The 60948-nt window shown below is 47.7% G+C and overlaps 3 protein-coding genes across 3 annotated transcripts in view; 1 reads left to right on the forward strand and 2 right to left on the reverse strand.

The window, feature by feature from the left end:
* The window catches only part of MED26 (mediator complex subunit 26), a 33952-nt gene extending 23770 nt beyond the window's left edge, over nt 1-10182 (reverse strand). The window contains exon 1 of the mRNA XM_063112799.1: nt 9872-10182. Within this exon, the coding sequence (XP_062968869.1) occupies nt 9872-9943 (72 nt within the window). The 5' untranslated portion in view covers nt 9944-10182. The remainder of the gene's footprint in view (nt 1-9871) is intronic.
* Nucleotides 10183-27342: 17160 nt separating this feature from the next.
* On the reverse strand, nt 27343-37703 carry SMIM7 (small integral membrane protein 7). The gene is made up of 5 exons (XM_063111370.1): nt 37619-37703; nt 37494-37535; nt 36925-36977; nt 33176-33266; nt 27343-28200 (listed from the first exon to the last, which is right to left on the reverse strand). The coding sequence occupies exons 1-5, from the start codon at nt 37642-37644 to the stop codon at nt 28185-28187; spliced, it is 228 nt and encodes a 75-aa protein (XP_062967440.1). The 5' UTR covers nt 37645-37703; the 3' UTR covers nt 27343-28184.
* Nucleotides 37704-38629: 926 nt separating this feature from the next.
* TMEM38A (transmembrane protein 38A) lies at nt 38630-60004 on the forward strand. Its single transcript, XM_063108948.1, has 6 exons — nt 38630-38817; nt 52545-52701; nt 52943-53127; nt 55052-55139; nt 57112-57229; nt 58474-60004. The coding sequence occupies exons 1-6, from the start codon at nt 38694-38696 to the stop codon at nt 58699-58701; spliced, it is 900 nt and encodes a 299-aa protein (XP_062965018.1). The 5' UTR covers nt 38630-38693; the 3' UTR covers nt 58702-60004.
* The last annotated feature ends 944 nt before the right edge of the window (nt 60005-60948 follow it).

A 60948-nucleotide genomic window follows, 5' to 3' on the forward strand; every position in this document is an offset into this window, starting at 1 on the left:
AGCAAGAGCAGGACCCAACACCAACTTCAGGTGCTTGCTGAAGGCCCCCCAGGAATGCAGGGAGGGAAAAATGGAGACCACGAAGGAGAGATCACTTGACCCTACCCTCTCAGTTAACCTGAGGGAAGTAGCCAGGCCCGGAAATGCAGGCACCTGTTTCCCGTCACCCAGGTTAACCAGGGGGAGAGGAGACCCAACCAGACCTCTTTGTCCCCCCATCTAGGGCCCACAAGCCCAGAAAAGCTATAGCTCTTGCCTGGGTCACAGCGTGGCCTCCTTGTGACACAGGAGGACCAGGTGGGTTTAGGCGCTTGACCTCCCTAAACGCAGGCCCCACTCTAAGCAGTTACAAAGCACCCGGAGAGATGATCAGGTCAGGGAGAAAAACCAGCACTGTGGTGACTCTCCTCAGCCCAGGATGAGGTTTGGAGCTGCCACCCAGCCCGCATCTGTACTAAGACCACGTAACAGCAAGGTACCCGAGGGTGACTACAGGCAGATTCAGAGTCTGTGGTTCAACCAGAATGAGAAGGTACTCAGAACTCCATGCTGTGACCGCACGCCAGGCAAACCACCCCATCACTCACTCTAGACCTCACATTTCAGTTTCTCACACTTTGCCTGGGACCCAACTCTCCCAGGCCCAGCAGTAGGCACAACTATCTGATGGTGATCTTGCGGCAGAGAGGAGACTGAATCGGCACTCACCCAGGGACACTGGCCCCGCTAGCCCTTCTCCTGTTAAGAGGGCTGTGATGTCTCCTGAGGGCAACCCCTCTATTCTGGGCCTATTTCGGTGGAACGAACACCACACCCAGATCAAGGGGTAAACCAATCAACATAGCCTGCTAATTCAATCAAAACCCAGAGAAGGCCCAAGGAAATGCTCACCACAGCTTTTGGGAAAGAGTTGGGAGACATTCAACAAGGAGAAATCCTGAAGCTGTTGGGGTGGAAGAGAAGACATCCCACTGTGTGAGGGCACCACTACAGAAGGTAGAACAGAGGGATGGAGAAAAACCTACCCTCACCTCAGACTAGGCCTCTGAGTGACCACCAGCCCTTCTTCATTTAAAGCTCCTGCCCCAGCACAGTGCTAACCTCCATCTGGGGCTGTATGGGCCACAGAACTAGTAAAGGAAGTAAAGATAGGTGCTCTGGCGGCAACTAGTTAACAGAACAGCGAAGGAAACAGTGTGAACCAATCAGCCAAACGAGTAAACCGTTCTTGTGTATGTATCCACACAGCAGTATCCCAGGGCCCCCAGACAGCCAGCCTGCCAACTGCTTGCCTGAGCACCACCAAAGATGCACCCAGAAGGTAAATAAAGCTGGATGGAGTCTACCACAAATGGCTTTTAGGAATGCTGGCTCTGAGAGCAGGAGGGCTGCTAGCTACCACGGTAACTACCACGTCACCCTTTGGAAAGAGGATGTGGCCACCACCCCTCACCCTACAACTGAGGTGGGCCAGGGACCTGATGACAAGAGGGGGAACCCAAAACAAGCCATCAAGGGGACAAGAAGAAGCCAGCTCCCACTGTGTACATCAAGGCTGCCCAGAGAGCCATGTGTGACCAGGCATGTGGGGAGGGGACAGAGAAGAGTCTGCTGCTCATGTTGAAGATACAAGCAGGGCAGTGGGTCACCAGGGTCTGGAGGAGGGCTGCCAGGCCTGCCAGGCTCTGGTGCAGGCTTTGGTCACATGTACCTGAGTCCTCCCAGTAACTCACCGACTGCTGATGTCTGTGCCATAGAACCCCCCCACCAGAGGAAGGCCAGCCATGGCCAACCCCCTACAAAATCATACTGTGTATACAATACACGAGTGAGCAGGATCTCCACAGCAGCCAGGAAGCTGATCCACCAAGGGTGTGGCCTGGAGAAAGCAGCACCCGACTGTTGTCTGGCCACAGTAAATGAAACCCAGGGACCCACACTTCACGGACGAGGTGGCATTTGAACAGTGTCTGGAGACCATGGACAGGCAGGGATCTAAGATCTTCTCTGTCAACGGTGAAAAATGCCAGCCAGGAAAGAAAAATTAAAAGTGCCTCGCACCTCTCCCTCAGCCAGTTCACTAGAAAACAGAGCATTTCAGGTAAATCTTTCCTCCCAGCCCAGCATTAAAATGTACCACAAGCGAATCCAGCGTAAGGAGATGGACCAGGGAAGCAAAGGGGATGCCTGCGTTGCATGTACCCACTATCCTCTCATAGGTGACAGCAGGTGAGTGGGTTCCAATCCCAGCCTGATCCCTTCTACCTATGGGTCTAACTGAGCCTCAGTTTCCTCACTAGCACCTGCCTCTCAGGGTTGCAGTACAGATGAAATGTGTTTTGAATGCAGGTGAGGTGCTAAAACTGCCAGCACCTAGGACCACCTGCTCAGTAAGTGTTGGCAGCCAGTTCCAAAAATTGGCCCTTTTCACAGTAAGATTAACAAGGCTTTGGAGCACCCACAAGCTGTGAAAGTTCCAGATACTTGGGGAGTAACTCATGCTCTGCTATCAAGGAGTTTGCAATCCCGCAGAAAATGCGATCAACAAGACCTGTTATAAGCAGGAATATGAGGGAGACAGTCTTTAATTAAACCAGGAAAGGTTTTGGAAAAGAGAGAACAGTAGGGACAACAGGATGCTCCCAACCAGAGGCAGTGCAAAGACGGAATCCTGGGTGTCACACACATACAGGATACAGGTAAGGCCTGCTTTCAAATTTAAGTAGATGCTGTTTGGATAACAAGATAGAACTTCATTTCAAAGCACGACTAGATTAGGAGTAACTGTCCTTAAATTTTCTCAAAAACAGTTTCTCAAAGCACACCTGTGGTTATGTGGAAGTTCCTGAAAGTTTCTGACAATAAAACGGATCCTTACACAGAAAAAGGTTTAGAGCTACTAGGCTAGAATTTAGAGGGAAAGCTTGTAGGAATTGGGAAGGGAAGGTCAACTCAAAACGTTTGAAAACTCACATCACTTAAAACCACTTCACGTTTGTAAGGTTAAACTTTAGAAGATTAGTAGAGTTCAGCTTTCACTCTGGGCACTGCTTACGTGGGAAGTGGGAGACTGTCATCACTAAGCCCACCTGCTTCAGAGCCACCTAACACTGGATTCAGGCCCAGAGCTTCTGATTCCCTTGTCTGCAACACTGGCCAATCCACTTAACTCTCCTCACCCCTAAAATGAAGATGAAGTACCTGCCTCTAGGAGGAGTTCAGATGCTCCACATGGTACCTGGCACGTAGTGAGTGCTCAGTCAACAGCAGCTGTTCACCTCACACCACCGCTGCCTAGCGGAGGAGATTGCTGCTAGCACCTAGGAAATCAAGCCTAACTCTGTACTCAGGGGAAACCTTCTGAAGAGCCCCTTGAGACTTCCCAAGATTCTCCTCTAATGGATGAAGCCAGGAAGCTTTGATTCAATCTAGTAGCATTCAAAGGCCTTTAACCCCATCTGTCCGGAAGTCCTTGAGATGTGAATCCCCAGAGGGCAGCTAGCACATCACCTAACATGACCCTTCTCTTTTTATTACAATTTTTTTGGCGGCTGGCGGGTAAGGGGATCCAAACCCTTGACCTTATGTATTATCAACACCACACACTAACCAACTGAGCCAACCGGCCAACCGCTTCCTTCTCCTTTTTAACAGGTTCCACACGGAATCACAGCATCTCCGGGACTTGGAAGGTCACGGAGCCCAAAGGCCTAACGGGGGTGCCCAGGCATATCAGCATGCCCACATCACACGGTGGCCCTGGACCATCTTGAGCCAGCTCTGACAATAATCTAAAGCTTCCCTAAATTCAGCAAGCTCTCCTCCTAGAACTCCCACCTTCCCCACCCTAGGTTTGTCCCCGAAAGCCATACAGAGCAAACCTAACCCAGAGGGTACAACAGCACATGCCACCCCCAGATCATTCACGTCTTCTTGAGCCCAGATGCCCTCAATAGACTCACAGACAGAGCTGGATGTGGGCAAACTATTCAGTGACCCTCCAGCTATTCCTTCCAGCTCTCTGTTGCCGTCACACCAGAGACAAACCAAGAACTGACTGCCTGCACCTGACTGTAAAACTTTTCATTGTGAATACTGAAATGATGGAATATTCCAGAAAACTACTGCATGCTCTTAAGAATTCTGAACTACCTTCAGGTAAAACACAGAGGGAGAAAAAAAAAAAAAAAAAAAAAAAAAACACAGAGGGAACTGTTCCATTTGGACTTGAGAGCTGATCTCTCCCCGCCAACCCCAGATCATTCATGTGCACATTCTGTATCTGCTCTCCTCCCTCCGAGGCTCCAGGTCCCTTGAGGGCAGGGGCTGGACACCTTCAGGTCTGCATCCTCCGCACCCAGCATCATAAGCACTTGCTAGAAATGTCATTCAACTGCGGAGCCACCTTTTCCAGTTTCACCATGTTTCTCCACACACAGCATGTAACAGTTGGGGACAGATGCAACCACATTGCTCCCAAGACCTGGACTCATTCAGAGAACACTTTTAAATACAGCATGCAGAATATCAGTAGCTCCTCCTTATGCAGGGAATGTTCCCCAGTTTGTGGAATGCCTATGTCAGGTTGACACATGTGGTCTGAGAAGGAAAAGGAGCAGTGATGGAAGGACGCGCCAAGCGTGGGCACTAGCAAGGCCACACTGAAAGTACACTGCCTGCACTGCCACCCGCTGGACCTCAAACTCAGCCACCCATCTGACACGCAGCCACCAGGCCCCAAAGGTACCAAGGAGACTCAGGACAGCCCATCACCAGGGGCTGAATAAAAGATAAAAGATAAAGCATAACTTGTCGTGACAAAGCATGCAGCTTTCAGGAGAAGATCTATAGTGGGAGAGTGTGCAGGAGACTTACCCACTGGACTGCAGTTGCCTGGAGGTCGGGCCAAGGCCAGCTCCAGTTTAACTGAGCAGATACTCACCAGGTATCAGAACGAAAGCACAGGCAGGCACAGCTAACCCTCCTTCACCTAACTCTGAGCTCTCACCCTCAAGGTGTGTGTCCTATCACACACAGCTGTGTCTCAAGCCCAAGAGCCAAGGTGACCATGGGTGCCTTTTTATATCTGTATCCAGGACAAAAGCCCCTTCCCAAAGGCTGATCTTGGACAGTCCTCCAAGCCTCTGGGACCTCCAGCTAAGACAACATACTCTGAGGACCACCTGGAAACATCCATGAGAACAAACTATAAAGTCTGCCTTCTGAGAGACAGAGCGAGTCACAAACAAGGACTTACTCCTGTTTCCCAAGTGACACTTATTACCTCCCTGTTTCCTGTAGTTATAAAATGCCACACTGCTCTTCTCATGCATCCTGGCCACAGTATATGAGCAAAGACAGGAATGTCACAGAATCTGGGCCACCGGCAGGAACAGGCAGTGGCCGCATGTTTAGGTTTCAAATCCTCTAGTAGATCACAAAGGGTCAGAATCAACAGTCTTCTGTCTTGCAACTTATACAATTCTTCTCTGCAGGATCAATAGCATTTAAAGTTAATATCAAAAGTGCTATAATGGTGAAGCAGAAAGTGAGGGAGAACACAAGACTGGTGAAAGTTCCACACTGGCTGGCAGTTGCCACCCAATAGTCCGGCCCGGGATTCTGTCTGTGATAAAGACCTTAAGATGTTTAAGAGAAGGCTGTCTAACATCATCACCCTATTAGATCTATCAAAGGTAAATCTAACCCAAGTTGAAATCTCATGTAAACTTCTGCGGGACAGAAGAGGCTCCCCACATCTTTTCTTACCAGCAAGAAGGCTGCTCCTCGTGCCTCTTCTGAAGCCATCTATCCATCTTTCAAAAGTAGTGTGAAGGTGCTGAGAGTTGGAAACACTGTCACTTAATAACTTTGGGTAAGTCCCTAACTTTAAGTCAGTCACCTCCCATTAAGTCAGTAAGAAACAAAAGCACCTTGTCCTCTCCTAGCCACAGGAGACACTCACTGAACAGCACCTATCACTAAGGCTGTTGGCTTCTGCACCTGCAAAAAGGGAAGACTGGCTTCAACCCACCTCCCTCTACAGGGCTGGCGAGAGGAGGCAGAACACTCTGTCAGGGTGCCACACAAACTAAAGTGTACATCGCCGTTTAGAATTTTGTTACTTGAGAAAGTTCATACAATACACCTTCCATGCACATTTATTTAAAACAAACATACAAATAAACAAATAAAATACAAAAAAGCCTTCTAGAATAATTCACATTAACCTCTGCTGTCCCTTGCAAATCTGATCCTGGATCTAGAAGGAGGTTTTCGGAGCACATTCACCAGTTCTCAGTCCCATTCTGCAGATGAGGAACCTGCAGGCCACTGAAGCTAAGCAATACCTTAACCTTCAGATTCCTAGGTGGGAAAATTATCCTTCTTGGGTGCATCTCTCTGCAGAGACCCTAGTCACCTCCCCTAAGTTCCTGATGTCCGCAGAACTGTGAGGAAAGGAGCTCCTGAGGAGGTTTCCTAGTCCAGAGCCTGACAGCTAGGAGGCATTACACAGGCATCCAGGGCTAGTTCAAAACCCTCTTCTCAACCTTCTCTGGCCTCTCCCTGCTCTGAACACAGGGACCCTCACCTGCATTTAGCAAACCCTGTTCTGTGTAGTTATTTAACTTTTCATGGGGATGCAGTATATCCCCCACTGTCTGTCAGACCATTTTTCTAAAAGCTAAGTTTGTTAACCATAACTTAACATTCACGTTCCTCACAGTTCTACAGAGATCTCAAGCCACGTTTCACTCTCCAAAGCTCTGCATTAGAATATTCTATAACTGATCTTCTGGGCATAGAGCAGTCAGGAGGGCTTCTTGGTAAAAGGAGACTCAAGTGCAGCTCTTCAGCCATAGGTCCAAAAAGATTCTAGGGTTCAGGCAGTTTAACCAGCACGTGGAAAGTGTGCCTAATGCTTCTGCTGTACAAGGAGAAGACAAGGATCGAAACATCCTCAAGAAGCCTGCATTCTACTTAGAAGGCAAAGCCCGTGCTTTCATGAAACCAACTATCCAGTGCAACGGAAACCTAATCTCCTGCTGAGGAGATTGTGCTTGGAAGGACTCATGATTATTTCTGCTCAAGAGCAAGACACAGTCCTCAACCTCACCCACAATGCAACGAGATGAAGTTTAGTTGGAACAATCAGGCGTACTCTGCACTTCGGAGAGATTTTCAAACACGCTGGGCTAAGGCACACCACGAAAAGAGTAAAGCTTCAAATGTGTGGAAAAAACTGTTAGTTGACTTTTGAAAAGAAGAGTAGAAGATTCACTTTATTACTGAATAGGTAGAAATTAACTCTGAGCCTGCTGTTATAAAAATTCAGATATTTCAGAGGCTGACATTTAGAGCAAAAAAATAACTTTGCTCTTAAGAACTCCTTTGTCAAGGATATAGTCAGCAAATGTTACTTTGTTACTTCCCTAACTTTTCAGAGACTGTGGATATCAGGTCAGCTGCTTGACACTGATTTTCAAGCAATAGTTAAGTTTGTTCACCATAATTGCATGCCCATAAAGGTAACCATTACATGACACAATTCTCTGTCGCTTCTCTCAGAAGAGGTTTAATTTTAGTGTCGGCTCTTCAACACTGTCCCCGTTTTTTTTTTCCATAAGCATATTAAATATGTGTCAACTAACTATCCAGTAGTGGAGATCATAATTGGGCAAGGCAGAGAAGAGAGCTGTGATCCAGCAATGCCCATGCTGGAGCCACCCTGCTCTCACCTGAGGCTACATCAGTCTGGGAGAAACTGCAGATGCACGGCCAGGCTGGGTTCTCATATCCTCTCAGTTGGCAACCTTGTCCAAAGCCGTACTCCTGTCAAATGGTTACCAGTGCTCATGCACAGCCGCTGACAAAAGCACCAATTAAAGGAGCCACTTTTCCCATTGCTTACAGTCAGAGACAATTTCCCAATTCCATCCACCACGCTTGCATTAGTAAGATTCAACCATATAGCTATCACTAGAGTCCCCCAAAATAAACTACACAAAATGTAAATTCCGTACCATGTAACGTAACCATGGGCCACGTGAATATAATATTTTTGTGCATGCTAAGATACACAAAACTAAGGTTTGTTCTCTCCTCTTGTCCCTTTTCTACTCCAAGGAACCCTTTAGATTGAACTTTACACAACACTGGAACCCCTGAGGTCACTGCCCCATCTAATGTCCACCCTCCTGACCACCTGTCAAAGTGAATCCTGATCCCAAAGCTCTTCTAGGTGACATTAAGCATCTGTGCTAATACCTCAGCATTCTCTCAAAAGGAAGAGAGCACATGGAATCCAAGAAATTATACTCTGGCTTCACAAAACATGCACAATTCACCAAGGCTATTTTGTCATGTCACTTGTTTTATCCTCTAATATTTCAGTCTTGGCATTGCAGTGGCACCAGTTACTGCAAAAATGACATTCTGGAAGATTTCGTATAGCTCGTGCCCACTCCACCCCCAAAGTCATAACAGAAATGTATATAACATGTACTAAAAACAATTACCATCAAGTCAATATTAATAGGACCCGAAGGCCAGGGATAAGAGAATTACTTATGATACAACAACCAGAGCCTTACAAAGATCATAACCCCTCAATCCCTACCAAAAGTGAACAAACCAATGTGAGTTACTCCAAAAATTCCAGAGTAAAGCACACTGCTGAAAGTGATTAGTCAAGCTCCTGCAAAGGAAAAGCAAAGCTCATACAGCGAGAGAATCCTGAGTTACCTCGCCAAACCCAAGTCCATTTTTTCTTCCATCCCCAGCTTATTAAAAAGCGATCTCGATGGCCACTTCCTGGTCTCCCTGCAAATACAGGAGGCTCACTTCATACCTGGATGCCACTGCATCTTCCTAGGGCCCTGCTCCGGCCACAGGGGAAAATAACTCCTACTGCCAACAAACGACTGGAGAAAATATTGAGAACACGATGAGTCTTCTCCCATTCGCACACGGAGGGGGGAGGGGAAAATCCTTCTGCAAACAGTAGCCTCCGAAAGGGACACCCTGGAGTTAACCCTGCCAGTCTAGGTCACAAACCACCAGGCTGAGGCCCCCCAGTTGGGGGAAAGAGACGACCGAAGCAAAGCTCTTGGGGGACCGAGAGAGAAAACAATCGCCTCTAACTCGCTACCAAAAACTGGGGCTCGGGCTTGGTCAGAGACGCAATGAGCACTCGGGCAGAAAAAGGCAACAGGGACGATCCCACCCGCTCCAAGATCGGCTTCCTTCAGCAGAGACCCCACGAGGGACTCGGCAAAGACATATCCAGTCACAGAACGGACAGGGAGTCTCCACGAGCCCTGGGCACCTGACTGGAGGCAAAGCAGGCCGGGGCTTCCCTCCGAAGCCAGCAAGGTGCTTCCAGCACAGAGAAGGGGGAAGGCGGACTTCCCTGATCACCGAGAAAACCGAGACAAGAGAGACACGAGCTCCCCGAGTCATACCCCGGACACCAGTTGCTTCTCAGCCTTTCTCTTTCCCCTCCCCCCGCCGGGAGGGCTTCCCGGGGGTCTCGGCTCCCAGAGGCAGAGCGAGGCAGGTGAGTACCGTTCGGTGCAGCAAGGGTCACAGAGCCGGAGGAGGAGGAAAGGAAACACTCCGGCCTTGGCCCCGGTCCGCTCCCTCCGCCCAGGCCGCGCGGAAGCCTCGGCCTCACGTACCGAACGCCGCCGGGCCGCCCGACCTGCCCCCGGCCCGAGCCCGGGGGACGAGAGGTGGGGATGGCAGCGGCCCTCGGGGGCAGGTGGGCGCCAGGCGGGTCCCTCGGAGTCCCACGGGCGAGGGGCGCAGGGGAGGGGGAGGGTCCCGGGCCCACGCGGCCTCCGTCCCGGCTCCCGCAGCGAATACCTACGTTGCTTTGGGGGTCGATGGCCTGCAGCAGCCGGTCCCTGATCTGCTGCGGAGACGCCGGAGCCGCTGTCATTGCCTGGGCGAGGCGGGGGGGAGAGGCCGGGCCGGCGGGCGGGCGGGCTGAGGCGAGGGACGGGGGTCACTCACTCGCCGGCCTCCGGGAGCGGAGCCGCATGTTCCCCGCGGCGCCGGGGGCAGGCGGGGGGCGCGCGGGGTGACGGAGAGGGGAGCAGGGGCTGGGGCTGGGACCCGCGCCGCCGCCACCACCGAAGGAGGAGGGGGAGCCGCCGGAGCCGCCGCAGCCGCTGCCGCCGCCACCTCGAGAACCAAACTCCAGTGAGCTGCCCCCGCGCGGAGCACTGTGGGTAACCCGCGCCGCACGCAGCGTCGGCGCCACGCTGAGGAGGTTGGGAGATGGGGGCGGGCGGAGACGCCGGGCCTGGGCGGGGCCGCGCGTGCGCCACGCCCCGCGCCTATGCGCACGCGCGCGCAGGCGCACTCAGCCGGCAGCGCCGCCCGGCCGAAGGAACCGTTGGGAGGCGGTTGGGTGGAGCAACGGCCGCAGCTGGAGAGGCCACGCCCCCGCCCGGGCCGGGGGTCCGGAGCTGTAGGACCGAAATGCCCGCGCGCCGAGTTCTTGAGCCTGGGCGCGCGGAGCGGCGAAGGTGGCGGGGGAGTCCCCTCGGTGAGGAGCGCCTGACCCGGCGCGTGACGGAGGGGACGGCAGTCGCGGGCGAGAGAGACTTCCAGGTTGCATGAGCCTGGGCTGCCGGGGCCGAGAGCGCCGGACGCTCCTGTTGTGAGGACGCTCGGGAAGGTCGTGGGGGGGACGCCACCGGCCATGCGCGTCCCGGGTCGCCGACACGGGAGACGGCCTAGCGCCTGTCGCGGGAGCCGCCGCCTCAGTTTGGAGAGCCGGAAAACCCAGGTTGCAAACCGGTGTCTACACCGCCGTTTCTCAACCTTGGCACCGGCGGCGTTTGGGCAGGTCACTCTCTGTCGCGGGCGCGTGCCGGTGCACTGCAGGATGCCGAGCAGCATCCCGGGCCTCCACCCGCCGGACGCCAGCTGCACCCCTCCCCCTAGCCTCCAGTCCCCGCCGACGTCGCCAGGGGGACAGTGGACCGCCCCCCCTGAGTACCCCTTCCACCCGGCTGTGCCTGGGGTGGGGATGCCGGAAAACCGGGACCCTCGTTCTGGGAGTCCAACATCTCAGGAAGGAGAAAACTGTAGGCCCAAGGTCGCCCGGAGTTTTAAGTCAAACCCAGAACTGCTGATGTCGTCTAGGGGCTCCCCCGCTTACCCCCCACCTCCTGGCCCCCTCTCTGGGAGCTCTGTTAGAAATGCTCTAGGACAAGAGATAGAGAAGAAGCTCAGTGGGTTACGAGCCGCAGCCTCCAGAAACACAACTTTTTTCGTTATTGCTACGGGAAGACCTAGACTTAAAACAGGAGGGAGACAGCTGATGGGGACCACGTGTGCGCCTTGGATCTGTGCGACACCTGTTTGTCTTGCATTTCGTCGTGCTTCCTGGAGGCATGTGTGTTTGTACAACGGCTCCTCCTGCACGTGGGTCTGGTAGCTTGCTGCACATGTGAAAAGTTTTACATCACTTGCAGGAGTAAATAAACACGGGCAAAATACTTCTCTTTAATTCGCTCGCTCCCTCCTAGAATGAGGTGCTTTGTGTACACGGTCCAAATTGGAAACCGGCCCATTTGGAGATTATTCTTTATCTCAGTTCAGATAAGCAAAATAAACAAGCCCAGACATATTCCGGTCCTGCCTCTTAATTTCTAACTCAGATGTACAATTTTTTTTTTTCAACCAAGCAAGGGTTGCATAGAAATAAATAATTTGCATGGATCCGATAATTTTTCTTTTTTTAACATCTGGAAGATCAATACTGGAATGGGTCAGGTAGTTTTAAGAAAAATTTGGAAAGCACTGAACCTTACCTGCTTTGTTTAAGAAGCATCAGCATGACTGAGTTCCACAAGGCTTGTTTTGGTATCCCCAGTAGATAGAAAAGTACTTAGTATTTGTGGAATAAGTGAATGAGTGTTTCATCAAATACATGGCAGCTGAATACACACACCCAGACTACATGTACGCATTTCAGTTCCACAGATCTGGTACACCATGGGCCTCAAATATTTCTTGAAGGAAATATTTTATAAAATATAAAAACTATATACACATGAGGATACACATAAACAGAGATACATATATAGTTTTATTACACATTTAAAAGGGTGCTTGTAATGGTAAAGACTCAATCAGTGGCTGATTTAATCACCACGAAGTCTTGGAAATGTTAACAGCTTCTCTTAGGTCCAGAGTAGATGATGCAGTTCACCTAGCCAACCAGATTCTGCTTCCAGGAAGAGATACTTGAAATGGCTCCGATCAGTTACGCAAAGATGGGGTGTGAGGTTCCTGTGGATTGAATGTCCCCCCAAAACCCACTGAAGCTTGACTCACATTGTAACAGTGCTAAGAGGGAGGGAAATCTACTCATGGTAATTGAAAGGTGAGGCCTTTGGGAGGTGATTAGATTGTGAGGACTGTGCCTTTGTGAATGGATGGATCCGTTCATGGAATAATGGGCATGGTTCTGATGGCTTTATAAGGAGAGCAAGTCAGAAGGTTGGCTTACTCTCTTGCTCAGCTCATTTCTCTTGCCATTTGACACCATGAATTGCTGTAGAGTCAACATCCAGAAGAAGGCCCTCACCAGATATACCCCATGGACTTTGGACCTCCCAGACACTGAAACTGTAAGAAAGGAATTTCATTTCTTTATACGTTACCCAGTTTCAGGTATTCTGTTACAAGCAACAGAAACAGACTAATACAGAGGTAAATCCTCTTGCTGTAATGGTTCTTTCCCAATGACAGGTCCGTTAAATTATTTAGGTACAGACAGCACTGGCCCCACTGTCCTGAGAAGACGTTCTTTTGTGCTTGGAATGCCCTTGGAAAAGCTGCCTCACCTCTTAGCAAGGGAGCCCCCAAGGAGAAACAGAGGAAGTGACTGAGTCCATGACATGCTCTGGTCAAGGAAGAGGCAGGGAGGTTAGTTTGAGGAGGCCAAATGCAGAGCTTCTTCAGCGAAGCTTGGCAGTGAAGGAGTAAGATTTTCTCCCCTGACCAACTGCTAAGGCCCAAGCAGGAACCTGACATGCAAGGACACAGAAGACAGAAGTGAGCATGCCAGGGCCAGTCTCAACAGTGACACCATGCAGAGGCAAGGAGCAACAGCAGGAGCCACATTTACTCTAGAAGTGAAAAGCAGCTGAGCCCCTCTAGACACAGTAAGCCCTTGGGAGTCAGGCAATTTAAAGGAGAGGAAGTTACCAGACTTAATCTAATATGGGATGTCAAGGCTCCAGTGATTAACCGGAAAAATAAATGTGACAAGATCAACTGCCTCACACCCATGATGCTTGCTCTGAGTTTTAACAGTCTGGTAGGAATTTTTTAAAAAACCCTTTCTTATATATTAACTCATTCAACTATATCAATTATCTGAGAAGTACCTAGGGATGGGTTTCATAGTTTTGCTTGGCTTTGCAACCAATTTTAATTGGTTTTGACTAGCCCTGAAACATCCACGGCTTTTAGGAACAGCTTCAAAGACTGGCAAGAGAACTCAATTTTTATTGTATCTCGAAGTAGGGAGGGGTGTCTTAGTCTTCTGTCACTTATAACAGAATACCTGAAACTGGGTAATTTATAACCAAAATTTATTTCTTACAGAGCTGAAGGCTGGAAAGTCCAATGTCAAGTGGTACTTCTGGTGAGGACAGTCCACTCCTGTCATAACTCATTAATCCATCCAGTCACTAATCGATGATTGGCTTAATCCATTTGTGAGGGCTATCCCCTTATGATCCAATCACCTCTTAAAGGCCCCACCTTTCAAATACCATACTTGAATTTCCCACCCTCTTAATACTCTTACAATGGGGATTGAATTTCAACATGAGTTTTGGAGGGGACATTCAAACCATAGCATGGGGAATATGAAAAGATGCACAAAGCCTGCTCCTGAGTATCTAGTTTTGAAGCCAAGCAGTAGAACCCAGTTGGGGGGGCCAATCAAAACAATAATTGTACAAGAAAAGTGCAGCTGGAGCACCAAGGAGGGGAAAAGTCATTCTGCGCAGGAATACTGGGAAAGATGTTTGATGAGGAGGCAGCACTTCAACTGAGAGCATTTCCACACATTCACAGTTTCTGACTCAGTGTTTCACAACTTCTAGAAATTGATCCAAAGGAAGCAATCAGATGCAGACAAACGTGTATGCACAAAGAAGTTCACTGCAGCATCATTGATAAAGAGCAAAAGACTGGAAGCAACCCAAGTGTTCAGTAATAGAGGAGTACATAAATAAATTGGGGGTCACTTCCCTATCATGAGAAGATTGTAGACTGGAAGGGACCACAGGGAGCATCCTGGTGCTTCGACATTCTAGACCTCAACTGGGTGGTGGTCTCACAAATGTACATGTAGAAATTCACCAAGTTGTACATGGCTGTAAATTAAACCTCAAAAGTAAAACTTTTTTGAAGTACCCTCGTGTATATACATATATATAAAATTTTATAATTTTTATATATTTTTATTTATATATATATATAGATATATATATACACAAGGGTACTTCAAAAAGTTTTATTTACTTTGTGTACAAATATATACATGAGGGTATTTCAAAAAGTTTGTGGAAAAATGGAATTAAAAGATGATGTAATCTTTCTATGAATTTTCTGCAGACCCCTCGTGTATCTCATGTAACCATTAAAAACCAGTATTGAATAACATGGAGCAATGCTCCCAATTTAATATTAAATGATAAAATGCAGCATATAAACTATATGTTATAATCTTAAATTTAGTTTTATTAATATGTATATTTATACAGATGATGCATAGAAAAAATACTGAAAGGAAAGAAACCAAAATAGTTATGGTAGTTATCGCTGACAAGTAGAATGACAGGTGAATTTTATTTTTTTCTTATACTTTTTCCTGTACTTCCATGTTTTCTAGAAAGAACATGTACTGCCAACTTGTGGAATTTTAAAATACAATATATATTTGGCCTTCCTCTCTCTTCCTGTCCCTTTCCTGGCATATAACTCCTAAAATGCTTAGAATCTTCAAAGTGATGAGTGTCTTTTTGTATGCTAATGAACTGACTGGTGGTTGGCAGCCCTTAGGTGGCTTCAGAATGGAGGCTGGTCACAGAAAAGACCAAGGCAGGGTTAGAGGGTTGGGACTTTCTGCCCACCACCGCATTCCACCAGGGAGGGGAGAGGGGCTGACCATTGATTTGATCACTAGTGGCTAAAGATTTAATCAATCATGCCTATGTAATGAGGCTCCATAAAATCCCAAGAGGCCTGGGTCTGGAGCGCTTCCGGATAGAAAACACCTGGAGGTTTTCACATCTGCTTGCCCAAAGGGAGGGGCACAGAATCTCCTACACTCTGGACCCTTCCAGACCTGGCCCTATGTATCTCTTCATCTGGCTGTTTATATTATCCTTTAAAATACCCTTAGGGGCTGGCTGGTTAGCTCATTTGGTAGAGCATGGTGCTGATAATTGCAAGGTCAAGAGTTAGGATCTTCTTGCTGGCCAGCCGCAAAAAAAAAAATTGTTAAAGGTAATAAACCAATAAACGTATGTAAGTGTTTCCCTGAGTTCTGTGAGCTGCTCTAGAAATTACTGAAAGAAAAGGCGGGAGGTGGGAAGATTGTAGGAACCCCAATTTAAAGCTGGTTTGTCAGAAGTTCCAGGGGCCAGGGCTTATGACTGGCATCTGAAGTGGGGGGCAGCCTAGAGGACTGAGCCCTCAACCTGTGGGATCTGTCGCTACCTGCAAGTAGTCAGTCAAAAAAGATTTGAATTAGAGGACACCTGGCTGGTATCCACTGCAGAACTGGTGGCTCGCTTGCTGGTGGGGAGAAACCCCACACACTTAGTCACAGAAGTTGGTCTTCTGTGTCGATGACTGTGCCGGGAGAGACTAAATGGTGCGTTTTTCCCTCACTCCTAGTCATCTTGTCAAGCGCTGGGGTTACTCTGATCTCTAGGAGGCCCTGCAGTTCTCACCATCTGACTCTGGAATGGCTAATTTAAAGCAAGCCCCTAATCTCCAAAATCCTGGTGTGGAGTTTCTATCAGGCTGACTAATGGATGCAGATCTAAGTCCTAACAGTTTGTGTTTTCCTGACTGTCCCAGTTCTGCATCATTATTCTTGGTAATAAAAAGAATCACAGCAGGGAGTAACATTTACTCCAAGCCCCAAGTATGTGTCAGCTTGCACGTGAGACCCGATGAAGCCCCTCTGAATATTCAGGCCCTTATGTCATCCTGCCTTGACTCTGGGCTGGGCTGGGCCTGCAACTCGCTCTAGCCAAGAGAATACAGTGGAAACCATGGTATGCCTGCCAGGCTAAAGCTTTAAGAAGGCCGGGGCAGTTACCACCTGACCTAGCAATTCTACTCCTAGAATCTCCCCAAGAAAACTGAAAACAAAACACTCACACAAAGACCTGTAGGTGGAAACATCCACAGCAGCATTATTCATAATAGCCATGAAATGCAAACAACTCAAATAAATGCCCATCAAGAGATGAAAATGTGGTCCATCCACATGATGGAATATTACTCAGCCCTAAAAAGGAATGAAGCTCTGACACACGCTACCACGTGGATGAACTTGGAAAATGTTATACCAAGTGTAAAAAGCCAGACACCAAAGGCCACACAATGTATGATTCCACTTACATGAAACGTCCAGAACAGGCAAATCCATAGAGATAGAAAGCAGATTAGTGGTTGCCAGGGGCTGGAGGAGGGGAAAGGGGAGTGACTACTAATGGGGATGGGGTTTCCTTTTGAGGGTCATAAAAATGTTCTGAAATTAGAGGGTGGTGATGGTTGCAAGACTGTAAATATACCAAAAATAACTGAGTCATAAGTGAATTTTATGTGAATTACATCTCAATAAAGTTGTTAAAAAAAAAAAAAAAGGAGTAGGCAGCCTGGCAACTCCCGCCATTTTTAGTCCTGGGGTCACTGAACTGCCACATCAGAATCTGGTGACTATGCTGTAGGGCCAGAGGCCTTAGGTTTCTGTGGAAAACAAGGAACCCAGCCACAGTGAGGACGGAGCCCCACTCACCAGGCTGGTGCATCCTGGCTTAGGCACCGGACATGTGAGTCCAGAAGCCCCTTCAGATTCCAGCCCCAGCAGACACCACGTGGATCAGAGATGTCCCTCCTATGCTGTCCAATTTGTCTGCCCACAGAGCTAAATAATAGCTGTTTTAAGCCACTGACTGTTGTTGCAATCTGTTACACGGCACTGGGTATGAGGAAGAGCCTGAGGGCAAAGAGTTAGGAGACTCACCCATGGTCACTAGGCTCCCAAATGGCGCAGCTACGATTCCACACCAGATCTCTCCAATTCCAAACTATGCTCTCCAGCCTTTGGGGCTACTTAATGCCTGTGCCATCCCACCTCATGTTTGCCTCTGGCCAGGTGTCTTGTGGGTGCCTCTCCTCTGCTGAACCTGTTCCCTGCCCCAATCCGCTGACTGTCCCCTACTCCCACCTGTGGTACGCACGCTTCCAGGCAGCTCTTTCTGACTCAGGGTGCCACCATGGTTTGACTGTCCCCTCCAAAACTCATGCTGAAACTTAATCCCCAACATGGCACTGTTGAGAGGTGGAGCCTTTAAGAGGCACAGTCCTCATGTCTGGATTAATCCATTTGTGGATTAATGAGTTAATGGCTTAATGGACTATCGGGTTATCATGGGAGTGGAACTGATGGCTTTAGGAGAAGAGGAAGGGAGACCTGAGCGAGCACACACTTTTCCTCGCCATGGGATGCCCTGCACCGCCTCGGGACTCTACAGAGTCCCCACTGGGACAAAGGCCCTCACCAGATATGCCCCTCGGCCCCGGACTTCCCAGCCTCCAGAACTGTAAAAAACAAACCTCTTTTCTTTATAAATTACCCAGTTTCAGGTATTCTGTTAAAAGCAAAAGAAAATGGGCTAAGACATGGGGTTTGAATCTTTTTGTTCCCTAGCTCCAAAAACTCAGTGAGTGGTCTTCCGATTCATCTTGCCTAAGGCCTTGGCCTTGTGAGGTCCTCTTGTCATGTGCCACGTGTGTCACACACTCACACAATGACACATGCCACACACACGTGCCACCTGGGTTTCTGGCCAGCCTTCTTTCTCACCATCCTTGAGTGGGTTTTCTCTGTACCAGTCAGGCTGGGCATCTCACCATCCAACCAGGTGACTTGGTCCTTGCTCCTGGGAAGGGTGACCCGGCCAAAGTCATGAGGGCCAGGTTTGGGGCGGGATGGTGAATCTGGCCCAGGGTTGCCAGACTCTGGGTTTCCAGACTCTGAACCAAATCAGGTACAAGCTATTTCTCCAAAGAGCAGACAAGAGAGAGAGAAGGGCCAAAGCTGCTGCGGAAAACACACGACGAGATGGTAAAGAAGGGTTGGGTAGACGGAAGCAACAACAAAAGACCCCACAGAACTTCCCAGAAACAAAGGCACAGGGTCCTAGCTGAACACAGAAGGCAACACCAAGAGAGGGAATACAGAAAGCTCCAGAGAGTATTTCCAATAAACCCACTGTAGGCTACAGAGAGAAGGAGCGCCCAGTACTGGCTAGTACCTGGTCCTGAGCTGCCCCATCACAGTCAAAGAAACCAATACCCAAAGAGGAGGGACATGTCCCCCAAACCACTCAGCAAGTCAGGGACAGGGCAGGGACTCACTGCACAGGCTCACGACTCCCCCTACACAATTCCAAACTCCACGAAGCTCTGGAAGTGCAAAGTCTTTTTCTTAAGTTTGCAGCAAACTCAGTGGGTGGTAGAGCCTGTTCTGAGGCTCTTTCTGGTCTTCACTTGTCCAATGCAGTGTGAACATTCGAATGCTTTGCTGCAGAAATATTTCTCCTTAATGGCAAAGCGTTAACCAGGCTCTGCAGGATGGCACCCGTAACATACCAGAGAAGTTCTGAGTTTGGAAACAGCTCAGGCAGCCCAGCTTCAACAGGGGCTGCACCAGCAACTGGCATCTCCTTGAGGACCTACTCTGTGCTGGGCACATGCCAAGGGCTCTCCTTACCCGAGCTCACTGAATCTGCATCGGCAACCAGATGGTGCAAGCCCACATAATGTTGTCCTCAGTCTCGAGCAAAAGATTCTCTACTTTCAGGTTGGGGAGGCACAGGGTAGGGGGTAGAAAAAGGTCAGGGGACCCAGGTTCACAGCAGCTCTGCCAATGACCCTGTAAGACCCCAGGCAAGTCACCTCCCTGTACCTGGCTTCAAATTTCTCATGAGAAAATGGGATCAGGATGACACCAATATTCCTGATGCCACGGGGTGTGCCAAAGAGTAGAGGGGACATAAAGAAAGCACTGGCACAGTGATGGCAGCTTAGGCTCATGCAGTAAAAAAGCAAGTATGGTTCAAGACAGGATACCCAGACTGCCTCTGTAACAGGCTGTGCCCACCAAGCACATGTCACACATGCCACACATTCACGCAAACAGACACACGTGGACACACACTCACAAAACCAAAGTTACCAAAATCCCCCAGCGTTTCCTGAGCCTGATGTGCCCTGCAGTGTACTCTCCAAGGTTGCCAAGGCCATGAATTTGACCTCAAGTGAGAGTCCAATTACGATGCAAAGCGGTAAAATCAGGCAACTATCCACCCCTCAACTTCTCCTCACTTCATAGCCCACACGCCCTCCCCACCCTGTCCTACGTGAATCTCGGGCCCGGAGGGCTGCGCCAAGGCCAAAAGGCTTGGTGGATATTCTCTCATCTCAGCGCTGGTTCACAGGGGGAGGTGGGGAGCCATTGGGGAGCCATGAGCGAGCAGAAGTCCTTCTATTTACGAAGGGTCAGATTGATGCAGGCCCATCAGGACTCAAGCTGCCTCTTGTCCCTGAGAATGTCCCAGTCTCATGGAAGATGAGGTACAGGGGAAGGATGAATGGTCTACGAACTCTATTTGTGTGTTTTTCTCTTTTAACCTCAAAACACAGTGTTCGTTTTCCTTATGTTTACTGGATGCTCTGATGTTTACTTTTGTGTGGGTGTGTTTTCTTTTCTTTTTTTGGGCAGCTGGCAGGTAAGGGGATCTGCACCCTTGCTTGACCTTGGTTTTATCAGCACTGCACTCTAACTCACTGGGTAAGCCAGCCAGCGTGTGTGTGTGTGCCCATGTGTGTCTGTGTGAGTCCATGTGTGTGTGCCCATGTGTTTGTGTTTCCTTCTCTAACTACAAAAGAAAGAGTGTAGCCACTTGTGTGTTCCTTCTCTAACTACAAGAGAAAGAGTGTGTGTGTTTTTCCTTCTCTACAAGAGAGAGTGTAGCTGTGTGTGTGTGTGTTTCCTTTTCTAACTATAAGAGAAAGAGAGTGTAACCAATTAGTAAAGTACAGTAAAATCACCCACTGGTGGATCTACAGAAAATCACTGCACTATTTCTACCTCTGTGTGTGTTCGAAATTTTCCATAATAAACTTAAAAAGGAAAAGAAATCACACGCCTAAGCTCATTTGTGAAGGTTTGGTCTCTGGCTGTTTTAAAACTACAACATCGGAACTGAGAAGTTGTGAAAGAGTCTTTCCAGTCTTAAAGGCCAAAAATATTTACTATCTGGCCCTGTGTTAGGCAAAATAGTTTCCCCTCACCCTCCCAAGATGTCTCTGATCTAATCACTGGAACCTGTAAATATGTCATGTTACGTGGCAAGGGAGAACTAAAGTTGCTAATCGGCTGACGTTAAGACAGAAAGATTATCCCAGATTATCCTGGTGGGCCCAGTGTAATCACAAGGGTCCTTAAAACAGGTGAGAAGGCAGAAGAGTCAGAATTAGAGGGCATTATGACAAAGACTCAACAGGCCACTGCTGGCTTGGAAGCTGAGGAAGGGACTGACTGTGACCCAAGGACATGGGCAGACTCTAAAGCTGGAAACAGTAAGGACACGGATCCACCCTACAGCCTCCAGAAGGAACCAGCTCTGCCAACACCCTGACATTAGATCAGCGAGACCCATTGTGGACATCTGACCTCCAGAACTATAAGAGAATAAATCTGTTGTTTTAAGCTGTGAAGTTTAGGGTCATTTGTTATAGCGGCCACAGGAGACTAATACAGGACCTTTACCAAAAAAGCTAACCACCGTCTCCTTTAGATGGGCACTGTCTAAGTAGAACTTTCTGTGATGAGATGCACCTGAAATGTAGATACTGTGACAGGGGAATTGGATCTTTCAGTTTTAGTTAACTGAGATGGAGACTGAAATAGCCACATGTGGCTACTGCTACTGTGCAGGACAGCACTGGCCCTTGCTACTCAAAGTGTGGTCCGGGAATCGGCAGCATCAGCATCACCAGGGAGCTCCTTAGAAATGTAGGCCCTCGGCCTGCACACCCCTAGCCTGTTAAGCAGAATCCACATTTCACCAAGACCCCCTGGGGATTCATGGGGAGATTAAAATCTGAGACCCTGTGGTTGAAGCCACCATCCACGTACACACGCTTTACTCTGGAGCATCAGGAGACAAAATCCCTTCATAGAACTTCTCAGGGTGCTTTCCTAGGCCAAACCAGTTCACTTATGTGTTTGTTTTCAATGCCTCTAAGCATACTGTTAGCCAAGGACAGGAAGTAACAACAGCTGTGTGGTATCTACTATAGGCCAGACTTTTGACCATCTGTTATGGACTGAATTGTGCTCCCCCCACACCCCCAAATTCTTGTTTTCTTATTTTGTTTCTGGTAGCTGGCCAGTATGAGGATCCGAACCCTTGACCCTGGTGTTACAAGGCTGTGCTCTAATCAACTGAGCTAACCCCCCTCCAAATTGTTATGCTGAAGCCCTAACCTCCAAAGTTACTATATTTAGAGACCGAGCCTTTTAGGAAGTAATTAAGGTTAAACGAGGTCATAAGTGTGGGTCCCTAATCTGATAGGGCTGGTGTCCTTATAAGAAGTGGAAGAGACACCAGGGAAGCAGGAGCACAGGGAAAAGACCATGCGAGGACGCAGGGAGAAGACGGCCATCAGACAGCTGTCTGCAAGCCATGCAGAGCGGCCTCAGAAGAAACCAACCCTGCTGACACCTTGATCTTGGACTTCTAGCCTCCAGAACCATGAGACAATAAATTTCTGTTGTTTAAGCCACCCAGTCTGTGGCATTTTGTTATGGTAACCCAAACTAACACACCATCTCATTTAAACCTCACAAACCCTCGCCAAGGAGGTCTTTTAATAGAAGCAAGGATACCAATAAAAACTGCAATGGCTTATTGAGTGCCTGCCCCCATTAGGCAGGCTATCGACGCATGTCAAGGTGTGCTCTCCCTCACTGTCCCACGTCACAGATGAGCAAATGGAGGTGTAGTGATGCTGTTCCGAGTTGCACTCTGTAAGTGACAGAGTCCGGAGCTGAGCCACATGTCCACCTTGTTTTCTGCCGCAACCACCTTCCCACATTGTCCCCTCACACACAAAACAAACTCTAATTAGATGCACTGAAGCTTTGTTCCCCCTAAAATAACTCCTATGACTCCCCCACACAGTCCGTACTCTTGTGCCCAAACTGCCACCAACTGCTGCAACAATAATGTGAACTAGAGACAAATGAATAAGATGTCTTTTTTGTTTTTGCAGCTGGCCGGTGTGGGGATCTGAACCCTTGACCTTGATATTACAAGGCGGTGCTCTAACCAACTGAGTTAACGGGCCAGCCCTTCTTTTTTCTTTTAACTGTCCAGTCCAGGGGTGGGCAAACTTTTCCACAAAGCGTCAGAGAGTAAATATGTTCAGCTTTGCAGGCCAGATGGGCTCTGTGGCAAGGACTTGATCCTGTCCTCGTAGCGTGAAAGCCACCACAGATGATACCTAAACAAATGGGCAGGGCAACATTCCAATAAAACTTTATTTATGCACACACAAATGAATTTCCTACAACTTTCTTCTTCTTTTGCTTTTCTGCACCCATTTCAAAATGAAAAAGTCTTTCTGTCTTGAGCGCTGTGAAAAGACAGGCAGTGGGCCAGGTTTGGGCAGCAGTTTGCTGACCCCTGGTCTAATCCAAACCAATCCACTGGTCAAAAAGAAAGCCACCAAGCCATACACTGAATTAGTTCTTATTGAAAAATGTGAACTTTGAATTTCCAATTTGCTACAGACCCTTTTGCCCAGTTTCTCATCCAGGAATACTTGCTATTACCAAACTCTTATTTCCAGGAACTCTCAAGTGCCAGAGAGGGGCTTGAAAGAGATGAAGTGCTTTTCTCTGCATAATAACGAAAATCAAGGAAATGGTGAAAACAAACCCCCAAGTAGAATTTACATCTTTTTCTTTTAATAACATGCATTTTGCTTTATACACAAACAGCATACATCTTTCATTAACACAGGAAAACATCAGGAGGCTTGTCAAATATTTCATAAACTCAAATTTGGTTAAGAAGGAGATAATGAAGCAGTTGAAATGAAAAGAAAATGCCTCACTAATGACAGCCTCACTGGCTTTTCCAATCTAACCACTTCAGAGGAGAGCCGAGCTCATTATCATGCTGGGCCTCTGCTCCAAGGAGTCTCGGGGAGCCCAAGAGGGATCCTTCTCCTATCCGAGAAATAAAATTGGGTTTTGGTCTATTAACCACATTACTTGAAAATGGCTGGCTAGATTTTCCCATTTGAAAAACGTGTTTGCAAATATCTTTCTTAAAATCCAGACCACAAGGAAGTCAAGGGTTTGGATCCCCATACCAGCCAGCCACCAAAAAAAAAAAATCCAGAACACAAGGAATGCAGATGATTCCACCTGAATGTCTTTGGGAGGAAGGGGTACCTTGAGATTCTCCATCATCCCCTAGCTCAGGGTCCGCAAATTTTTGCAGTAAAGTGGCAGAGAGGCAATATTTTGGGTTCTGCAGGCCATACAGTCTCTGTTGCAACCACTCAACTCTGCAGTTGTAGTGGGAAAGCAGCCACAGCAGATACAGGCAATATACATGCAGGGGTGTGGCCAGGTTCCAATGAAACTTTATTTACAAAAGCAGACGGAGGGCTGGGCAGGCCATAGTCTGCCAACCCCTGCTCTAGAGCAGCTGGAACTGAAGCATGAAGGGATACCCACACAAAGCAAAGTTGTGTTCCACCTGAAACAGCAAGGGAGGACAACACAAAACACAAAAGGGAGGTTCCAACACGAACCCTAAAGCGAACATTGCCAGGGCAGGAGCTCCATGTGCAGCCTTCTCTGCATTCTCCACATATGGCTTCTCGCCTCGGTGACATTCCATGTAACACACTCCAGGACGTGCAGCAGTGGACACTTATTACTTAGATGGTAGTTAAGATCCTTCTGGTCCAAGAAAGCCAGCTGAGGTGAAGTCAACTACTGTCGCTTGCACGGAGAACCAGCTATTTGGGTGGAGCTGAAAACCTCGTCCTTATTCACAGGTTAAGCAAACTGAACCAGCCTAACATTAACACTGCTCCCGGCCAGGGCTGATGGGGATCTAGAACCAAATTCTTCAGTTAAAATAAATAAAGACAGGATGTTCTGAGCCCAGAGCTCTCAAGGTGGGTTTTTTCAAAAAGTGACCCCCAAAAAGCCATTAGGGATGAACACCAAGATGTTCTTCACAGTGTTATTTACAATAGATAAAAAGTGAACACAACTCAACTGCCATCAACTGGGGACTGGTTAAATTAGCCAAGGTACTTCCTTACAACGGCCTACTTGCAGTTATTAAAAATGACATCATATAGAGTGTGACGCTGTAACACCAAGGTCAAGGGTTAGGATCCCTGTATCTGCCAGCTACCAAAAAAAAAAATTAAAGATTTTATAGAAGAAAAGCCATATATGCTGATAGGGAAACACGGTCATATTATCAGGTGAGAAAAGCAGGCTGGAAGATACTAAGATAACATCAAGTAAAGAAAATGTACGCACCACACCCAAATGGTTATGCATGGAGGAGAGACTGGAAGGATGCGTACCCAGAGTGATGCTCTCTGGGGGAAGTGATTATGGGTAATTTTTCTTCCTTCTAGCAAATTTATATTTTATAATTTTTCTACAACAGACGTGAATTGGTAGTAAAAACTTTCAAAGTAAAACAAACAAAAGCCATTAAACCCAAACTGATGATACCTATGATGGGCCCCTCCAGGGCACCTACCCAAGGAAATAACTCCATGAGAGAAGCCAACGAAGGTCACAGAGTTGGTGATGACAGCAGCACTTGTAACAGTGAGAACAGTACAAACTCAAATTCAGCAAGAGGGCCAAGGTTAAAGAGAGATGGATGCCGCACCATTGTTAAAAATGAGAACCACGAAGTCTCCCTGGCAACACAGAGAGTACAAAGAAAATGACGCGGATATGAAAGCATCACAGCCTGAAGTGCCTCCCTCACCCCCAGACGTATGTCCTACATACGGACATGTATACAGACATGTATATAGACATGCGTAAGGAAAACACTGGCCGGAGGATGTGAAGAAGACATGGAAAGGTTCACCATGCTGGAAATTGTTTCCAGTTTTTAAAAATGCTGTGACCGCTCTTTAATGGTATGCGTGCAGACTGCACACATGAAGGCAGAAGAGAATAGAGAAAATGTGCACAGGGATGATACCCGCAGGTTCTGAGCACTTGCTCATAAGGCAAAAGGTGCTGCGAGGCCCCGGCCCCCACTTGAGTCCACTCAACCGTATATACACCCCAGGTGGGCGTGACTCAAGGCCCATTTTAGAGATGTGGAGACTGAGCTTTGGAGGGAGGAAGCAATTAACCAGGGTGACCCCAGGAAGGAGCAGAGATAGGAACTGAACCCACATCTAACTGATCCAGAACATGAGCATTTAAATGCCGTGAGACACAAGGCACCCAATATGCAAACTTAGATAACCTTTGGTGCCAATGAAGGTTTTTAAAAAGTTTCCTGAAGAGACACATCTGTGAGATTCAATTTATAAAATGTACAGCAGCCTCTGTCAAGCATCCGCAGAAGCCACACTGCTTACGAGAATTCAACAATGAGATAATAGTTCTCCAGAGAAAAACACAACCATTGAAACAAAACCTCAGTGGCAGCATTCTCTCCTCAGGGCACGATTCAGCCCCACTGTGAACAAACACCTCGCCTCAGTGAAACCTCAGCGCCAGTCTGAATAAGCCAGTGGTTTCCTTGCACCATTCACATTCTTGCAAGGGACCAGCCACGATCCTGGCCTGTCTGTTCTTTGTGATAAGAACACGGGCCTAAGCAAAGCTCAGCTCAGTAGCTCTGATCCCTGCTACCTACAAACCTTGGGGTGACAGCCCGGATTTGACAAGGGAATAAATCACAGAAGCCATGAAGTAGGATGACGTTAGCTGAGTACCAGTGAAAGGTGACTTGATCCTGGTCTAGCAAAATCCCACCATTATAACTGCTTCTTCCCATACTTCCAGAAGAAGCCCAGGTCAAAATCATACCTGCCCAATTCTTGTCCATCATGTATCAAGCAAAATCCACAACAGAACATCTACCACCTCCTCTTTTCCAACTTTCTGAGAGCTTCCGAAATGAATCCTAGATGTTTCCCACAGGATAATTCAAAATAACTCAAGCTGGAAGTCGACTTCTTGGTTAAAAAAGATGTATAAACAAAAGGTCCTTTTAGAGGGCCAGCTCATGGCTCACTCGGGAGAGTGTGGTGCTGATAACACCAAGGCCACGGGTTCGGATCCTATATAAGAATGGCCAGTTAGCTCACTGGCTGAGCGTGGTGCTGACAACACCAAGCCAAGGGTTAAGATCCCCTTACCGGTCATCTTTTTTTTTTTTTTTTTTTTTAAAAAAAGTCCTTTTAGAAATGAGCTTTGTGGGCCGGCCCGTGGCTCACTCGGGAGAGTGTGGTGCTGATAACACCAAGGCCACGGGTTCGGAGCCCATATAGGGATGGCCGGTTGGTTCACTGGCTGAGCATGGTGCTGACAACACCAAGTCAAGGGTTAAGATCCCCTTACCGGTCATCTTTATAAAAAAAAAAAAAATGAGCTTTATTTTCAATGCTACCAAGTTCTAAAAGCCTGTGTATTTACTTTTTCTTCCTTCCAGGTTTACCTACAAGTCAGGATTTCAAAACCACAACAAACAAACAGCTGTGGGATTTGGGCATGGACCACCCACGTTTCATTTTGGCAATGAAACAAGGAGTCCATTTCCAAGAAGCTTCTAGGGAAAATGCCGTATTTCCTAGATTGAGGCTTATTGTTTTTCAACCTTGAAATAGCCTACTTCAAAAGAGGACTCAGAAAGCTAACCTTTCAGAATGTGGTCCCAATATCACTGCATAATAAAACCACTCTCATTCTAGCAACCATACAATCAATGGTCACCAAAGTTACTTTATTTAACAAAGGGCTTCAAGGCAAAGCAAACTTTCTTCTCACACCCCTGCCAACTGTTCCTTGCCCCTCTTCTGTAGAAACCAATAATACTACTGGACCTATCTCATCCCTGTTGCTAACAGTTTAGTGTTTAAACAGAAAGGTCAGTGTCCCTGTTACCAGTGACCCACTCCTTAAAGTCCTGGAGATGAACTCAGCTGCGCACAGTTGCTGAGAAGATCCTGTCAGGATTGGGGAGGAATCTGGACGCAAGACCACAAACTGGCCATAGAACTGGTAAGACCCAGCAAGTAACACTGAACTTGCTTGTTATTGATAAACACTGTCCAAAACAGAGGTTGTGTCAAGCTTCAGAGCCAACCCTTCTGTTCAGATCCCTGTATAAAAATGATTTTTAAAATCTGTATGATTCCAACCAAAAGGATGGTTATTAAAAATAAACCAAGAAATATCCAGAAGCAGGTTACTTGTGAAAGGCTGGTAGAGGGATTCCAATACGATGAAATGATATAGACATGTTCTTTTATCTATGGGGAATGCAGCTGTATCACAGCCCCTCGTACAAACCTTCCAGAAACCCCTTAAGTAGACAGCATTCCAATTCAGAGACCATGGTGAAAGTATCTCTGCAAACAGTGACGTGGCTGGGAAACCATATACATCTTGGTGAACATTTTTTCACCCACCATGAGCTTGGGCTTTCTGGGAAGTTCACTGGTTTTCTGGACAAAAACATTCTTGAAGTCATCAGGAGTGAAGGAACAGAGACTCAGCAGCATCTGGGACAGTGAGTTCCTTGTTCCGTGTTTGGGGCTCAAGAGCCAAACAGCCTGGGAAAGTCAGAGAGCAGAAATGTCTGTGAGGATGGGAAGTTATTGCTCTAAAAATCCTGTTAGAGGTTATTTTACATGACTGTTATTTAGATTATTTTACATCATTTTCTGATTTTGAGTAACTCCTCTGATGCATATGTGAGTATACTTAATACCACCAAAGTATAGACTTAAAAAAGCAACTCTTTTAAGAAAGTACATATACTACTCAACTCACCATGGGGTTATGTCTCGATAAACCCATGGTAAGTTGAAAATATCATTAAGTCAAAAATGCGTTTAATCCCCTAACGTGTGCAGAATGCTTACATTAGCCTAGGGTTGGGCAAAACCATCCAACACAAAGCCTGTTATAATAAAGTGCTGAACATCTCACGTAGTTTATTGAATACTGTACTGAAAATGAAAAGCAGAATGGTCATGTGTGTACTCAGAGGATGGTTTCTACTGAATGCTTATCATTTTTGCACCATTGTAAAGTTGAAAAATCCTAAATCAAACCATCCACCGAAGTTGGGGACTGTCTGTACTGCATATGAATGTATAATGTTTTAGCCCATTTTCTGTTATTGCAAGTCAGTGGTGACTTTCATGAATAAAACAAGAGCTTTGAAGAAACAAATGATTACAGTTAACTCTGTTCATTGAAGACAATGTGGAACAGTACAGAACTGGAAACAATATAAAAGCATCAGGTTTGAGAATGGGTATATGTTATGACACAGCCCTACAGGGGAAAACCAGAGCTGTTAAAAAAAGATATATACGGGCCGGCCCGTGGCTCACTCGGGAGAGTGTGGTGCTGAGAACACCAAGGCCCCGGGTTCGGATCCCATATACGGATGGCCGGTTCACTCACTGGCTGAGCGTGGTGCTCACAACACCAAGTCAAGGGTTAAGATCCCCTTACCGGTCATCTTTTAAAAAAAAAAAAAAAAAAAAAAAAAAAAAAAAAAAAAAAAGATATATACAAGAATTTCTCTATTATCTTTGCAACATTTCCCCAAATCTAAACTCATTCTGAAACAAAAAGATTATCTGAAAATATTAACAACACTTGGTTCAGGAACAGCTGGACCTCCACATGCAAAAGAATGAAGTTGGACCCCTACCTGACACCATGTACAAAAATTAACTCAAAATGGATCACAGGCCCAACCACAAGAAGCAAAACTATAAAACTCTTAGAAGAAAATTTGGGCATAAATCTTGGAGACCTCAGGTTAGGCAATGATTTCTTAACCATAAAACCAAAAGCACACACGACAAAAAGAAAAAATAGATAAACTGGACTGATCAAAATTAAAAACTCTAGTCCTTTAAAGGACACCATCAAGGTGGTAAAAAGACAACCCACAAAATGGAAGAAAATACTTGCAAAGCACATATTTGATAAGGGACTGGTATCCAGGGTATAAAAAGAACTCTTACAACTCTGTAATAACCCAATTAAAAAATGGGCAAATCTGAATAGACATTTCTCCAAAACAGATGTACAAATGGCCACATGAAAAGATGTTCCATATCACTAATCATCAGGGAAATGCAAATCAAAGCCTTCATACCCACCGGGGTGACTATAATCCAAAGACTAACAATAACAAGAGTTGGCAAAGATATGGAGAAACTGGAACCCTCACACACTGCTGGTGAGAATGTGACACGCAGCAGCTACTTTGGAAGACAGTCTGGTGATTCCTCAAAAGGATAGAGTTACCATATAATCCAGGAATTTCACTCCTAGGTGTATATCTGAGAGAACTAAAATCTTAAGTTTGCACAACAACTTGTATGTGAATGTCCATATGAGCACTATTCACAACAGCCAAAAACTTGAAACCTTCCAACTGATGGATGGATAATAAACTGGGATGCACCTGTACAATGAAATGTTATTCAGCCATAAGAAGTAATAAAGCACACACTACAACATGCATGGACCTGGAAAACATCACACCAAGTGAAATAAAGCCAGACACAAAAGGCCACACAATATGTGACTCCATTTATATGAAATGTCCAGAACAGGCACATCCATAGAGACAGAAAGCAGATTAGTGGATGCCAGGGGCTGGGAGGAGGAGGAATGGGGAGTGACTGCTGATGGGGACAGGGCTTCTTTTTGGAGTGATAGAAATGTTCCGGGATTAAGATTGTGGTGATGGTTGCATAATCCTGCGAATATACTATAAAATACTGAATTGTGGAGACAGACTTCTACTTTTTATTTGTAAATCCTTCTGCATGATTTCATACCCTCGTTTTCTCCCTAACTCCCCTCCCCTCCAATATTTTATTATGCAAATTTCAACATACAGAAAAGTTAAAAGAACAGCTGGGTGAGTACCCACATGCACCTCACCTACATTCTGCAATTAACACTTTGTTTTATCACGTATCTATTCACTTATCCATCTAATGTATTTCTGATGTGTTTCAAAGTTAGTTACGAATATCAGTAACACTGATCTCTAAACACTCAGGGGCATTTCTCCCTGTATTTGACGTTTGTCATGACTTCTTAAAATTTCCAAAGTAGCTCAGCTGCAACAATACAGAAGAGGGTACAAGAAATAGCAAACCATGTCCTGGGCCCTGCTAACTTTCTCAGCAACTGAAGCACAGTCACCTCCGTAGACCATCTGGACGATCCTTCCAACTCCCTTGCTGGACAGGATTTCCCTCACACACTTCAGTGTTTACTCCATGTTTACTGTGTGCAAGCCACACAGCTGAAGTCAGCCTTTGCATACGGCTGTCATCCGGCCTTCGTCACTTTCAAAACATTTCCCTGTGCAGCCAGAATTTTTCAGCACATCATCAGTAATGGCATCGTGACAGCTGGGTGCACAGGCGTAGCTTCAAGCTATCTGACCCTTTCCCTGTTCTTGGACATTTAGGTGATTTCCAGTTTTTTAATATCCCGGGAAAGCCAGTCACTGCCTCCCTAAGAGTCCTGTCTGGAGAGACTCTTCCTTCAACTATATCCCTCACTGAAAGAGTTGGCCTAGGTCAGGGGTTGGCACACTTTCTCTGTAAAGGACCACAGAGTAAACAGTTTAGGCTTTGCAGGCCTGGCAGTCTCCGTCACAAGGACTTGATTCTACTGCTGTGACACAAAAGCAGCCACAGACATGGGCATGACTTCATGACGACAAAACTCCATTTGCAAAGACAGGCAGTGGGTAGATGGGGCCCATGCACTGTGGTTTCCTGACCCGTGGCATAAGTGGTTATGCTGGAATCAAGAATCCCCAACCCAATTACACTTGAGTGACACCAAGGTAGGCAATCAGTCTCTGCTTCCAGGGAATGAAATTAGGATGCTGGGCTACTGACTAAGCTGGCCTTCGAGAGTGGAGCTGGGAGGTCACATAGCCTGAGGCTACCATTCTGGTCACAGTCCAGCAAATGAGGGAGTGAAGGAAGTTGGTCAGACAAGAGAGGATGCACAGAAAAGAACAGAATGAGGAACACAAGCTCATCCCTGCCCCAGGACCTTTGCACATGCTACCTTCTGTGCTGCCACATTTTTCTCCAGTTCTGCAAATCACAGATTTCTTCCTGTTCTTCAGGTCTTAACTTAAATGACACCTTCTCAGAGAGCCTTTCCCTGACCACCTGTGAAACTAGAAGCCCCCCTCCCATTTGCCACCTCACAATTGACTGTTTCCTATTTGCTTGTTTTTCTGTCCATGCCCTGCCTGTCACATTGTATACTCGCCGAGGCAAGGACTATGGCTGTTTTGGCCCCAGCTTCAACCCCAGATCAGCCCAGAATCAATGAATGGGAACCTAGAGAAACAAAAGGCTGGAGTAGTCACCCAACACGATTCCATTTTCTGTTAGCCCCGGTTATGCTTCTTACACTTTTCTGCAAATTCCTTGATCTCTTCACAAGCCCTCTTTGTTCCTGGGCAGGGCTCATCCATGCTCCCTAATCCTCTCTGGCGAAGGAGGACACCTTAAGAAAGGTCTTTCTAGGAATACATCCTGGCCCTCCTCCTGGGCTCTAAAACACTTGCTAGAGACACAGTGAAACCCTCTCTTCCTCAGATCTCCTAAATCCTGGAATCATCTCCTCAAACAGCCACTGGGTTGGCCTAAGGGTCACCCAGCAACCCCAAATTCAGCATCTCAGTCACTTAGGACAGCGAATGGGAGGTGGCAAATGGGAGGGCAGCTCCCAGTTTCACAGGTGGTCAGGGAAGGACTCTCTGAGAAGGTGTCATTTAAGTCAAGACCTGAAGGACAGGAAGAAATCTGCCATTTGCAGAACTGGAGAAAGGTGTGGCAGCACAGGAGTAGACAAATTTTTGTCCTCTTCCTTTTGGGGGGAAGCATGTCGGGATGGACGCAGTGAGGCCAAAAACACCAGATTCTCCTCTCATATTTTCCCTGAGTCCACTTACTGTGAATCTCCAATTCATTAACAGCAGTATCAGAATTATGGCCCTAACGGTGGAAGAAAAAGCAATATGTTTGGGTTTTTTTTTTTAGCCTAATGAGAAAACCAAAGTAGGCATAAAAACAGAAATAAGGTCTGAATACATTTCTGCTGGCTTCCAGCAAGGCTGGAGCAGCATCTGGCAGCACAGTGGACACTGAAGCCACATTTTCCACCGCAGCAGCCGCCAAGTATATGCTAAACACACCAGAGCTGGCGAGAGGTGACAGGCCACGGGCTCAGGGAAGGCATCTCTTGGCAGCCCCTGCCAAAGTGCCAGGCACAGCCCAGACTTGAAGAACACCATGTTCCAAGTGAAGCTCCAGCCTGGTCCAGTGGGGGCCTTGTCAGTGTAGTTTAACCCCTTTAAGTCCTAGGTTCTTCACTTTCTCAGAGTTCTTATTTTGCAAGCAGAAAGCATGACACAGAAGTGCAGACTGAAAGGACAGAGGATGACCATCTTGGTCATAATGGACAATGATGCTGAGGAGTTGACACTGAAGGACACAGGCAGGCCAGACTTACACGATCATGCAGAACATCATGAAAACATTCCACAGGGCAATGAAGATCCGAAAGTATCTGAGGCTCAGCAAGAACTCCCGGATGTTGTCACCTGGAAAGTCAGAAAGCACTTTTATGGCACAGCTAACATTCCCACTGTCACCGTGGCAGTGGGCTTCTGTGATTTCTTTCCATCCCACACCCTCTGCCCCCACCTTCCAGTGACAGTGCTGGCTTTTTCCTTGGGTCTCCTCTGCTCCCCCACCCTCAGAACTCAGGCTGTGGCTGCCACTGACCAATTCCCTGAGAGCACCAAGCCCCGCAGCCTGATTGACTCCGGGAGCATGTGACCCAAGTCTGTCCAGTCGTAGTCAGCCCTGGGAAAGAGACACTTGCTTTCTGCCAGGCTTGCCGGGCTGGGAAGATGTGAGCTCGGTGCACTAGAGTGGGAGTCTGCAAACTACAGCCCGCAGGCCAGATCCAGCCCATCACCTGTTTTTGTATGGCCTATAAGCTGCGAATGGTTTTTACATTTTTAAACAGGAAAAAAAAGAATCAAAAGAATATTTTGTGAGACACAAACATTACATGAAATTCAAATTTCAGTATCTATAAATAAAGTTTTATTGGCACACAGCCGCACCCATTCATTTACATACTGTCTCTGGCTGCTTTTGTACTATAATAGTAGAGTTGAATCCTTGCACCCGACACCATATGGCCCACAAAGCCTCAAATATTCACTATGTGGTCCTTTAAAAAACATGCCACCTCTGCTCTAGGGTCATCTTTGCCCACACAAGCCAGACTGATGGTGAAACCAACACAGAAGAAAGGAGAATCAAGAGTGGAAAGCAGTCAGATGCTGGAGGGCTGATTTGAGACTGGAACCCAGGGGTGCCTAAAGACAATTTTACTCTTGCACATTTTAATTTGCTTTAACCACCTTGAGCTGGGTTTGTACTGTTTGCAATTAAAATAATCCTAATTTGGGCAAGTCAAATGGGAGGTTTATTTGGTAATGACTTCCTCTGATCTCCTCTGGTGCCAAGAACAGAAACCTCTAAAAGGGCAGGAAATTTGGTCCATTAAAGACTCCAGAGACCTGGGTTCCAGAACCTTCCTCCAGGATTTCAAGTTGACCATCCTCCCTCTCTAGCCCTCCAGAGTGAAAAGAAGGGATCCAGATTAGGTGATCCACAAGGTGCTACCAAAGCATCTACACACCGGGGCTATTCGGTAAGTACACAACAGAGTGCAAGCTCAGAAACTTTTATAGGGCTGGCCCGTGGCTCACTCGAGAGAGTGTGGTGCTGATAACACCAAAGCCATGGGTTCGGATCCCATATAGGGATGGCCGGTTAGCTCAGTGGGTGAACAAGGTGCTGACAATACCAAGTCAAGGGTTAAGATCCCCTTACCGGTCATCTTTTAAAAAAAGAAAGAAAGAAACTTTTATGGCGACCTAACATCGCTGCACCATCCCAGCTCATAATCTGTGCATTGTCTTGCTGAACAAGGCTTAGGTGAGTCTGGTATTATCCAACTAACGGGGTTAGCCATATGCAGTCCAGCACAACTGGAAACATTAAGAGACAAGTCTGTCCCCACCATGTTTGGGAGATGCTGCTTGGCAAGAACCTCCCCCAGCCCAAGATCATGAAGATGGGCCCTCCCACCATCAACAGGCACTGACCAAGCAGAAGCTGAGAGCAGGGGATACAGAAACGAACAAGACAGGTGTCCCTGGTCCAAGGAGCCCACGGGGAGAACAAATATTAATAAGTAATCACACATGATTATTCACCATGATGATTACTTTGGTGGGAACGTTCTGGTGTTCTCTGAACATACACTGGGGGAACCTGACCTAGCATGTGTACGGCAGGGGCAGGTTATGAAGAAGGCGCTCTGAGGGAGTGCACAAGCTCTCAGCTCAAATGTGGGCAGGAGTGTGCGCGGCTCAAATGCTGGCTCTGCCCTTCTTTACAGGTGACCTGGGCCAGTCCCTGGACTGTCTGTGCCTATTTCCTCCCATGTAAATGGGAGTGATGGGTGGCTGGGAAGACCTTAGCACAGTAACTGGCACACATGAGGCTCTAAATGCAGCCACTATGGTATGAGGGGTCAGCCAGGCAAAGAGAATGGAGGGCAGGGGGCACTACCCACATGGGGCACAAGTGCAGAGTGCTGACTGGAAGGAGCCTCGAGGGACAGCAAAGCTGGCTGGTAAGAGGCAGACCCCGAAGCATGCAGAGAGTTCCTGATCAGGGCAGAGTTGCCTTCCTGCCATCCCCATCCATCACTGACACTCCAGCCACTTCTGAGCCCTTGTGCCAAATCTCCCACCCGCCACAGTCTATTCAGACCTGTAGAGCACAGCCACAGGGCCTGCTATAGTGTCTTCCACATAGCAGATAAGCAATACATGGCTGCTGGATGGACGGTCGGTCTAGTGATTGACAGTACAACCTCTGGGGTCAGAAAAACCCAGGTTCCAATCCTGACTCTGTCACCGATTTGTTGTGTGGTGAGGGCAAATCAAGCCACATCTCTGAGCCTCAGTTTTCCTCATCTGTAAAATGGGGAAAAGACCCTTACCTTTTAGGGATGGAGGTGGAATAAAACACCAGTAGGAGGCACCTAACAGGGCAGCCACCCAGGGGCAGGCCCCCAGTAAAGAGGAGCTGTTGGACTGTCTTCAAAACCTCTGCTCCTCAGAGTTCCCACATCCTCATGCAATGCTCTATCAAAGCACCTATCACCTTGACTGTGATGCCACCTCCTCAAAGGACCTTTCCTCCACACACCCCAACTGGAGCAACCCCATCACCATCCTACGTCTCCCTGTCATGTGCCATCCTTACCTGACATTATCTCCTTCACCATCTGTTCCTTGTTTAGGAACCATCTGTCCTACCCCATTTTAAGTTCCATGAGGCAGGGACTATATCCATCTTGTTTTCTGCTGCAGCACAGTGACCAACATGTAGTAGGTGCTCAATAAATGTTTGGTGGGTGAATGAATGAATGAATGAATGAATACAGGTTCCATCAGATTCCAAATAGTCACATGAATAAATTCAGCAAGGATTATAAATTCTGGAGCCTGCAGAGACCAGGTAGGTGAGATGACATAAATATGATGGATAGGGCAGGGATGAGACAGTCTACTGGCCCTGCCTCAATGGGTCCAGCTTCTCAACCCTACTCAGTAGGTGCTAAGAGTTCTCCTAAATCTCGACTTGCAGGATGTTCCAATTTTCCAAAAAAAAATCAGGCATCTAAATTTTTATATAAAATGTCCTGATTTATTCAAAATCTAATGTTGGCATCTAACTTAAAAAACAAAACAAAACAGGTCTGCAGCACTCTGAAAGCAACTACTTGTGAGGCTATTCATTCATTCATTCATTCACGTGCACTAGAGTGCTGGCACCTCGGGGATGAGCGAAGACATGCTCTGGCTTCTCTGGAGCTCATAGTGAGCTCAGGGGTGAAGGGCAGACAGTAAGTAGCCAGATAACAGCACACAAAATGGAAAATTATAACTGCAGGAAGTAACGTTAGTCCTGACTTATCTGGGAAGTCTGGTGGGAGAAAGAAGTAGGTGACAGAGGTGGGCAGGAAAAACAGAACACCCTCAGGCCCATCTCCCTCTCTCACTCCCACACTCAATTAAAAAGAAAACTGGGGAAAAACTTGGTGAGAAAGACCTGTCCTCTCTGAAATGGACCGTGCAATTCCAGGGTCCAGGAAAGAGGCCTTACCTGTGCTGGGCTCCCTCGACTCCTCCCCAAAGCCCTGCGTGTCCTTCTTCTTCCTACAAAGAGGAGCACACAGTATCAACTCTTGATGGGACATAAAGACTGCTCAGTCTCCTGACCCTAACACCCAGCTCAGAAAGCAGTGGACACTAAGCCTCAGCCCTAGCCCTGCTGCTGACGTGCTGTGTGACGGCGGGAAGTCCCACGTCCCTCTCTGGGCCATCACCTGCCCCGTCAATCACAGCCAACCTGCAGGCCACCACTTGTCAGGGCGGAGAGAGTGGTCCGGCGGCGGGCTGAGGGTCCAGGTTAGGGCTGTTTCTTGGGAGATGGGCCTGAGGCTCTCCTGGACTGTGAGCAGAGGAACGGAGGGTCCGGATTTAAAGTCTCGGGACTCAGTGGAATGTCAGGAGACTGAACCAGAATGGAGGCGTGGCCAGAGGGCGGGGCGGGGAGGCGGGGGCGGGGCCTGAGACGTGGGGGCGGGGCCCGCAGCGTGGGGCGGGCTCACGCTCGCGGGGGCAGGGCTACGGTTCGCCGGGAGGAGTCACCGCCCGGAGCGGCCTACTCACAGCTTAAAGTTGAGCACCGCCCCGGCATTCATCAGCAGCGTCCTGCGGAGAGAAAGTTACGGTTACTAGAGCTGCCCCCCATGCCATCGAGGCCTCTCTCCCCAGCCTCTGATCCCCCTGATTACCCGAACAGCAGGATGTCCCCGATCATCGTTACGGCCGGAGCGTCCGTCAGAACCGGAAGCGGAAGCCCATGGGAGGGAGGGGAGAGAATCACAAACTGACCAATCCCAAAACGACGCTGACGAGGGACGGGCCAATCGAAGGCCAAGGCAGGCAGGGTCCCGCCCACTGAAGGCCACGCCCCCTGAGGAGGGAGCTAGCGCCCTTCCTCGCATGGGAAGCCCGGTGCGTCGGTGAGGGAGGGGCGGGACGAGCGTGTGACCTCTCCCGCGGGGGCAGAGCTGTGTGGAGGCGGGTTTGTCACGCATTGGACGCGTGCTGCGCATGCGTGACGTTCAGCTCGCTGGAGGCTGAGAGCGGCAGCGATTTCTTCCCACACGCTGGAGTCGCGGGTCGGGTTACTGGCGAAAGGGAACCCCCGCCCTGACCATTGAGCAGCAAAAAGGGCGGGGTCCTGACCCTGTGCTCTCCCGCTACACGGGCCTCCCAACTGACTGGGCTCCAAAAGGGTGTCCTCCTGGGCCCCACGGGAGGCAGGGGTCCCCACCGAGCGGTCCCTACGGGGTCGGGGGTCCTGAAGAACGACCCTGTGGGACAAGAGGGTCTTGACTCGGCTCCATAGAAGACGGAGGTCCTAACCGAGCTGCACGGGGCACTGGGTCCTGACTGATGGGATCCCACCAGGGAGTGCGGGTCCTGGCTGGGCTCCACAGAGGTCGGAGGTCCCAATCGAGCTGCGTGGGGGCAAGGTCCTGATCGATGGGTCCCACAGGGACGGACGTCCCGCCTGGTTGGGCTCCATGGATGGGTCCGGCTTGCCTTCCACGAGGGCCCTGCACCTCCACCTCGTCGGGCTGAGTGGGGTCGCGATGGCCCGAGGGACACGGTGTGGGATACCCGACCGTGTGTCCAGCTCCCTATGACTAGCCGTCGCCCCTCCTTTCCCGGGGGGCCGGGCCGGGGGTGGCGCCTGGCGGGCGGGGGCGGGCCCGGCGGCGGGGGTGCAGTCGCCAGGCTGCGGGCGGCGGGAGGGACAGGCCTGGGGGCCGGTGACACCCGGGCGGGCGGGCGCGCGCCATGGAGCTGCTCTCGGCGCTGAGCCTGGGCGAGCTGGCGCTCAGCTTCTCGCGGGTGCCGCTCTTTCCCGTCTTCGACCTCAGCTACTTCGTCGTCTCCATCCTCTACCTCAAATATGAGCCCGGTGAGCCCGGGCCGGGGGGGGGGGGGGGGGTGCTGGCTTCCTGGGGAGGGGTGCGGGGGTGAACTCGGGTATGGAGGGAGGGCGAGGCCCTGGATGGTGGAAAAGGGGAGGCGGGGGACAGGCCCAGGGACTGGATGGAGGGGTTGTCAGGTGCTGGGATCGTGGGGTTCTCCCACGCGGTCCGGTGCCTAGGGGAGAAGCCCCCGGAATGGGTGGAGCCGGGGGAGAGGAAGCAAATGCGGGAGGGAAGGAGAGGAGCGTGCTTGTTTAGAGGAGGGGGAGCAGGTGCTGGGGGGGCGCGCATGGAAAGAAGGTTGGGGGACCTGTTGGGACGGGACCGCTTGAACTAGGGCAGGGAGCGTAGGCTGCGGTGAGGGTGCAGGTGGGGGTCGGCGCTGCCCGCTGGGGCAGATGTTCTGGCCGCCCGCAGCCGTGACCTCCCTCCTTGACCTTGGCTCGCCTAGTTGGAGCGGCAGCTGAGTGTCTATATAAGGGCCGGCCGTGCTGGGGGCAGCGATCAGGTTCAGCGATAGTGACACCAGTGTCCCCTCCCTGCTGCAGCTATTCCGCACCCTCGCCTCCCCTCCCCTCCCTTTCACTCCGCCGGCCGTGCTGGATCTCCGAGCCCGGCGGGAATTCTTCCAGCCCTGGCTTTGGGTTCTTTCCACTTACGGAGAACCCGCCCCAGAGCAGGGTGATTTAGGGTCAGCCTCCAGACCCCCCTGGTGAGTCGCAGAAGGGTAGACACTGCTTCTTAGATTTTTTTCAAAAACGATTTTTACATGAGGATGAATAGCCTCCTAAAGGTGTGTTCTATTTTTATACAAGTTTAACCATGAGCAAATATTTTTTGTTCATCTCCCAGTAGGTATTTTAATTATTCTAGCGCACCAGCAAACTTCATAGACAGTAGAATTTAGCTTCAGAAAAAAGACCAATCAGAATCTCTGTGACCCTTTCTCCCATTTAGATGTAAATTACCCCTATATCTCAGAATGGAAATGACTTTATTTTTCAAATGATAAAAATAGGTGCTAATGTTTACTAAAAACTCAAGCTGAGAGCGCAAAGGAAAAAGAGGTAATTAGTGAATACAGTGGTGGCCACCCAGGTCTCTCTTCTTCATACCCGTGTAGTTATAGACATAAATGCACCATGTTATGCAAATACGATTACACTCTTCTTGCCAGGCGTTTTTGTTCTATTCTTGTCTATCCACAGGCCAGCTGTTTCTTTAAAAGCTGTTCTGGAAAGCAGTTACTTTGCAAAGGAAAATAAGCTTTTGTATTCTTCTAGCGTGAACATGAGGCTGTATTTCCTGTCTGGAAAAGAATTCCTGGTGGCTCAGGCCAGTCCCTTGGGCTATTGCAGAACCCAGCACACCTTGGAAAATCTAAAACGGGAGAGCAAGAGCCCTGTGGGGATGTAGGACACAGTTATCCAGAGGAAAGAGGTTTCCGGGCTGGTTGGCAGCCTGCAGGAGTCCCAGAGTAAACCACCTGAGCTGGAAGTGCTGAAGCCTGAAGGTTCCTGAAGGTTGAGAAATGATTCTCAACCCTGACTGCACACTAGATGCTCCGGGGGGGGGGGGCAGCCGCCAGTATAGGGATCTGAACCCTTGACCTTGGTGTTACAACATTGCACTGAGCTAACCAGCCAGCCTTCCCAGGCCATATCTGGGTGCACATTTTTCAAAGTCCTCCCCCAGTGATTGCTGTACTGGCAACGTTGAGGATACCTTGCCCAGTTCAACCAACAGGGAAATAGGAAATAGTGGCTAAACTAGCTTAAATACACTATGAGCCTGTGGTTTCATGGCTGATAGATGGCAGCCTTGGGACTGGAACCTAGGTCTGTTTGATTCCAAGAATCAGAACAATCGCTGTGAGGGGGATTGGTTCCAGGACTCCCATGAATACCAAAATCCTCAGATGCTCAAGTCACTTATATAAAATGCCATAGCATTTGCATATAACCTACGTACATCCTCCCGTGTACTTTAAATCATCTCTAGGTTATTTATAATACCTAATACAATACCTACACATCAGTTCATTCACATGGTTTCAACATAGTACTTTGCATGGGCAAATTCAAGTTTTGCTTTTTGGAACTTGGTGGGGTTTTTTTTTTTCCCCCAACATTTTGGATACGAAGGGGCCAACTGTACTTCTCCCTTAGAAAAGTAAGATGATGGATTGAGCTGTTAGCTCTCAGTTTGGTGTGTACACCAAGCCTCTGTAAATATTGCTTCTCAGAATCTCTGTGCTGGACCTGCCACACAATTTGCAGGCCCAGTGTAAAATGTCAGTGTGGGGGCCCTTGTTCAGAAATTAAGAATTTCAGCAGAACATTAAGTGCAGGGCCTTTCTGAGCTCAGGGTCCCGTGAAGCCAGCCCTGGCTGATGAGCGCCAAGCAGGTTTTAAGGAAAAATCTCTGAATGGGGAGTCAGTTCTGCCTCTAGCACTCGTCAGACACCAAGCTGGTTACTTTACCTCCATAAGCTTCAGTTTGCCCATCTGTGAAATAGGATCATTGGTACAATAATCCTGGACTTAACTCTCCTGGCTATTGTGAAGATCTGCCAAGAACTTTGTCCATGGTAGGGTCTAAGCCATTTGCGGCAGGTGGTTACATTTATTTGGAAGGCTATGGAGGAATTGTTACCTGGGATACCGGCGTTTCCTGGGTCAGGCTTTCTTGGGACTCCTGAGTGAGGATTTTCAGAATGTGGTCCTCGGCTGAGTAGCAGGTACATTACCTGGGAGCTGGTGAAAATCGAAAAATCCCAGGCCCCACCCAGACCTGAATCTGAGCCTGCATTTGAACAAGATCCCCAGGTCGTTTGTAAGCATGCTGAAGTTTGAGATGTGATGAATTAGAAGTGGCAGGAGCTGCTTATTAAACCTGGAGCTCCTTAAGGGCAGGGAGGTCGAAGTCTGGTTCATGTCTGGGACCCTGAGCTCTGTGCAGGGAAAGAGAAGGAAACAGTGGGTGCTGGGTGCATAACTGAAGGAATAAGTGAATGAATGAATGACAGTCCTGGATACCTTAAGCCCTGACCCATCCAAAGAATCTTACAGACCAGTGGTTCTCAAACTTGGCTCCACATCAGACTCACTCAGGGAGCTTTCAAAAATCCTTTTGTCTAGGGAGCATCCCTCTGTCATTTTATCAGCATCATGTTCTAACCAAGTGAGCTAACTGGCCAGGCCACCCCTCTGTCATTTAAATCAGAATTGCTGGGGGTGGTACCAGCTTCAATATTTTTAAAAGTTCCCCAGATGACTCAGTTGGTTAGAGCGTGGTGCTAGTAACACCAAGGTCTAGGGGTCAATTCCTTCACTGGCCAGCCACACACACAAAAAAGTTCCCCAGATGAGAACTGATCCTCTGTACCAGGGTTTTCCAACCAAGGCATTAGTGACAGGGTGTCAGCTGTCCTGTGCATTTTAGGATGTTTCCCAGCATCCCTAGCCTCCACCCACTCAATGCCAGTAACATACTCCACCTGTAATGACAACCAAAAATGTCCCCAGGCACTGTCAATGTCCCTAAGGGGCACAGTCTCCTCCAGTTGAGAACCATTGATCTAAACTGTAAATCTTTTTTTTTAAAGGTGACCAGTAAGGGGATCTTAACTCTTGACTTGATGTTGTCAGCACCACGCTCTCCCAAGTGAGCTAACCGGCCATCCCTATATAGGGAGCCAAACCTGTGGCCTTGGTGTTATCAGCACCACACTCTCCCAAGTGAGCCACAGGCCAGCCCTCTAAACCGTAAGTCTTGAACTCCAGTGCTTCCAGAGGCCAGGCAGGTGATAAATTGCATGGAAGCCAGGCAGGTGAGGACCATCCATGCCCAAGGTGAGAACCAGCCAGGTGCATCTCCATTTCGTTGGGGGCAGAACAGCCAGAGCTGATTTTTCAGAAGCTGAAAACGGGGATTTGCAGCCCCATGTTTATATGTTAAGTGTTCAGACATTTTTTTCTTTTCCTTTTTTTAATGAATAGACTATTTTCTAGAGCAGTTTTAGGTCTGTTAGCAGAATCAAGCTGAAAGGACAGAGTTCCCATAGACTCCCCCTCCTCCCTTCCCCCCAACCCCCCACCATCAACATCTGGCACCAGAGTGATACATTGTTACCATCAATGAATCAACATTATTATCGTATTATCATTGTTATCAACATCATCAGCCAAAGTCTATGGTTTACGTTAGGGTTGCTTTGTGTTTTATATTCCTTGGATTTTGACAAATGTATAAGGACATGTGTTCACCATTACAGTATCATACAGAATACCTGTAATTTCACTGCCCTAAAATTTCCCTGTGCTCCACCTGTCATCTCTCCCTCCCCACAGCCCTGGCAACCACTTATCTTTTTACCGTCTCCATAGTTTTGCGTTTTCCAGAATGTCATGTATTTGAAATCATGCAGTCTGTAGCCTTTTCATACTGACTTCTTTCACTTAGAAATATATGAGGCTCCTCCCTGTCTTTTCATGTCTTTATAATTCATTTCTTTTTATCGCTGACTAATATTCTGTCATATGAACGTACCATAGCTTATTTATCCATTCACCTGCTGAAGGACATCTTGGTGGCAGTTTGAACATTTTTAAAATGCCGTGGGGGCCAGAGAAAACAGTTCTTTGATCCCTGGTTTGAGACCTCTGAACTGTAAGCTTTTTGAAGACAAGGAGCTATTTATCCTCCAACGTTGGGAGGCAGGGGCTGCCATCTCCTTTTTACAGGGGAGGAAACTGAGGCAAAGAGCTGAACTCGAAGGCTCAGGGGAGCAGGTCTTGTTTTAGAGTCATCGAGAGACTCGGTCAATACACCACCCATGTTTAGACTTCAAACTAAACAGCACAGAACAGCAGTGGTGTTGAAAGTGTCCTGAGGACCCCTCTAGCACTGCCCTGCCATCTGCAAATGTGACACTGACCCTTGGAGAGGGAAAGTCAGAGCCATCATAGGCTGGCACTAGGGACCCAAGGCTTCTTCCTCCCTCCTGAGGCAGAGCTGATTTTTAAAAATCCATCCACTGAAATGTCCACCTACAGGCATTTTCCATTTCAGGTCAGTTCCAGGGCTACATCTCACATAATTGCTAAGCACTAAGTGCACAGAGAGAGGGCCTGGGCTTTGGAGCCAGGGGTACGGTTTCTCTGCCACCACCTTGCCGTGGATCCTGAAGACAGGCCTGTCCCCCTCCGTGAGGGTCAGTCTTCTCATCTGTGGCAATGGGGAGACTCATCCTGTTCTTCCAGGATCACTAGGGGGGGAGTGATAATGTTAAGTATAATGATGGAAATGCCTCATTGTACTGAATCATCATTACAACTCAGCGAGAGTAGGTACTCTCATCCTGGTCTTCTGACAGCAGAGGAAGCTGAAGCGGGGGCGGGGGGGGCAGTCATTTGCTCAAAGTCACGCTGGGTGAGTGGCAGAGTCAGAACCTGGGTGTGTGACTTTTATAGCAAGATGCACCCATGGTGCAAACATAGAATCTGCTTGTCAGAGCCCTACTCACGCAAACCGCAGGCCCCCACCCCCATGTCCTGGTCTCGGTCACTGGGATGGTCCCAGAGGGCACAAGGAAGACCCTGGAAAGAATTCAATCCCTGGGAGTTATTTTTAGATGCCGAGGTATCCATTTCTGCAAAACATAGGTTCTTCACCTGACCTGGCCCCGGCAGGACCCACCAGCTGCTCAGAAGGATTAACTCTCAGCCGGCAGTGTTTTAAATAGACCCCAGTAGAGGAGAGGAGGGCATTTTGCTTCATACCCCAGGATCTTGGTGAATGTCAAGACCTAGGACAAGTTGAGGGCAGGGAAAAAGGTGTGCTTTGGGTATATAACTCCAGGGCAAGATTGGACGGGGGAAAATTTCATTCCAACCCTTGTCAGGAATTAGGCAAAAAAGGGATTAGGATTCCTACCTGACAAAGAGAAAAAGATGCAGAGAGAAAACAGAGTTTGTTCAAGGCCGTGTGGTTTCTTGGTGGTGTGGTGAAGAGAGAGGAGACTGTATTGACTACTTATTCCAAAACAGCTTGTATCGGGTGGCTGGCCGGTTAGCTCAGTTGGTTAGAGAGATGTGTCGTAACACCAAGGTCAAGGATTCGGATCCTCATACCAGCCAGCCGCTAAATAAATAAATAAATAAAACAACTTGTATTGGGCATGTTTCTTGAATATAAAATGAAGTATATAGAAGAGAATGGATACACAAATTGTGATCTGTTCCTATAGTAGAACACTATACAGCATCAAAAATAAATATTATCCTTGAAAATATTGAGCTAAGTAAAAGAAGTCAGACACAAAAAGGCACATGTTGTATGATTCCACCTGCATGAAATATGTAAGTTCCAGTACATTTTCATCACCCCAAAAGGAAACCCCATACCCATTAGCAGTCACTCCCAGCCCCAGAGAACCACTAATCTGCTTTCTGTCTCTGTGGATTTGCCTGTTCTGCACATTTCATATAAATGGAATCATATGCTCTGTGGCCTTTTGTGTCTGGCTACTTATGTCTTCAAGGTTCGTCCACATGTGTTGTAACGTGTCGGTGCGTCATTCCTTTTTATGGCTAAGTAATACTCCGTTGTATGGATGAACCACATTTTATTTATCTATTCATCCACTGATGGGTATTTGGATTCTTTCCTTCCACCTTTTGGCAATTGTGAATAATGCCACTATGAATATGTACTTTTTTTTTTTTGGCAGCTGGCCAGTATTGGGATCTGAACCCTTGACCTTGGTGTTCTCAGCCCTTCACTCCAACCAAGGGAGCTGACCAGCCAGCTCATGAATATGTACTTTTAAGAGTCTTCTAGAACCTATTGGTGGGTTCTAGTAGTCAGCATAGCATGGCACTCCACTGCCCATCCAAGTGAGCTGGCAGCAGGGCCAACATCCTGTTGCTGGAACCCCACCAACATTCATCAGAAAAGGCGGCAGGCAGTGAGAGCCCCATGATAGGGCTCGAGACAGCCTGTGCAATGGGGTGGGACAGTGTCCCTCCTGCTTGGCAACTTACAGAGAGACTCTTGCTTTTTCTTTTCTTTTCTTTTTTTTTAACCGGTAAGGGAATCTTAACCCTTGACTTGGTGTTGTCAGCACCACGCTCCCCAAGTGAGCTAACCGGCCATCCCTATATAGGGATCCGAACCCGTGGCCTTGGTGTTATCAGCACCGCACTCTCCAGAGTGAGCCATGGGCCGGACCTCAGGTCTATTTCACTACTAAATAGCTGCTATATGGTACTCTATATTATGTGACTCCCCACCCCCTTACTAAGAGTCTGTAGATTTTACTTTTCTCCTATTGTAACAATGTGTCAGTGAGTATTCTCCTCCTACTATCTCTTTGTTCCTATGTACTACTTTCTTTTGGGTAAATTGCAAGGAGCGGAATTGCGGGCCACAGGGAATGCACATCTTTGGATTTCTTTGGTATTGCCAAATTGCCTTCCAGTGGTTATGCCCATTGATGCTTCCACCTGTGTTTGTATGAGAAATTTGGGCATTGGATGATATTTCCCCTTTGTGAGGTTGACGTCTGTGCAGTTGCCCAAGCTGAGAAAAAGATAGCTCCTTCTACAAAGTAGAGTCTACTTCATGTTTCTCAATAAGTAATGGAACATGGGAGATTGTTTTTGTTACGATGTAAACCAAAGTGCCCAACACAACCAGGATGCCTTTGTTTGCTAGAATGTAAACTTCACAAGGGCAGGGACCTCATCTGTCTTATTCATTACTGTCATGCCAGGACCCAACAGGATACACATTTGCTGTCAATTCATTCATTCACAATTGTTTATTGGACAACTACTACGTATCAGGCACAGTGCCATGCACTGGAGGTTCAGTAGTAGACAAGGCCTTCATGGTCCCTGTACTCATGGAGCGATTAAGATGAAATCCACTTGAATGCATCAGTAGTATATATAGGTGTCTATATTCATCCATTTCTGTTGCTTATAACAAAATACCTAGAACTGGGTAATTCATAAGAAAACAAAATATATTGCTTGCAGTTTCAGAGGCTGGAAGTCCAAAGCCCTGGGAACACATCTGGTGAAAGCGTTCTTTCGTGATGACGTCAGTGATGGCAGGGTATTACATTGCAAAATGGCAGAGCAGAGAGAAACTAACCTCTCATGTGCTCTTCTTTTAAAGCTCTCAGAACCACGCCCATGACCACCACTTTTAATCTATTCACTGGGAAAGGTCCTACAATCCAATCACCTACCTCTTCATGGCCCTACCTTGCAATTACCATAATAGGATTTTCCACCCTCTTAACAGTCACAGTGGGGATCAAGCTACTAATACATAAAACTTGGGGGGCACAATTCATATTAGTGTCTTGGTCTGATCTGGCTGTTATAACAAATTGCCATAGACTGGGTGGCTTATAAATAACGGAAATTTATTTCTCACAGTTTTGAAGGCTGGAAGTTTGAGATCAGGGTGCTAGCCAGCATGGTCAAGTTCTGGTGAGGGCCCTCTTCTGGTCTGTATATGGCTGACTTATTGTATCCTCACATAGCAGAAAGAGGTCAAGGTGGCTCCCTGGGTCCCTTTTATAAGGGTACTCATTCCATTCATGAGGGCTTCACTCTTATGACCTCATCTAATCCTAATTGCCTTCCAAAGGTCCTCCTTCCTAATACTATCACACCGGGGAGTAGGGTTCCCACATATAAGTTTGGGAGAGGGGGCCGCAAACATTCAATCAATAACAACAGGCATTTATGTAAATGGCTTTCACGTGTGGTACATGACAAAGAGAGGCCAATCGGATGTGACAGTTTAGAGACAAGAAGCACTCAGTCTCTACAAAAAAAATGACACTCCCTTCCCCGGAGAAAAGAAAAGAAAAAAAAAAAACCCTGAACTAATTATTTATTTTGATGAGTCTTTTGATTTGGTGAATAAGAGATCACGTACTGTAACCTCGTTATCTCATGCCTGCACTGAGTGGAGTTTTCATTTTATCGGAGTAAGCTGTTTAAGGGGCATCGCTGGTATTAGCTCTGGTACTAAGAGCTGAGTAGCTGCGCCTTAGAACTTGACTCTGAAGTCATTCTCTGCAAAATGAAACGAGGCAGGGAGGAGGAAATCAATATGAAGAAATAAGCGTCAAATGGTCACACCAGGAGGCGCCCAAGTTCTGACTCTGGGGTGGGGCATTAGATTATGATAATATCAGCATAAAGATAGAACCTAATTATATTTATAAAGATCATAAAAACTTTAAATGGGTAGTACGAGCTGTGAGAATTTGATTAATAGACATTAATCCTGTACCTATAATGTTGTGTTTTCATGAACTTATTTTTTAAGAACTAGAGTGCGCCCTCTTTTTAATGTGGATTTTTTTTTTTTTTTTTTGGCAGCTGGCCAGTACAGGGATCAAACCCTGGATCTTGGTATTGTATCAGCACCATGCTCTAATGAACTGAGCTAACCAGCCAGACCCCCAGATGTGGGATTTTTTTAATACTTTTTATTTTGAAAGAGTTTATGATTCATAAGAGGTTGCAAATATGGTGCAGAGAGTTTGCAAGTACCTTTCACCCAGCTTCCCCCAATGACAACATCCTACAAAGCTATAGCTCATTATTAAAACCAGGAAATTGGCTTCAGTGTAATACCGTTGACTTAACTACAGACTTTATTCAGCAGCTTTTACATGCATTTTTAAAAATATAGTTCAATGTAATTTTAGTACATTTAATTTTGAGTAACCTTAGCACAATTAGGATACAGAATGTTTCCAGCACCCCAAAGAATGGCCCTCATATTGCCCTGACTATAAAGTTAGACCCTCCCCAAACCTAACTCCTGGCAACCACCAATCTGTTTTCTGTCACTCGTCATTATGATTTTGTCAATTGGAGAGTGTTATGGCTTCATACAGCATGTTACTTTCATGTACAAGTAACAGTGTGTAAATTGCATCATACAAATGCAACTTTCATGTACAGGTGACAGTGTATAAATTGCATCATGCAGGATGTAACTTTCATGTACATTTAAGAGAGTGTAAATTGCATTCTACAGCATGTAACTTTGAGATTGGAGGTTTTCCCTCAGCACAATGCCCTCGAGATCCATCCAGATTGTTGCTTGTATCACCAGTTCCTTTTTGTTCATTGCCATGCAGTTTTCCATGGTGTGGAGGGACCACAGTTTGTTTATTCGTTCATCTGTTGAAGGTTTGTTTACAAATAAAGCTGCTGTGCATGCAGGTATCTGTCTGAACATCAGAGCCCCTTTTTCAAACAAACTCTTGTGTCAAACTGAGATGAAGCGGTAAACGCAGGTGTGTTCTGGTTGAAATGGGGCAGAGGACCCAGAACATTCCCACTTGGTCTCTCCTTTACCCCTACAAACCTTCAGGGTTCCCAGGAATACAGTTTGAAAACCATTGCCCTTGAGAGCCATCCTTCTTGACATAGAGAGGAAGATCTTGGGTTATCAGGCTACAGGACTTCTGGACACCAGCAAGCTCATTCCTCTTACTGTGAGTGGTGCTCAACTTTACAGCGTGTAAGAATCATTTGGGAGCAGTTTTTAAAATCCACAAGCCCAGCCACACCCCACACCTACCAATTGAGATGTTCTGGGATGGGGCCCAGATGTCAGGTGTTTGTAAAGTCCCCAGGTAATAAATGCCAATGTGCAGCCAAGTTGGAGACTGATGCACTGAGCCATCTTTTTATTTTTATTTTTAATTAATTAATTAATTATTTATTTATTTATTTTTAAAGATGAACGGTAAGGGGATCTTAACCCTTGACTTGGTGTTGTCAGCAACATGCTCTCCTAAGTGAGCTAACCGGCCATCCCTATAACCCATGGCCTTGGTGTTATCAGCACCACACTCTCCCTTGAGCCATCTTTTTTAGGAATGAGCTTTGTATTTCTGTTAGCTAAGCGAGGCCATTCTTTTGTATTTTGCTGCCTTGAGTTTGTAAGAAGAGTCGATTTAGTATTATTTATTAGTGTATTGCAGAAACTGCGGAAAAAGTTACATTTTTCTTTGTTATCCTTTTATTTTATTTGTAATAGCTTTATTGTGATAGAATTCACATACCCTCACCTAATTCACCCATTTTAAGCATCCCATTCATTTGTTTTTAGTATATATGGAGTCGTGCAACCATCACCTTGGAAAGAAACCCATACCCTTTAGCTGTAACTACTGCTCCCCAATTTCCTCCACCCTAAACAACCACTAATCTGCTTTCTGTTATCCTTTTAACATTGAATAAAATACCAAAACCTATAATAGGGTGGAATCTGCAGCCATCTGGGAACCCAGAGGCAGGAGTGATGAACTCAGCAAAGCAAGGAAGCCTTCCTGGAAGAGGTGGCATTTGTGCTAGGTTATTTCCGCTCCCGCTTTCTTGTTTCTTTCATGCCACCAGTGTGGAATGGCGTCATTACCTGCTTCCCCCTTAGTTCCCCTGTTTATATAATTCTGCCTTCAAGGACTCCCCTACCTGTGTATGCCTTGTGATTTCCCTGTCGGTACCAATACCTGGTGCCTTCCTCTACCTCGGTGGCACTACCTCAGATAGATACTTATGCCTGTTCCTTTCTGCTCTGCCAATCCACCTGGGTCCAAGCAAAGCTCCTTTCGCAGCAAAGGAATATTCTCCATAAGAAGAAGGGGAAACAACTCTAGAGCAAAAACAACCCAATTTTTTAAAAAATGGGCTTGGGCAGACATTTCTCCAAAGAAGATAGACAAGTGATCAATAAACACAGAAGAGATGCTCGACATCACTAACCATTAGGGAAATGCAAACCAAAACCATAATAAGATACCACTTCATACCCACTAGGATGGCTGTTACTAAAAAACAGAAAACGAGTGCTGATAGGGATGTGGAGAAATTGGAGCCTCTGTGCACTGCTGGTGGGGACATAAAATGAAGCAGCTGCTATGGAAAACAGTATGGCAGTTCCTCAAAAAGTTAAAGATAAAATTACCACACAATCCAGCAATTCAACTTCTGGTTATATAACCAAACAAATGGAAAGCAGAGACTTGAACAGATATTTGTACACCTATGTCTGTAGCAGCGTTATTCACACAGCCGAAATGTGGAAGTAACCCAGGTGTCCACTGATGGATGAATGGGCAGACGCAATGTGGTAGATCCATACGGTGGAATATTATTCAGCCTTAAAAAGAAATGGATTCTCTTGCCATGTGATACCCTCCATTTCCACGGGACCCACCAAGATGTGTTCCCTGGACCGAGGACTTCCCAGCCTCCAGAACTAACATTCCCAGGTAGCTGCAGGTCCAAGGAGAACAGAGAGACACGTGGAGCAGACCTGAACCCATCCCACAGCCTGCAGCCACCGCCGGCCAGCCCCACACCCTTGAGCAAGGAACACCTCTGAAACCTCTACCCAGATGAAGAAAAAAACAATGCCAATATCTTAGAAGTCTCCAGCATGCTCCTCCCCAAACACATCCCTCTTTAGTGATCCTTAAACAATCCATAAACATCTCTAAACAATATACAGTAGCTTTATTTTGTCTTTATGTACATTGAATCATATTATAAGTATCCTTTTACAGCTTGTACCTTTAAGTTTCTGAGACTGGTCTATGTTGTGTGCAGCTGTCATTCATTTATTTTTATTGCTGTATTCCATTGTATAAATAAACTACACTCTGTTTAAAAAAAGAAAAGAAACGAAGTCCTGATACATGCTACAAGGGTGAACCTTGAGGACGTTATGCTAAGTGAAATAAGCCAGTCATAAAACCAATACTGTGTGATTCCACTTATCCAAGATGCCTAGAGTTGTCACATTCATAGAGACACAAAGTAGGATGGTGGGTGCCAGGGGCTGGGGGAGGGAAAATGGGCAGCGAATGTTTAACACGGACAGAGTTTCAGTTTGGGAACATGAAACAGTTTTGGGGATGGATGGTGGTCATGGTTGCACAACAGTGTGAATGCATTTAATGCCACATAACTGGACACTTAAAAATGGTTAAAATGGTAAGTTTTATGTATTTTTTACCTCAATAAAAAGAATAAAAATAAAAAAGACAGAGGGGGGTGCTGGCAGGTTAACTCAGTTGGTTAGAGCATGGTGCTGATGACTCCCAGGTCCAAGGTTCAACTCTGTACTGGCCAGCCCCCCCCAAAAAATAAAAAAAGCAGAGAGCATAAGAATACCAGCATTAGCTCACAGGGACCTTGGGTATCATCCGAGCTGCAAGTAGCAGCTTCAAAGCGTTGCTGGCTACAGGCTGACCCATCTCCTCAACCTCAGTCTCCTCATGGCAATAAGAAGACTCCTAAAACAATGAGTCATCATTTAGCTGAGGCTGTCTTGAGAATTTAATGAGCCCTTCCTATACATGCTTTGCCAGTGTCTGAGACCTAGGAGTGCTTGCTAAATGTGAGCTGGCATCATCGTTATGGCCAGCACTCTGAGCACGGAGGAAAGAGCCCAACTCAGCTCTGCATTTTCTCTGTGCACCCTCAGGCATGTGCGCCTCCTCTCTGAGCCTCGGTTCTTCCTCTGAAATTTGCAAACTGGGCAGCATTGAGTGGGTCCTCTGATGAGGGCAGCTCAATCAGAAGGGACTGATGGGAGTGCATGGGGACAAAGTGCACCCTTGGCACCCTGTGATGGTGGGGGATACTCCCGTGCCTCCCAGGAGCAGTTGAGCTGTCCCGGCGCCACCCCATGGCGTCCTGGCTGTGTGCCATGCTGCACTGCTTTGGGAGCTACATCCTAGCGGACCTGCTGCTAGGAGAGCCCCTGATTGACTTCTTCGGCAACAATTCCAGCGTCCTGCTGGCATCAGCTGTCTGGTAAGCAGTGCCCAATGTGGGGGTGGCAGGGACTACAAGGCCGCTGGGGATGTAGGAGGCAGGAGGTTGGAGGAACTAGGATACCAGCACAACCACCATGGTGGCCCTGAATACATGGCCCTTCATACCCAACTCTGTCCTGAGTCTGGCACATAGGGTAGGGGGGTCTGGACACAACCTCACGTCTCCAGACCCATGCAGTCTTCCCCTCCTCCCAACTCTCAGCCTTCTCTTTCCCAAGGTACTTGATTTTCTTCTGTCCCCTGGACCTCTTCTACAAGTGCATCTGCTTCCTGCCTGTGAAACTCATCTTTGTGGCCATGAAGGAGGTGGTGAGGGTCCGCAAGATTGCAGTGGGCATCCATCATGCACATCACCACTACCACCATGGGTGGTTCGTCATGATTGCCACTGGGTGGGTCAAAGGTAAACAAGACAATGGCAATGACAAATCACCCCGGTTGAGAGAACCTGATTGTCTATTGGTACATCTCAGGCATCCCAGTTGGCACAGCCATTGCTATAGGCTATAAGGGATGTGAAGATAGGAGTGGGTGTCATACCTCCACATTAGCTGGTACCTTAGGGTAAGTGGGACAATTCTTCTGGAAATGTAACTGTCAAAGGTAAATAAGACAGTTATGACAACAACAAAAGCCAGTGTCCCTAGAGCACTGTTTCTCAACTGTGGCACTTCTGACATTGGGGCTGGATCATGAGCACAAATAGTATTGTGAAAGTATCTACAACTGGAATGTGAAAAGAAAAAAAATACATGTATTCTGTTGGTGACAGTGATAACCTTGACAATCCTGCTGATGTTATTGCTTCCCTTCAAGATGGGAGGAAAAGCTAGGTTTCAGTGAGAGGGATATGAAAATGCAGATGTAATTCTGTTTCCTGTCTGGCATCATGGACAGTAGGTGAAGATTCCTGACTCACAGGAGGTTTTGAGTTGAGGCCTTTGTGTGTCTTATCTCAGTTCAGGCCTTTGTGCATCTTATCTCATTCAATCCTTAGGACTCCCCTTTAGGAGAGATCTAGCATCACCCCCTTTTCCTGACAAGGTAAATGATTACTTGCCCAAGGAAACACAACTGAGGGGTACATCTGGACTTGACTCCAGGCCCTCTGAATTTAGTGTCCATGCTCTTAACAATTTTGAAGTCCTCCTTTTTATTTTCCCTCCATCTATACTAAGAGGCAGACCAAGATAGATTTAAACAAAAAATGTTACCAGAAATAAAGAGGGACATTTTATAATGATAAAAGGGTCAATCCACCAGGAAGATACAACAATTATAAACATATATGCACCTAAAAACAGAGCACCAAAATCCATAAAGCTAAAACTGACAGAAGCGAAGGGAGAAAGACAATTTAGCATTAACAGTTGGAGAAGTGGACTAAGGAGTAACAATGAGGCAGGGAAAGTAGGCCTAAGCAAGTGCTAAAAAATACTGGACACCTCCTCCCTGCTTCCTGTCCACCAAAAGAGGGTATCCCCAATGTTCCAGAGCCTAGGATCACCCTCCACTGAACCACAGTGCTCAGTGAGCCACCATTGACATTTGGAGCTGTATCAGTCCTTGCTGCGGGAGCATTCTTTGCCTTGTTAGGGTGTTGAACCACATGCCTGGCCTCTACTCACTAGATGAAATAACACTCTCTCTCCTGTTGTGACAGGTAAGAGTATCTCTAGACATTGCCAAATGTCTCCTTAGGGGCAATTCCCCAGATGAGAACCCCTGGTCCAGTGGTACATACCAAGCACCCAGTTGGCACAGCTTTCCTGGAGTGGGTGTCCAAGCCTCTTTAGCCAATACATTTGGGATAAATGGGAAGATTCTAACAAATTTAACCATTATGTCTCCACATGGGTTTACTTATTCTCTCTCCGGGAAGCCTGTCCTACTGAGCAAATTCCCTAAGGGTATGGCATGTCTCCCAGAGAGCAGGTGGCTTGAGAAAGATTGAGAACTCAGAGCCTCAAGGAGGAGAGAGGCTGGGGTTGGGGAATGTTCTGGAGCCTCATGTACATCTCAGGGTCCTGGACTGGGGGCATCAGGGCAGACAACCCCAGGCTTAAGACCCGCCTCGCAGGTGGGGTCCTGACTGTGATTCCTTCATGCTGGTTTCTCTCCAAATGTGCCATGACACCCTCAGCAAGGCTCTGTCCTCTCTGAGCCTCAGGTTCCCTACCTGCATGCAACTAATGATCATACACACCAGGCACAGTGTCCCTCTAGAGGAGACTCCAGAAGCAGAGAGGCTGCTTCCTTAGGAATTCAGCAAAGAGGAAAGGGAGACTGAGGGTGGTGGGCTTGTTCAGAAGTGCCCTTTCCCATAGGCTCTGGCGTTGCCCTCATGTCCAACTTTGAGCAGCTGCTCCGAGGAGTCTGGAAGCCAGAGACCAATGAGATCCTGCACATGTCCTTGTGAGTATCTCACCTGCCCACTCCTTCTGTCCTTCCTTTATGTACAGGTGCCTGACCCTGGGTTGGACAGTGCCAATAACTTGGAGAGGCCTCTGCCCCTGACTGCCTTTCAGAAGCTTCCAGAGGCTACAGCTGGGAAAGCCCAGAGAGGGAGCCATGGCTCTGCTTAGGAGTCAGGGGCAGGCATAGCTGCAGGGAGGAGGTGACACCTGGTTTGGGTTTTAACAAGTGAAACGGGCCTCTGGACAGAGGTCAGCACCTATGCCAAGTCAGAAAAGAACAGCAATGTTGCCTGGTCTGCAAGGTCAGAGTACAGAGTGTGGGTGGGGAACATGGGATACAGAGTGTGGGGTATGCAGTGTGGATGGGGAATGCAGCTAGGCAAGATTGCAGATCCAAGACCCAATGCAGGATCCCACACTGCATTTAGCCTAATATGTTTTAAAAGTCTTTACAGGTTGGGCTACAGTCAAGTGTTGCTTAACAATGGAGATATGTTCTGAGCAATGCATTGTTAGACAAACATCATTCGTTGTTGTGCAAACATCACAGAGTGTACTTACACAAACCTAGACAGTATAGCCTATTGCACACCTAGGCTATATGGTATATCCTACTGCTCCTACGTGAGTAATGTGTTGGGCTACAATGATGGTGACTATGACATTCTTAGGTGATAGGAATTTTTCAGCTCCATTGTAATCTTACAGGGCCACTGTCATACATGTGGTCCATCATTGATCAAAGTGTTGTTATGCAGCACATGACTGTAGTTAAATTTTCCTCCAATCTACAGTGAGCAGAGCTACAGTCACGAAAATATAAAATTAAAAGCCTCACCCATATACCATTGAAAATCACCTCCCATTTCCCACTTCGGAAAACATAGCATTATCTCATTTCATCCCCATGAGAAGCCTCTTCCCACCCTCAGTTCATGAATGAGGAAATGAGGGCCAAACACCATTATGTAGCTAGCTATTAAGTGCACAAGTGCCTCCCCATCTCGGACTGTATTTCCACCTCATCAGCTGAGAATGAGGTTTCCATGGAATCACAGACATAAACCACCTGGTCCTGGTACCTGGTGAGTGCTTGGAAATAATAGGTAGAATTTTCATCACTAAGTATGTGCAATGAGTACATTCAAAAACAGAAGTCACAGGTCTGTCTTCTGTGACAAGTTAAGATATTGTAATCCTATTCTGCAAGGGAAAAAAGGAAAGTGGGGGAAAACTCTGTGCTTTCTAATCAAACTTGCTTGGGAAGTGAACTGTTTGGGGGATCCCCAGAATCACCCTTAGGTCCAATAATTTACTACAAGGACAGAAATCAGCAAAGCTGTTGTATTTGGGGTCACCATTTATTACAATGAAAGGGTACAGTTTAAAATCAGCAGACGTAAAAGATGCATGGAGCACAGTCCAGGAGAGACACGGCATGAGCTTCCAGTTGTCTTCTGCCAGCAGAGTCTCATGGACAGTGCTTAATTTTCCCAGCAACGATGTGTGACAACATGCATGGTGTACTGCCAACCAGGGAAACATCCTGAACCTTGGTGTCCAGAGTTTTTATTGGGGCTCAATCACATAGACATGGCTGCGTGGCTGATCCAAGTCTCCAGAAGTCAAGCCAATGCCATCTGGCTGAAGATCTCCACCCTAAATCACATTGTTACCACTTGGTGTGACCTAAGGTCCCTAGGCATACAAAGACACTCTTGTCAGGCAGGACATCCCAAGGGATTAGAGGGCACCTCCCAGAAGCTGGGCAAAGGCCAGACCTTTCTTTGAGCTGGGTTAACCTGTCACTGCACAGGGAGATGCTACCTTATCCACACCACCATGCATCTTCCCACCTCACAATGAGAAGCTGGGATGGGGGTTGGGGATGGGGCAGTGGGGTGTGTGGCCAGAGGTACAGAGACCTGGCCATGCAGGTGCCTCCTAGTAATGCCAGCTACTCCCTGCAGCCCCACCAAGGCCAGCCTGTATGGAGCCATTCTCTTCACCCTCCAGCAGACCCGCTGGCTCCCAGTGTCCAAAGCCAGCCTCATCTTCATCTTCACCATGTTTATGGTATCCTGTAAGGTAAGCTTTTCTCTGCCTGTAGCCTTCCTACCTTGACCACCCTGTACCTCCTGGGCTGGGGCAGGGAATGTGGACACTCCTGGTTTATCTGTCCAGAACAGGACAGCCCAGAGACCAGGGGGAGCTTTCCAGTAGGTCCGTAGGATGAGGATCTTTAGAAGGCAGAGTCCAGCAGGTGGGCACAGGGGTGAGGGGAACAGGCTTTCTGGACAGCAGGCTTAGCCTGAGCAAAGGTTGAGACGGGCCTGGTGCCTCGGGTGTGGAGACCAGAGGAACAAGAAGCTGGAAGTCATCATCAGGTAGCCAGGGGCTCAGGCTGGACCAGGAATGGGGCTGGTCTGACTGTCAGGCCTTGAGCTGGGATCACCCCACCTCGGAGGTGTCTTCATGGGCTGTGCTCTCCTCTGTCGCACAAAGGTGGGGAGTTCTGCCGCTGGCTCTCCTCAGCATGCAGGGCCCCAGCTCAAAGCTGTGTCTTCCCTGGGAGGGGATTATAGGACTGTCAGAAGGGAATGAGCCTGAGTGTCCCTGCATCAGGGCAGAAGGGAGCAGAGGGCTGGCTCCCTTCACGTCTTGTTTGCAGTGTGACCCCAGGTCAGGTGTCTTAGTCTGTTTGAACTGCTATAACAAAATACCATAGATTGGGTGGCTTATAAGCAATAGAAATTTATTGTTCACATTTCTGGAGGCTGGGAAGTCCAAGGTAAGGGTGCCAGCAAGGTTGGGTTCTGGTGAGGGCCCTCTTCTCAGTCACTGACGGCTGATGTCCTCACATCGTGGAAGGGACTACCTAGCTCTCTCGGGTCTCTTTCTATAAGGCACCAATCCCAATCATAAGGGCTGCACCCTCATGACCTAATCACCTCCCAAAAGCCCGCACGTCATGATACCATCACATTTGGGGTTAGGTTTCAATGTATGAATCTTGGAGAGATACAAACAGTTAGACCATAGCACCAAGCATAGCTCCTCTTTGAGCCCAGGTGTTATGTGGACTCATGGGGAATGGGTGACCATCAATCCCAGTTGGCCTGGGGCTATCCAGGAGCACCAGAAGTCCCGCATCCTGGGATGGTTTTTCACTGTCCTGGGGGTGCATGCAGCCAGAGTGCTGGGGCTGGGCTACCTCCAATCTGGACCTCACTGACCTTCTCTCCCCTGTTCTCCTCCTCCCTCTCCTGCTTTGCTTTCTGCCTCGATCTCTCTCCTGTTCTCTTGCTATGCCCCCCGTCACCCCACCTCAGGTGTTCCTGACAGCCACTCACTCCCATAGCTCCCCATTTGATGTCCTGGAGGGGTACATCTGCCCTGTGCTGTTTGGGACAGCCTGGGGGAGTAACCATCACCATAACAACCACGGCGGGTCCCACGGTGGCAGTGGGCCAGGCGCCCAGCACTCAGCCCTGCCCGCCAAGTCCAAGGAGGAGCTGAGCGAGGGCTCCAGGAAGAAGAAGACCAAGAAGGCAGATTAGGGGGTGTCCCAGGGGGCCTGTGGGGTACTGGGGAGAGGACCCAGACCCAAGACCCTCAGAGCTGGGGGGTGTCCTGGGATCAGATCTCCCCTCTCTGGGCCTTGACTTCCCCATCTGCAAATTGGGGCCATCAACCCAACCTCCAGGGCTGATGTGGGGGTTCAATGAGATATGCAGGTAAAGGACTTTGGGAGAAATGGAGAGCCCCCCCCCCTCTGCCAGGCCCTTGTAGAATCACAGCTTTTGGGAGGGGCAACACACAGAATCCTAGCAACGGCTTCAGCCAGAAAATCCTGGCAGCTATATTCTTGGTTCTGTTTTTTTCTTCTTTAAAATTGTGTCTTGACTCCAAAAGAATTTCAAGCCATGTTGAGACTCATTCATTTGATGGACATTTCCTAAGTACCTACGGAGAGACTCATGCTGTGATTTTGAAGTCTCCTCTTGCCCAGGCTCCTCAGTGGCTAGAACTTCTCCCATGCCCAGAAAGTTCTGCCTCCTGCTGGGCATCCCTGGGAAAGTGGCCTCCCTTCTCTGAGCCTCATGTTCCCCATCTGTGTAGTAGAGACCCTTTGTCCTCCTCCGTATGGAAGGGCTGTTGCAAGGCTACACATGAAAAAGCCCTTATGCGCTCAGAAGCACCACACAGTCAGGAAGGGAGAACAGGGTGTTGTAAATTATGACTGAAAATGGCTTTGCATTTTAGATGATTTGTGTTTGTGGATCAGAGAACTTCACAAGTTACGCTGCACAAAGGAGACCCTCAGGAGACATGTCTAGGGCTGGCCTGAAAATTCAGAGGGTGCAAAAGGCTTGTTCTGATTCTTGGCTTCAGGCTGCCCCTAAACCAAAGAAATGCAGCCAGCTGGGTGTGGGCTCTCAGTACTCACAGTTAGGCTCTGAAGCATGAGGCCTCCTTCATGCTGGAGTCCTTCATTGCTATTCATTCAGTCATTCAACAAACACTGATGCCTGCCCTGTGCCAAGCTTTGTGCTGCAACTGGGCAGGCCAGGAACTTGCTTCGGGGTGAGTAAAGGGGATGATAGCTGAAGGGTCCCTCCCGGCCACCTCATCTCAGCGTAGGTCAGCAGGACATCTAAGAGGGTGGGTGGGGTGGGTATGGCCAGTCTCAGGTGACGTTTGGGTCCCAGGTGTTGTGCAGCTGTTGGGAAAGTGCCTTGTTCTAGGGATGCCTGGGTTGGGGATGGGTGGGTCCTGGGGCAGTAAGACCCAATTTCATCCTCTTGCATGTCTGTCAAAGCTTGGCGGGAGGAGTCAGCCAATAAATCGGTTGTGAATGAACCCTCATGCTTTGTCTGATTCATTCTTAGTCTTTTGGCCAGATCCCACTGTGTCCTCATATACTTGGGGTTTCCAAGGGAATGATGCTCATAGAAGCCCCTGGTCTCCAGTGGCAGTGGGTGAGATCTGTGAGATTTGGGAATAAGAGGACCTGGGTTTGAATCCCTGCACTTCCACCAACAGGCCAAGTGGCTCTGCCTTTCTCTGAGACTTCGCTCCTTGGGAAAAAGAGGGTGATGCATATCACTGTCCTTCAAGGGTAGCTGGGAGAATGAATGGGGCAGTAGAGATTTGCAGCTAAAAGTCCTGCACAGACCCTGTTAAGAGAAAGAAAGACAAGCCACAGACTAGGAGAAAATCTTTGCAAATTCCACATCTGATAAAGGAGTTGTATCCAGAATATATAAAGAATGCTCAAAACTCAATAGTCAGAAAACAATTGTCCAATTTAAAAATGAACAGAGGATTTGAACAGACACTTTGCCATGGAGAATAGAGAAGGCAAAATACACTCAACATCCTTAGCCATCAGGGAAATGCAAATCAAAACCATAGTGGGCTATTATTTCCCATCCAATGGAATTGCTAAAATTAAAAAGACTGGCCATATTAAGTGTTGGCAAAGATGTGGTGTAACTGGAACTCTCATACACCTTGGTGGGAATGTAAAATGGTGCAGCCACTTTGGAATACAGTTTGGCAAGTTTCTTTCTTTCTTTCTTTCTCTCCTGAGAAGCATCCAGAAGGCAGTGTCTTAAGTTAAACATACGCCTACTATATGACCAGCCATTCCACTCCTAGGTATTTGCCCAAGATATGTCCACACGAAGATCCATACATGAAGGTTCACTGCAGGTTTATTTGTAATAGCCCGAAACTGGAAAGAACAAACAATGTCTATCCAAAGGTGGACAAATGAATGATTGATTGTGTTCCATCTGCAC

This window comes from Cynocephalus volans, chromosome 10 (genome assembly GCF_027409185.1).
Source record: "Cynocephalus volans isolate mCynVol1 chromosome 10, mCynVol1.pri, whole genome shotgun sequence".
Classification (NCBI taxonomy): domain Eukaryota; kingdom Metazoa; phylum Chordata; class Mammalia; order Dermoptera; family Cynocephalidae; genus Cynocephalus; species Cynocephalus volans.

What these genes read in the sequence shown, in the direction of transcription:
- SMIM7 (XM_063111370.1), bottom strand. Translation starts at nt 37,644, where the DNA reads ATGATCGGGGACATCCTGCTGTTCGG. An exon ending in GGGGACATCCTGCTGTTCGG is followed by an intron (nt 37,536 to 37,618) that starts GTAATCAGGGGG and finishes TTCTCTCCGCAG; the next exon opens with GACGCTGCTGATGAATGCCG. An exon ending in GTCGAGGGAGCCCAGCACAG is followed by an intron (nt 33,267 to 36,924) that starts GTAAGGCCTCTT and finishes CTGACTTTCCAG; the next exon opens with GTGACAACATCCGGGAGTTC.
- TMEM38A (XM_063108948.1), top strand. Translation starts at nt 38,694, where the DNA reads ATGGAGCTGCTCTCGGCGCTGAGCCTGGGCGAGCTGGCGCTCAGCTTC. An exon ending in TGCCACTGGGTGGGTCAAAG is followed by an intron (nt 53,128 to 55,051) that starts GTAAACAAGACA and finishes CCTTTCCCATAG; the next exon opens with GCTCTGGCGTTGCCCTCATG. An exon ending in GAGATCCTGCACATGTCCTT is followed by an intron (nt 55,140 to 57,111) that starts GTGAGTATCTCA and finishes TACTCCCTGCAG; the next exon opens with CCCCACCAAGGCCAGCCTGT.